General features: G+C 39.2%; 2 protein-coding genes across 3 annotated transcripts; one reads left to right on the top strand and one right to left on the bottom strand.

Moving 5' to 3' along the window:
- Positions 1-13,191: 13,191 nt before the first annotated feature.
- ABHD17B (abhydrolase domain containing 17B) lies at positions 13,192-29,616 on the bottom strand. Of its 2 annotated transcripts, none has more exons than XM_027708969.1 (4): positions 29,396-29,616; positions 23,043-23,512; positions 15,165-15,344; positions 13,192-14,714 (listed from the first exon to the last, which is right to left on the bottom strand). In XM_027708969.1, exons 2-4 carry the CDS (start codon positions 23,507-23,509, stop codon positions 14,495-14,497), a joined length of 867 nt encoding a protein of 288 aa, XP_027564770.1. In that variant the 5' UTR covers positions 23,510-23,512; positions 29,396-29,616; the 3' UTR covers positions 13,192-14,494. The 2 variants fall into 2 exon arrangements, with proteins under 2 accessions (XP_027564770.1, XP_027564769.1); XM_027708968.1 differs by having other exon boundaries at positions 23,043-23,517; positions 29,396-29,615.
- Positions 29,617-29,792: 176 nt separating this feature from the next.
- Positions 29,793-47,444, top strand: CUNH9orf85 (chromosome unknown C9orf85 homolog). The gene is made up of 4 exons (XM_027708970.1): positions 29,793-29,931; positions 44,320-44,426; positions 46,070-46,183; positions 46,988-47,444. The coding sequence occupies exons 1-4, from the start codon at positions 29,830-29,832 to the stop codon at positions 47,148-47,150; spliced, it is 486 nt and encodes a 161-aa protein (XP_027564771.1). The 5' UTR covers positions 29,793-29,829; the 3' UTR covers positions 47,151-47,444.
- Positions 47,445-72,089: the final 24,645 nt, after the last annotated feature.

Raw genomic sequence — 72,089 nt, 5'->3', positions numbered from 1 at the left:
TAGGTTTGAACTTAAGGTGGAAGTTAAGTTTACAACGCACAAGCCAATGGTCTGTTTGGCATTCAGCACCAGGCATCACACGGGTATGATGGACATCGCGAACATTACTCTGTCGCATCAAGACATAATCAATGAGGTGCCAATGCTTAGATCTAGATCATCCAGGTTGTCTTCAGACTATTTTTTTGCTGAAAGACAGTGCTAGTGATGGTGGGCTGTTGCTCCACATAGAATTCTAGCAGAAGGCATCCAGTATCGTTGCAGTTTCCAACGCCATGCTTTGCCTAAAACTCCTTTCCAGGCTTCAAAATTCTTTCCTACTCTGGCATTGAAATCACCAAGGATAATGATCTTATCATCTGTGGGAATCTGGGTAAAGCGTCACAGGCTGGTATAAAATTTATCTTTTTCAGCAAGGTCAGCTTGGAGAGTTGGGGCATATATACTAAAGAGGACAACATGTTGCTTGTTGTGTAGTGAAAGGCGTAAGGAGATAATGTGGACCTGACCATCCATACTGTATTAGAAATACTCAGGACTATGTTGCTAGATACAAATCTAAAGGGTTATTCAGTAGTAATGACCTCTTTTTTAAAAAAATGTATGGCTTTAATTGGTCTCCAGAGTTTAAGCTTTTGTTTACCATTCATCTCTCATCCTTCAAAAAAGGAATCCTATTTTATCTGATGTATTTACAATTCAGTGTCTAAATTTCTTGTGAGATACTATACAAATATATTCAAACAGTCTTAATATCTGCCTTAAGAGCCTGCAGCTCTACAATGAAGTTTCAAAATATGCATATCAACTTAAGAACAGAGATTGCTGACTGGTACAATAAAAGACATGAGATGTGAATGGCTCCCATATGTCTCATGGGTTCTAACCCTGAAACTCAGTAATCACATTTTAAAAGAAAATATTAGTAATCACTTTACTTCTGACTGGGGAAAAAAATGAGGTTAGTGTGGCTGATAACTCCTCATCACTATTGATTAGTGCCATATTCCAATCCAAACATGGATTGGAACACATACTTACCTGCTATTTGGAATTGCCTGCCAGGAGAATGAAGTTTGATCCTCTCTTTAAAAGAATTTCATTTCCTGGTACACATGACATCCTTTTCACTAGCCATATTTTCAAATGTTCCCTCAATGAGAAAGGCAGACAGCTACAAGCTTTATCTTTCTTATTTTGTGAATAAAATGCTGATTTTTTCATACACAGCTGACAACACCTGAAACTTCACAGGAGGCCTGCTCCTTTCATTCAGACTACTCTTGATCTGGAACTTAAGTTAGAGAAGCATTTAAGGTCTCAATAGAACTGTCAGGTGATTGTCATTTTTCTTTCTCTTGGATGTGAACATGGCCAAGGAATAAGAGAGCCCTGGAAAAGATGATTCCTAGACTTTGCACAGGAACTGGAAGGAACAGAAGCTTAGGACAAAGTTCTCTATGTCTTAAAGCTCTTCTAAACATTTGAATAACACTAGCAATTAATAAGTTGCATCTTACTGGGCAAATCCAAAGCATGTGACTGATACATTTGATGTCTGGCTGACATTCAGCAACATATTTAATCTTTCAGTAGCGGAACTGACATCACGTTCAGATTACAAATGGGTTAAACTCAGAGAAGGTGTGAATTAGAGGCCAAACCTGTGATCTCCCATGTCACATACACCAAGGTACCCACTGGTTATGACCTCAGGCACCTGTCCTTGAAGCCACAAGCCCCAGCATGCGGAATCTCAAAATTGGTCTTGCAAGTAAGCAGCACATAAGGCTATGTGGAAACTCAAGCACATTTGGTATTGTCAGCTCTCATGCCTCCTTCATTAGCTTGAAGTTTAATTATGTTTGCCTCTAGACTTTCTTATTCTCTCTAGAATGTTATGGTTACACCAGAATCTAAGCTTTCTTTTTAAAATGAAGTACTTTAGCTTCTGTTTTGAAGATGGAGTTTGGCAATATAACTTGTATGCCCATTTCAGGTTCAAAACACAGGAGGTAAAACAAAAGGCCCAGGCTTGGGTTAGTTTTTGTTGTGTGAGAGGGATAAACTCAAGAATTTTTGTGGTCCAACATATGTTTCAATATATTCAATTGGTATATTAAAGAATTCACTAGCTCTTCCTTGTTGAAAAGACTCATAAACATCCTCTTAGAAACAGATTTCATACAAAACTTTACAGAACGCATTCTATTTAGAACTGAATTCCAAACACACTATCTATAAACAGCTCTATAGAAAGTTTTATTTTTTAAGTTTATCTCATTGGTAATATAATTTCTAGTTCGCAATGCAGTATGGTCTTCCCATCATTCTGCCAGTATTGTCTCACAAAGAGTAGAGCCATTAAGTACTACTTAAAGGGTAGCAGAGACCTAACAGGACACAGACCCTTTTATCTTTGAGTCAACTTCAACAGGTAGTCCAGGAGATTAAAGGAACGATTGATCTGTGTTTATGAAGTGAGTTAAAAAAAAAGTACAGAGGAGTTGTCTGATGCCACCATGGGGAAGCATACTGAAGGCAAGCAATCTTCTCAGTCCAATTTTACCCAAACCAATGTCTGTTTTGTAACAATTACTGTCCTTTCTGATACTCTTAGCAGAAAGGTCAAGCTCAGGAAGATTAAACACATCTTTTTGGGATCTACTTGTTCTGGTCCTTAAGTCACTAACATGGACAGTCAATACCATTGATGGACTCCTATAAAAAACACGTAAAATGACAAGAAAGTCAGTAAAAAACCCCAAACACTAAAATCCAAATACATATTTGAAACTTAAGTAAATTCATCTAAAGGGGTTAATATAATTTGACAGTTTTTGTGCTGGCATGAATTCCTTTGTTTCTAGAACACTCAAACCCAGAGCCTTTTCATTGAACTGCAGACTGCATCAGATAATGTGATTCTTCAGGCTAGCATGTTAAATGTATTAATGTCTGGTAATTCAGCTATAAGTCAGCAGAGGGCATAAAGAAAGTCAGAAAGCTTTCAGTTGTAATCTAATCTGAAAATACCTTTCAATAATCCATTGTTTTAGCATAATTTTTTTTCACTATCAAAATTTGCCTTTTGTTACAGCTACAAACTACTGCTTCTAGGCATAAGAAAATGAATTTTATAAACATTAAATATAAATGTTATCAAACAGATATAAAGACATATTTTTTAAATACAAGTCTATGGTATATTCTTACAGCTGTTACCTTCCCAAAGCCTTTGTTATATGAATTTCCACAGAAAAGCACATGGGAAAATAACAAAACAAAGGCAGGTGTTTGCAGACTTACCCTTCTCAAGAAAGCCCAGTATGATTTATAAATGAAGTTTTGAATGTCACAGTACTGTCTTACAGTACGCACATTTGAAAACTAAGAGTCAGCATATGTAAAAAAAGTTACGTCTGAAGCAGTGAGTCTAATCTCATCTGTGCAGCTGAAAGCATGATTCAATGTTTAATTCAAAGGACTCACACAACTCAATGTACTGACCCTATTTTGACAAGAATCTTAGAAAAAGAGAAAAGACTCAATGTCTTTATCAAACAGTTTTGGCTGTAGCATGATTAGAAACTTCTAAGGTCATGGCCACTGCCTTCAGTAAGTTGTGCAAATTTTTTGAAACTGTAATTTTTGTCCTCACAACTGATAAATATAAGATAATAGAACCCAGAAAATTCAAGTGTGGTAAGGCTGAATGATCATTTGTCTGATTTTGACTGTCCGAACCAGCTGTATCAGAATCTGTTCCTGCACAGTACTGGAAACACTTATTAAGAGCTCAAGCAGCTCTGCACCTTGTGATATCACTAAGGCCATCAGAAATGTAAGCAATAGCTTTGGAGAGAGCTCATCATAAAGCTTTAAACTTTGCATTAGGGCCTCCCCAGTGGTCTCCAAAGTATGTATATGGTAAGGGGGAGTACACCCCAGGATGTGTGCAAAACAACCCACTGGGGTGCAGGAATATGGTTTTTAGCATTAACAAATAAAACAAAATGAAATGAAATAATTTTTTTTTTAAATAGTGTTTGTTTCATCTTTATCTCATACTGTTTTGATTTTTGAATATGCTTTATAATGTATATAATGCATTAATACAATAGTACCTGTATACAAATATATATGTCTATTAGGGGTGCATGCTCAAAAAGGTTTTACTAATAGAGGTGCATGATCAGAAACGTTTGGACATCACTGTTTTAGCCCTAGTACACTAATGATATCAGTAAATAAGAGCAGAGGATGTGCCATTGTTAGATGTAAATTCTTTTATCAGAATGAACTGATTTCCCCTGGACATAAAATAAAATACAGGAATTGGAAAAACAGAAGTAACATAGGATGTTTCCCCCCTTCCTCTCCTTTCCGTTTCCTTTTATTTTTCCATTTTCCTTCTTCCTGTCTTTCACTGTATTTGGCACTTCATCTATTAATTTCTCCGCTCCCATTAGGATTAATTACATTTTCCTTTCAAAAAATGTTTTATTTTATAAAGACAAAAACTCTTAACTCCTTTTATATTTTTCTTCTCACTTTTCCTTTTACTCATTTTGTTTAGTTCTGTCAAAATCTCTCACTACTCCCAGGATCTCCCCTTTTTCCATCTTATTCTGCTTGTTTTGCCCTCTTGTCCCTAACCATAAGCTCTTTTTATCTGAATTGCAGATCCATCTTTGGGCCTTCCCCAGGCCTATTTCCTATCCCCCAGCTGAACCTTAACCTTTTTTCTTTTCCCCCAGTGGAGCTGTGTATTTCCAACATCCTCTCTTTCCTGTTATTTTCTTTTCCCACAACGAGATGGAAGAGAAATACTCAGGAGTAGTGACATGCCTTTGTAGCGTTCTGTTTCCTCTGGCCTTCCAGCTACCCTTCCGCTTGGCAACAAACCTCCTCTTACGAAATCAGGAATAGCTGAACATTTGCTGCAGCAAGTCCCTTCCTGTCTGCGTTCCTCTGCACCACTGAAACGCAGAACATGGTATGCAGTCAGTGGAGCCTCCTCCACTTCTGGCAGCAGGTTGGAAGATTTCTGAGATGACGTACAGGCTTGTGAATCACTGAACTGGTACAGGGACAGCTAGACAAGAAGAGTGCAAGGGTGAAAAAAGGGAACAGGTAAGAGCCTGCAGGAAGAAATCAATGTGTCCATTCGAGAGCTGTAGCAAAGGAACAAGACAATCTAAACTCAAGGCAAGACTGGCCACATTTGCACATGGCAATTACTTTAATTCAAACACTGTAATAGCAGCAAACATTAGAATAAGTAATTTGGCAACATGCAACTTAAGAGCCTTTGAAGTCTGACATTATGTATTTAGTTGTTTCCTTGCTGCTGCACTTTTAAAAAAATTATTAACCTGTTTCAACACACACAATGGCATAAGAAATTATCAGATACAGTGAAGTGTAAACCAAAAAATAGTAAGGTAGATACTTAAGGCACTTAATTTTTTTTCCTCTTAGAAAAATTCCTGGAGTTAAAAGATCACTACAGGAACCATATGCACATTTGTGGTCAAAAATATCACATCAAAATATTACAGTACATATCAAATTACTTTACTAACATGTGAAAGATTACCATTGAATTAGTCCTCAAAATATTTGCTGATTCATAATTTCACTGCTTTAACTATACTAAAAAAATAATCTAAGTGCTTTGGAGAGAATGTCTTCCTTTTTTTGATATATTTTCTTCTATTAATGTATTTTTTTAATTATTCTATTGGAGAAACAGTGTGAGCACCTACATTCCATGAATGCAATCTCCTTTCCTACAGTAATGGTCTCAAAAGTCAATAAAAACATGTCTGTAGAAATATTGTTCCATAATATACAGCAACAGCTAAATTATATATTTATTCCCTATATATATCTATCTATATACAATATATACTGTGTCTCTATCAGATTATTTGAAATCATGTGCACATATTTTCAGTAATGCAGTTTCTTAGTGCACACTAAGTGTGCACTACTTTTCAAACATGACATAGCACAGGAAAACTAAATGATTAAGGAGAGGGAGCACTTGCTTTACAAATAAAAACTATGAAACCTGCTAGAGGGAAGTTGGGCAAGACAATGGCAGAATTGTTCACCAAATCCTGCAAACACAAAATGGAAGACAATCATTTAGCAGTGAAAATTTTGGGACATGGATTTAGAAGAGAAAAAGAAAGTACTTCTTTTAGATGAGTGATGACACTGTTGGATTTGTAGCCATGGAACAACAGTATCAAGAAGTTCAAAAAGAGAATAAATACAATCATCTGTAAAAGATATTAAATGGCATAGGTTTGGACATAGCCTTTAACATTTCTAGTTCTCTGATTTCAGCTGTTGGTGGAACATAAGAAAATCTGACAAGAGAGAGTACGCACATCTACAACCTCTTCCTAAGTCTCACCTCTGATTAGCAATGTTGCAGACAGAACACTGGGACATATGGACAATTTATTTGTCATGCTAAGGCACTTTTTAAGAGAATTTACTGCAAGAAAAGCATTTACTGTGCATTAGTTGCTAATCTGTTTGCATGTTCTAAGACGTGTAAATGTGATACGATTAAAAGAAAGAAGCATAAGGAATCATGCATTTATTGTGGGTAAGGTCACAGGGTTATTGCAGAAAAACCAGTATATAAGAAATCAATATGTTTGCTTAAGTAAAACCTTTATTGTGCACCTATATTCTGTTGCTCTACATGCAGTCCACACAGTGCAGAAAGCTGCAATGATATAAAATCTAGATGTGGAAAGAGATGTCTCTATGCTTCATGGAAGCTTAATGCAGTGGAACAGCTCCTATCATCATAACCAAAATAGTTCTTTAATTAGACTAATCATTCACTAATATTAAGAATCTAATTCTCGGCTATCATAAATGATCACAATTGACTAAAATGAAAGTATACAATTATTCAATAGCTATATATCTACAGAGTTATGATATGTTTGTATTTCAAAAACACTAATCAACTGCTTAAAAACACGCACCTTAGTGATTCCTGGTTATTTATACAATGAACAATTTTAAAACAATTTTACAATTGTTCACTGAAGTAATACCATGCTAATTACAATTCAGAACAAGTGATAAAGTTTAAATAAAAGAACAACAAAGTTACCATTAAACACACATTCTCATGGCCAAGTCCTCACATATCACACATAGAAAAAGACAGATGACTTGAATAGCTGTTGAACACTGATAAAGCAATAATCAGAAATGAGTCATAATTCTTTGTTCCCACATGAACACTATTGTTCATATGTGACTGTTTTTTGAAGTAGCTATTCCCCATCTACAGAATTCATAGAATTGTTAAGGTTGGAGAGATCTTTAAGGTCACCAAGTCCAACCACTATCCCATGTCCCTGAGCATTGTGTCTACTTGTCTTTTAAATACCTCCAGGGAAGGTGACTAAACCACTTCCCTGGGCAGCCTGTTCCAATCCTTGACAGTCCTTTTGGTGAAGAAATTTGTGTTAATACCCAATCCAAATGCTCCTGGGGCAACATGAGGCCATTTTCTCATCCTATCACTTGCTACTTGGGAGAAGAGACCGACCCATGTAAACAAACCTGTTTATGCAAACTTCAGTACAAAGCAAGCATAAATGTCACAGATCAGACACTCGTGGGAAAATACAATGTGATTTTGTAATTGATGAACAATGCCTTGCATTTCCTTACAGTTAGTAATTGAAAATCTAGCACAACAATGATGCATTGTAACAGCAATGTCTAAAATGATCATAGCTTAGATTTAATGTTTACCTTATCTGCATTATTCTGGAGTTGCCTTCAGGGCTGCATATTTGATTTGCATAATCAGATTTGCCAGTCTTTGTGGTTTTATCGTGCCTTATGATATCTCACGTCTCTGCAGAGCTCTAGTTACTGACAAGTGAATCTCAACTTTTCCTTGAAACAGAACCCTCTAGCCTTTGTGACTACAAACACATAAAATACAGCCTAGATATCATTCTAACTTTTAGAATTACTCCAATTCTTTTTGTTTAGGAATCATAAATTACATAATGTTAGGTCATCTATTAGACACCTGCTACAGCAGAACAGGAACTCATACATTTTCAAGACTGCTTTCTTTGCCTACTCTCCTGTTCTGGCTCCAAGCATATGGCTTGTGTTCCACCACCTGGGAGGCCACAAAACCTCTGACAGGTAGCAACTTTCATTCAGCCTTGTCCCTAACTATACAAAAGAGTTGGTCAAATACAAAATGAAGACGTAAACTATGTATTTACTTAGTGACATCTTGGGTAGTAGAAAGGTCTGAAAACCATAATTCCTTATCAGCACTTAGGCTTTATCACCCAGATCTTTTGTGAATGTGCTTCTAATGAATGAGAACATTGCCATCAACATAACAAAACAGCACTGTCCTGGCAAGCTGTTTTAAAGTAGCAACCACCACTGCTCTTTTAAAGCAGTGACCACACTGAATAGTGTGCAGCACCTACCACATGGACCTAGCAAACCTACTTTAAGAAATGTTTGGGGCAAAATCGCAATGCATCATATGTGCCTACATACCAATAATGCTCTGACAAAGCTGCTGGTGATTTTTAGTTCACACTCTCCTTGCTCTCCTTAGAACGGCTTACAACATTTACAGTGTACTTAGACTGTATGACCTTTAAGAGCTGATGACTTGCCCAATCAAGGATCTTAGCAATATTTAAGGCACTGGAGAAAGACTTGCACTGCTGTTATATTTCTTTGAACAACTAGATGAGTTGCTGATCAAATGACTTAAAACGCTGTTCTAGCTTAAGACTTATTTGGATCTTTGGCATAGTTCAGTTTTAGAATATAGTAAATCCACCATTTACCTGACTCCAGAAGAAAACTTGGGGCAAAAACTTTTGTGGTGTTGTGGTTTTGGAAGTCAAAAATGTCCCAGTGTGACAGCCTGATTATATTCATATGGATATGAATCCTCCTATGCTCTAGGAGACAGGGCACAGTTACCCATTTTTGATGCCTGCAGCTTCTAGCAAAACAAAAAGGTAAATTGACTATCTCATCTTCAATAACATCTCTTTCATGTCTTCTCTGCAGTGCTTGCTGAAAGTTAGAAAACTATTTGCCCTCTTGAAGCAACAAAATTTGAAAATGAAGCATTAAAATTACAACCATTTGTATGATGCCTCCTTTAACAACCACGAAACCTGTTATAGGCAACAAAACCCTTTTGAGGTTTTTTAATTATTTTGAAATACATCATTAGACTAAGACACCTTAATAATGCCTCTGTGAGAAAGTTGATGCTGGGATAATTTTTTATGGTTGGTCCTCCTTTGCTGGCAGGATAATCTGTTTTTAAGACCACTTTTTTTACACTGTCCTCTTTCTTAAAGCATTTTCCTTTGCTAGAATTTTACTTCCTTCCACAGAAAGAAAGAAGACACCTTAACTGAGGGGGAGGAAAAAACCAAAAGGAAGAAGGTACAGCATAGAATTTATTATCATCCTATCATAGAAATTCTTAATAGGGAAACGTTCCTTTGTATGGCTATTTTACAATTAATAATCTCACAACACAAATTGGTTAAGAAGTTCTATATGTCAAGAGTTCTAAGAGTTCTAATGAGTTCAAGAGTTCTAATGCTGCTATTTTAATTTGGTGCTACTTAAGCTGTATTGGTTTTCACACAAACTTTTAACAGTTGGAAAGAGTCAACTGCTATTTGAATTGTTTCAGTGACAGAGAGTAAGCCTGATGCACAGTTACTAGCTCATGACAAACTTCTCCATGAACAACTTCTCGTTTCTGTTTTACAGACACTATTCAAGTGAAGCAGAGCAAGCTTTATTATTCAGGTTTTTTGAAACAACCCAAAACAACCCTATCTCCATTCAGTCTCCTCTGCTGCTTGCCAAGCACATAGCATCATAGTAGTTGTGAATGCAACAGTCTCATCTTTGAGAATGTTTAAGGTATCTTCTTAGCACTTCTCTTTTCAGGATTGCATGCTTATACTTAGCATCTAGCTTTTCAACCTTCCATTTGTAGTACACTGTAGCAATGTGATCTCTGATGACACTATCTGTGGTATAAATTTTGGTATTAGTCTGACTCAGTAGCAGTGCATCAAACAGTGACGGCCTCATGATTAAGAGAAAAAGGGCTCTTCCCCTAGCAGTCCCCGTTGTTGCTTTCTGTTGCTTAAAAATGAAAGCATCAAAAGTAGAGAGCACCAAATGAATATAATTCTTGTAACTAAATCTCCACTTCTGAGCTGGTGCACAAATATGTGTAATACTAAATATCTAAATGGGACCCCTGGTGGCCTAGTAGTTAGCAAGCGGAACTCTCACCGCTGCGACCCAGGTTCGATTCCCAGTCCCCCGGGCAGATGGAGCTCGTCAGCCCTGTGAGGCCATCCATCTATGAGAAGGTCACTCTAAACAAACCTACGTCCTGAGGACCTCACTGCCATTGTCCAAGCTTGCTTGCCCCTGGCAGATGAACCTTAGGATTAAAGGGTGGGCTCAGTTCAGTGCATACTGTGTCTCACCTAAAAAATCCATTGCGCAGGCTGGAAAGGTAAAAGACCTTTCCCAAAATCTTTGTTCGCGAAGACTGGCCATTATTTATTATATTAAATATCTAAATGATTTGCATACTTCACAAAAAACACATAAAGGCAGAGGCTGAAAGGGATCCCTTGAGATCATCTACTCTGACTCTTGTGCTCAGAGTAGGGTCAGGTACTGCAGGTTTGTCTAGGGCTGTGCTCAGCTGAGTTCTAACTATCTGTAAAGATGAGACCTCCACAGTCAGTTCCAAAGTTTGATCTTCCTCACAGGAAAAAAAAAACAACAACTTGTTTTCTGATTCCAGATTAGATTTCCTGTATTTCAGTGCGTGTGATCACTGACTCTTGCCCTCTCAGTGACAAATATGGGGGAATGTCCAGCTCTTTCCACACCCTCCCTCACGCACAATATCCTGACAAACCTTTTCTTCTCTAGGATGAACACCCCCAGCTCTCTCAGCCTGCCTTACTCCAGTCCTTCAGCCATAGCTGTGACCCTGCACTGGACTTGCTTCAGTACATCCATATCTTCCTTACACTCAAGAGCCAATATCTACATTCAGCTCACATGTGTCTGTACTCAGAGTGCAGAGTTGAGGGGCAGGATATTTCCCGTGACCTGCCATCAAGTCTCTGCCTAACACAGCCCAAGACACTGTTGGTCACCTTTGCTGTAAGGCTGTATTGTTGGCTCATGGTCAGCTTGTGGTCCACTAGGGTCCACAACTCCTTTTCTGTAAAGTTTAGAACAGATCAGTTCCCTACTTACACACTATTTTCCTTACTTTTGACTTTAATATAATGACAATATCTACTGTATAGTGAGAAAAATTAGTATCTGTAGGACCTGGAATATTCCATAGGAGAGGTACCCTGCTGCCTAATGTCATCCAATTAAGAGCCCAAAAGTAAACATGCAATTTTTTTCCCCACTAAAAACAAACAAACAAACAAACAAAAAACCCAAAAAACCAAACCAAACCAACAAAAAAAACCACCCCCCAAAAAACTTGAAAAGGAAAGCAAGCTTTAAATCAGTCAATAAGGGTAGCTAACTGAACATACACTAGAATTCTCTGCTGCCACAAGCAGAGAGTAAAGAGAGAGAAGTTTTATGTAGCTGTGAATGTAACACAGCAAAACATGTGCAAAAGACCCCACTTTTAGACAGTAATCTCATATTTTGCATAAACAAAGTTGTTGTAAAGGTTGATTTGCCAAGGTTTCCAGAACTGAAGACAGTTTACTGTCAAATATTTCTCTTAAAGAAAGAAAACAGAAATGACACCATGAGGTTCACAAAATGCTCTTTTCTTTTTCCTTAAAATACAGACATTGTCTTGTTAATGAATGCTGAATCAATTCTTATTTATCATGAGACAATTGCATTTATAACACTAAACAACACCCATTGTCAGTTTCACCAAAATGATGGTTGAAGGACAAGACAAACAGAATGTCAAATGTTTTGTGCCTAGCTGCAACAGCTCGAAGTTGTCTTCTGTCACTAGCAAGTTTGCTGATATAATACGATTCCCAATGCAAGTTAGGCTTTGCCTTAACCCAATTTTAGTTCCTTCAAGTAAAAACTTATCTGAAAAATCTAGGTGTAAAACACAAATGAGAACAAACAGGCAATAATAAATCATGGATAAGTGGCGCAAAAGAGACCAGAACCTCTTCTCATCAGTGTAATCCAGCACAGCTGCATATACTAAGGACAAAACACTGTTAGTCAGGCCTTTTGTTCTGCTCCAACAAAACAGAAACAAAAGCAGCAAAACCACTCTGCCACCTTTTCTGCCTCTTTCAATTACAGGGTGCCATAATACTCCCTGGCATAATCAGATACTTCTTGTGATGCCACTTGGTCATTTGCCTGTAATTTGCAAGCCATCAAAATACAGCCCCCATCTGTATCATTTATCATTGCACTTATACATTCTTTATTTGTGAATTTCTGAAGAGGAGTCTCAAAACAGGCTTCATTCACCATACAGAAAGCACTTAAACACTTAATTGTAATGATTTCTGTCTAGAACAGACATAGTGGCTGGAAAGTAGTAAGAAAAGGAAATCAAACTATGTATTCAACATGATGTAATAAAGCTGAGTTACACACCTATAGCCAAATACTTTGTATTAGGATAAAAATCCTCAAATCTAATGTTATTTTGCCTGAATATATTCTGAATTTCAGAACACATTGAAGCATACTTGATCAAGAAGACAAACAAGAACCCAGTTGCTTGAGAAAAAATTTCCTTCAACTCAATTAACTCACCAAAGTGCACAAGACAAGACATCCTTTTAATTTTGAAGGAGGAAATATTAGAATTCATTACAGAAGAATGTTTACAAGCACCTTTGCAGCAGAAAACCTGTATGCTGAATGGCAAATAACAGCAAGATGAGGCCTAGGGGTGGAAAGGCAATCAGAATAGTCGCTGCTGATGAAGAAATGTGCTGACAATTCATAACAACGGGTTAGTGCTTTAGTTCTAAGATTTCCTAGAATAAATAGGGAGTTGCTTAGCATTTTGATAATGCAAGTAACCATCACTATTTCTTTGAAAAAAAACTAAGGAAGAAGAGCAAGTTTGTGGAATATTGTTTACTTTTAATCAACACATCTTAAAGTTTTCACAATACTTGAAGCTACATTTAAGTATACAACAGTCTCAATCACAAAAAACAAGCAGAACAATTAAACTACATAAGGCCTTAGAAGCACAGTGTGTATTGTTGGAATATTATTTTGTTTCCAAATAGGGTACATATAATTAAGTTTATTTTTCATAGTTTTATTAACGCAAAATGCATTCTAGGGAAAGGCAACTTTATTTCACTGTGAGTTAACAGAAAAATGTCAACATTCTCTTCTTGTCCCTCCTCCCACCCCATCCAGGCCTGAATAGTAAAATTTTCATACAATACTCAAAAACCAATAAGGTTTTGCACTAAGCATTCAAAAGTAAGCCTGATCAGACAACTGCAAACTTGCAAATTGTTTATTACAATGTTGGATAAATTTCCAGGTTCTTTTAAACTAAACATTGTATCTCTACACGATCAATGTTTAAAACTACTTGGTTTTAAAAAAAACATGGTCCATAAAGTCTTCTAGGTTCTAAAAGTCTTATTAGTTTCAAAGAAGTAATTTGTGGCCTCAGTAGCAATGATGTGAATGATACTTGCATTACAACAATGATAACTTCTGGCATTATTTTGGCAAGATTAAGACTCTTGAGGACATGAACAGGTAAATTTTTTTAACCTGAAAGGTAAGGGACAACACAAGTACAAAATAACTAAAGTAAATCTAAGCACAAAAGATATGAAAAATATGGGAAAAGATAACTATTTTGACCCTCTCCCCCTATAACAGGGCATGGATCATTTCCAGTGACTGTTCTTATTACATATATTAGTAATTTCTCAAAATCATGGCTATTACATTTTTAGAGAACAACTGCTTAGAAGTCTGGTTTTTAATAACACCTGTGCAACAGAGTAAGTCACAGTACATTTTGAGATGTTTAAAAAATATCTATAAACTTGTTTTTTATACACTAAAGCACTTGGCAACACTTTTACAGCATTTGATTTTATATAATTAAAATTTCTTACAGTACTCCTTGTGATTTTTTTTACATCTAGGAAGAAAAAACCTCACACAAAGTCATGTGAACTGCCAAATTTGACTGCAGGATCATGTAATTCCAGTTTATAATGCTGGCACTAAAACCTTCATTAATTATGTTAACAAATCATTACCTGTACATTTAATGAAGGCAACCAAGATGATTTGAAAACACAACATTCAGGTTTTATGTTATGTATTTATCAAGATGTGCAGTTCTGCAGTGAAATGAAAAAAGCATGTAAATATACAAAGAAAATTACAAGTTCACCAGTTCATGTGAGACAAACTGTTTTAATCTTTCCAGGTACTGTCCGTAGAGTTCCACATCATTATGGCCTGCTCCTTCTACCCACAGTGGTTCTACAGGTCTCTGGCAACGCTCAAACAATGCTAGGCCATGTGAAAAGTCAATTACTTCATCTTCAGTCCCATGGATTATTAACACAGGAGATGTTATTTTAGAAATTTTGTCAATGCTGTAAGAAAAAGATTATATCCATGAACACAGGGACATAGTTCTGAAATATATGACAGGAATTTTCTTCAGTGTAAGGTCTACTTAGTTTTACAGTCTTACAGAAATATATTGCAAAAGACTTTCTTCACAGTTATCCAGATTAACAATTCACTGGACTGGAACTACTTGTTAGAACTAGGGATTTACATGTTATGTACAGGAAAACTAATTACTTCTTTAACAGACATCCACTAAAAAGATTAGGAATATCAAACAACCAGGTTTACAAAGTTCTGCGAACTTCAAATCAAATGTTCCTCTTTGTTATTATTCATTGATTTTTCTCCAACTGTTTTATTAGACCCTTGAAAAATATTTTAGAGAATTTGCCAGACTACTTGTTACTCTTCTAGTCGAAAACTTCTGTACTAGAGAAAAATGCTGGAAAAAACCCCATCCCACAACTTACTTTGGGAATGCATCAAAGCAATAGGTCTTCTTTGTATCAGGAAAAGCTACTCGCATTCCTGAGGTCAGTGGAGAATGAAGGATTACAGCAGCACTTTCATACCTAGCAGCAAGATCCACAGATGGTACTGTTCCTATACTCTGGCCATATATAATCACATTTTCAGGGCGGATTCCATACCTAGAAAATTAAAAATGTTAAAAAAAAGTGGCATATAAAGTGAAACAGATAAAACAACTACAGAGCAAGGAAAAAAAACATTTCTGAAGGTGAAAATCTTCTGAAGGGTATCAGCTATGAAACACGAGCTGGTAGAAGAGCAAGCAAGACTGTTCTATGACATTTGTGACTAAAAGGCACAATTATTTACTCTCCACTTGCAGTAATTTTTTTTCCTTATGCCTGAATGATATTGAAATAAGGGTTTAATTTATTGAATATGGATTTGTGAATACAGTTGTGACTTGCATATTAGTTGAAAGTCTTTACTAGTAACTCTAGTGGACCTACAACAGAAGACTGATGAAAGCCTTACTAGCTCTTTGGTTATTATCAAATGGAGCACAATCAAGCCTGCAAAGATTTGGTCAGCTTTACTCTTCTGATACCTGTTAAAAACTGCAAGTTGGTAACATTGTTCATAAATTTAGTGAGACTTAAAGCATTCTCATACTGACAGCAGTCAGAATATTGTGCATTCCATGGAATAGCTGAGATGCTTGGTCTTATCAACCTAATCCACAAGTAAGACAGTCCAATAAGCAATACCAAATTAATGTCAAAGCCTCCCTTGTAGTAAGGTGAAAACACTCTTTTTTCTGTAATCAACAGAGGTAAAGAAAAGAAATATCTAGTTGACACTTATACAAGTCAGACTTAATATATTTTTCTGCATTAGTGTGGATACAAAGAGCAGTTGCTACCCAAGTAACACTAGAAAAGCCTGTAAGGAGAATGTTATGTGGGCAAGAACAGCGGCCACAGCAGAAGCGAGCTGCTGATACATGGACCTCTGCTAACCAAGTACTCTCAGCACAGGTCAGACTGCAACAGTGTATCCGTACTTGGGAAAGAAAGTACCTTAAATAGGAAGAGATACTGCATTGCAGTAAAAGCAAATCCAGAAAACCCCCCGAACCAACAACAAGCTCCTTCCCCCACTCCCCAAAAAAACAAACCACAAAACCAAAAAACCCAAACACTAATAATTGTTCTCATGCATTATTAGAAACTTGTTCAGCTTTCTAAGTGAGAGGGGGCTAGCCTAACGCCAATGTGGAACAGCATGAGGTGACTTCAGTGTTTGCCACTGTAATTCTAAAAGGAATGAAAATCAAGTGAAGGAAAGTGTACCTGTTTTCTCATCTACAATAAATGCATACATCTTTTCTGTCAAGGGTATATAACCCCACCCATACCCACAAAGAAGTTATCAAATTAGTATATTTCTCATGCCTTCAGTAAAGTCAGGGAAGCAGAGGTAATGAAAAATTCATAGTACCTTATAAAGATGGGTAAATAACTGTATAGTAACTGTAGAGGTCACCAAACACTAAAAGTCCAAAATCAGGAACATTGGAAAAAAGATGTTTCACGTGTACCAAGACATTCAAATTACCAACGAACAAAAAAGCCATAATCCACAAGTACTTTTCAATAAGCCGGAAGAAATGTCCCATATGTTACATCAGTATATAATAAACAGTTAATAAAAAATTTATATCTAGGAAGATTTCAAGAAAAACAATATCATATTTGAGTATTACTAAAATGCTAAGTATCAGTATCAGAATTCATTGGGCACTCCAATAAACTTTCTAAATGGGGTTTAAAATTCACTATTCTCATCTAACATTGTCTACTTAACTATTCATCTCTTTATTTAAATCATGTTCTGTTAGACTGAAATATAAGATTTAAAAGTATTAGCACAGAGCCATTCAAGGAGTCTGCTCTTATCATGACTACTTAAATGGGACCCCTGGTGGCCTAGTGGTTAGCATGCAGGACTCTCACTGCTGCGACCCTGGTTCGATTCCTTGGTCCCCCGGGCAGATGGAGCCCATTAGCCCTGTGAGGCCATCCATCTATGAGAAGGTCACTCTAAACAAACCTACGTCCTGAGGACCTCATTGCCATTGTCCAAGCTTGCTTGGCCCCGGCAGATGAACCTTAGGATTAAAGGGTGGGCTCAGTTCAGCGCAGGCTGTGTCTCACCTAAAAAAATCCATTGCGCAGGCTGGAAAGGTAAAAGACCTTTCCCAAAATCTTCGTTCGCGAAGACTGGCCATTATTATCATTATTAATTACTATTGGTGTTTCCTAGAAAGAGTTTCTAGTCATAATCAGATCATGATCAAATTAAGACTTCTACAAAACTAAGACTCAATCATCAGCCTGGAACAAGCCAGACCTCCACCTCCCAAAAGTTCTTGAAGAATAAAAAAGTTCAAACATTGCGATTAACAAGATTTTCTCAAAATTCCAACACACAAAAATACAATAAATGAAAGCTTTGAAACAAAATCAAATGTAAGGTCTTCACTATTTTTGCATCTCTTCTGGAACACATGAGAACAGACGTGCTCCTATCCTTTTACAATTAATCTCCCAATTCACATTTGTCCACTCTGAAGATACAGCACGAACTTCTCTCCCTTCCATAAAATCTGAACAAAACTTGCATTAATATCTGATACTTTGCACCACTAGTATGGCATGCAGATTGCACACAGCACATTATGACACAACACAGCTCTCCAATAATAAACCTTGCAAATTATCACATTTGCATTTCCTTGGATAGTGAGTTTTACAAGATGCACAGAAAACTAAAGCACAACTTAGAAGTATATTTTGAACATATATTCTCCTCTTTTTCATTATTCTTTCCCCTGCTTTTGGATCCTTCAGCCTAAAGATAAATGATGGCTACAAGAAAAATAATCCAAGAAAAGCATTTACTATATTTAGATTAAAGTAATCCTTTCTCCACCACAGTCAAGCAGATTGCCTCACAGTGCCCAGCAGAAACTATTTGGCTTGCAATCTGAAAACTAGAAGAGTGAGGCCAATAAACAGAAGTGGTGGTTCAAAGTAGACTTCTGAATATTCTGGCTTGAAGAGAAAAAAACAAAACCCAATCAAGCCCCCTCTCCCAAATAACAAAATCCAAGCAGCTTGGAAAACAGATCACCATCTGTTGTTTCTAGTCTTCCCTCTTCTCTTGGACAGGCTTCTGAAATCTTTGGGAAAAAGAAAGAGTCCAGCTGTGCCTCAGTTGCTATCTCTCAGAAGTATGACTTTACAATCTAAACCAGAAGAATTCTTGAAAAAGTAACTGTTGCTAAGTTCCCTGGTCGTAAAATTTGTCTACTCCTTTTGATAGTCCCATAAATGCCAGTTAAACCCCAAGAAGTTTTGTACAGAATTATCAGTTGACTATGCACCTGGTCTCCCAAATGAGGAAGTGTCAGACCAAGAGAAAAAGTGGCAGTAATATTGTTCTCTTAATCAGTGTCTTAGAAGTACAGGCCATCCTGAGGAAGAGGAATGTGACATTTACAGAGCCATCTGCTGCAAGTAGTTGTCCTGGTGACAAGAGGTCGAAGACATGCTGTAAAAATTGTTAATATCTTTGAAAGCTCATTGTGCTGATAATAAGATTAATATAAACACTATTGTCCATTCAAGTAATCTTAGATAACTTGTATCAGCATAGGTTTTTTGAGGGGTTTTGTGTTTGTTTGTTTGTTGTTGGGTTTTTTTGTTTGGTGTGATGTGGGGTTTTTTGTTTGTTTGTTTTGGGATTTTTTTCCTTTTTTTATTTTTTTTAACTTCAATTACCTTTAAGAACCAAATACCATCTGGAGTTACCATGATACACTGTCAGGCTCTTAAAGAATACCTGCTATTTTGACCTTGATATACGTAAGGGAGACTACTGTTCTTAATCTAGAAGACTCACTCAATTTACAACAACAGAATAAAGCATCAGTAAAATCAACATTAGAAGGGTGCATTTTCCATAACACCTCTGAGGCTTACACTAATGAAGAGTTGCAATAGATGCTCTAGAGAAGCTACTGTTACTGAAGATATTGCAACATACACATTTAGAAAACTGACACCAGTGCTCGGGGCACATGGAACAAAGGGGAACATCCTCAGGGAATTTTCAATGCACATTCAGAATCTTTTGTCATCATGGACATAACATGCAAATTACAACTGCAAATGGCAGAACAAGAACAGCATGAACATTATCCACATCTTTAACTATCAACGTTCCACGCCATGAATAAAATTCATGAGTGTACAGCTCCTCCTCAACTGAGATGCTCATTCCCCTTCTTGTGTATAAAATATTTAACACTGGGAGAAGAAAAAAGGATCTATGTTATATGAGAGGTAAGCCCATTGACCATACATACAGTAATCAACAAACTGCACCTTCTCTGTCTTTCTCATGACAGTCTGGCCTTTTCTAAACTTCACAATGCTACTGATACATTTGTTCTATTGACAAGATTTCTCTTCATAACTGAGTTTTTTCCTCTCAATTTAAATAAAAGCTCAATTTCTCTCCAAATATACAAAGTTACAGTACCTCAACTTCCAGCTAAAAAAACTCTACCTACTTTTGAATCAAAAAAAAATTAATTTGTGAATTCTCAAATGAACACTTTTGGTCAACATCCAGACAGATTCAATCTTATTCCTATATCTGGCTGTTCCAATTATGGACATCCTGTCCACTTTGACACATCAATCTGATGGTGAGATTTAGCCTTCAATTTTTCAATTATTAGACAGCCCATGACAAACAACAATGAAAATGGCTGTTTGGTTTCTTACAGGTAAATCCGGTCATGAGGCAATTCTGGCAAGTCTTCAGAGGTTTCTGAAGGAGCGCCACTTGCCCTGCATTTGCCTGGGGCTGGTTAAACCTTTCCACCCTTGCTAGGGTGTCATCAAAGGCCTTCAGAGACCAGAACAGCAGAAAACAGGCGTATCCCAAAATGACTCCTGGCATTTCAACACTTGGTAGCTATGACAGTCAGAAAAAGAATGTCTTCACTTGCCACTTTTATATAGTTCCATGCACATGAATATGCAATAATGTATAACTTTTCCAAACATGATGAATGCAGTGAAACACATTGCCTCCTTTCATGTGCAGCTTCTATATAGGTACCTACTGCTTCCTATTAAAACACTTAAACCAGGTAAAGTATAGGAACACAACTCAGAATCTGTGTCTGCTGTTTACCTTTTCTGTTCTGCTACCAAATTAGCTTTCTGTATTCACTTACATGAATGTTAATATTCACATACCCTTACGGCAAAATCTCACCATCACCCTCAATACTAGTTCCAGACTATTTCACCCCAGGTGTCCAGTCCCCACCAGACAGTCGTTCTGATTTACAGATGAGCATTGGATTGTCCCTCCAAGATACAAAGTTTAAGATGCTACCAAGTCTTCACCACACTCAGTTTTGTTGACTGTAGAACTAAGTCCACATCAGCATTTCAATTATCCTAGAAACATCTTTTAGTGCTGGGTTCTGTGATCCCATTTCTCAGAACAAGGAATGCAGGGAGCTGTGGGTAACTGATCAACCTCCAAAGGTCATTTCTCCATTCTTCATCACATCACAAGCTGTGAGGCACAGTTTAAAAGTCTAGGGTCCCTTATCTCATCAACAAGAATTTCAAAGGAGTTACAGCTATACTTATATTTATCCTGCAAAAAACTTGCTGAATTAATTTGTTTTTGCAGAACAAGTTATAAAATGTTGAAGATAATGCCAGTGTAAACTGATAGACCAGGAAAGTGAATCAACATGGCAGCAAATGTTCGAAGTCTTTGTTCTGGTCCAGATATTCATCAAGTAGTTAAACACAGCTGAGCACTGTCTCAGGGCTCAAAAGAATACCATGGAGTGATAACCAAACATTTAGATACAAGGACAAGACCAATTGGAAAGTTGTTCTAAGTACTACAGATAAAACTAGTAACACCAACCTCTTTCTAAGCAATGGACAAAATTTAGTTCACATTTGTGAAAACCACAAGTTGGGCAGACCAACCCAAACTTGAGACACTCTACAGAATTATTTAATTTCTATAGAAGGTTTTGACACAAAAAATAAACATAGACAACAAATAGGACTGTGGTGAGGTCATTCTTAAATGGGAGACAGAAATGCAGATAGATGTAATACGTATTTAGAGGTTCCCCCAACAACAACATCTGCTCAGAAAAGAGCATACTTAGATGGGACATTATAGTCATTGAATGGTTTGTGTTGGAAGGGACCTTTAAAGATCATATAATTCCAACTTCCTGGCCTGTGGCAGGGACATCTTTCACTAGACCAGTTTGCTCAAAGCTCCATTTAACCTGGCCTTGAACACTTCCAGGGATGGGGGAAGTTGCCCATAATTTCTCTGGGCAACCTGTTCTTCTCTGGGCAACCTGGTTCCAGAGCCTAATCATCATCACAGAAAAGAATTTCTTCCTAATATCTAATCTAGATCTAGCCTCTTTCAGTTTAAAGCCATTAGCCCTTGTCCTATCAATAATGAACAATCTTATTTGATTAGAGAAAGTACACTTCATTGTTTAAGAATGCATGTGAGAATTCAAATGGCAATTACATTTCCTTGTAGGTTTTCTACTCAGACATTTATCATGAAGAAAAAGCAACAATAATTACAAAGGAGTTCATAAAACAGAGCCTGTAAATTGATATAAAAAAGTATTGTTTCACCATCCAGTTCTCTCACGTTTTCTGGTACATTTAAATAATTCAGACTGTCTTTCATATTGTTCACAAACCATATTATGCTTTTGGTCACTATCACTGGGTATTTGACCAAGTAGCTAACTTCCAGATCACCCATCAACTACAAACAGTGCACCTGTTGCAGCACTGGGCTTATGGAACAGATCTAATCATATCTCAACTTTCCACCGTAATAAAAATAAACACCAACACCTAATCTAACAACACAGTATGCATGTCTTTGAATATATGAGGCTGAAAATCTGTCCTCTGTGGTTGAATGATGCTTATGATAGTAAACTTTTCCCCTACTTCAATACACAAATAAAATACACTTCTTTGAAAAGAAATATCATACTGTTGTTATAATGTAAAAGAAATGCAAGACAATATGTGTATTTGAAACACTGAAAAGGGATAATCTGCTCTCTAACACTACATTGACCAAGTTCTAAGCTCATTGTGACAACTACCAGGCTTCAGTCTTTTGAAGTCAAAACACGTCATTACTCTAAGTCACATCACTGATACTGTAATTATTAAACAGGATGCTCAAGTTGCAATGATCAAACCATAAAAAGATGCTCTACATTAAATTCAGGGTTTCACACCTTTTCAGTGCAAAAGGCACAACACGCTGAGACTATTTTTTTTGTGCGCAGATATTCTTATGATTACATAGGATTTTAAAAAAATAGGTTTTGTAGTTTGGGTGTTTGTAACACAAGAAGAATATTGATCTAAATGGAACAAATCATGGTGAATAATGCTCTCAAATTTAAGAAGCTGCACTTATTTGGTGCCTAGGATTCTCACCTGTATCAGTGAATGTCTCCAGTCTTTCATCTTACTATTTTATCTTGCCAAAACCAGAGGCTTGGAACACAGAAACAACATCCTTCCAATTTGCATTTTTTCCTTGTCCAGTTTTATTCTATTTGAGATAACATCACTGATTCAAAGTCTTGACTTTTTGTTCCCACCATAATGTATGGTGGGAACTACCACTACATCATACATGTAAATGAAGTAAAACCATTTGAAAAGCATACTGTAGAAGAAAAATGGCAACTAATGTCTTACCTTGTTCTAAGAGCCACCCAAGCAGCATCAATGTCAGCATACAGATTCTTCTCTGTTGGCTTTCCAGAACTTGCACCATATCCAGAATAATCATATGAGAAGATGTTGCAATTAATTCGTGAACCCAGTCCTATATAAAAGCTGCTCATCTGACCCAGGTCAACAGCATTTCCATGCGAGAAGAGCAAAGTGTACTTGGCGTTAGGTGAGCAACGCACAAACATACAGGCAATCCTGTTACCTTTACTTGTTCTAGTCATGAAGCATTCAATGGCATCTTTTTCTCTAGAAGAATATTGCCAGTCTGCTCGCTCTGAGAGATGTAAAGTCCAGCGACTACCACTCTCATCGCATATCAGTGTGTATGTGGGATCAGGAGGTAAGAATGCCAGCTTGGAGGCAATTTTCCCTGGGCATGGTGGACAACAGAACAGGCAACACAATTCACTAAAGGAAAGATTATTCATCTTCTAGTCTGAAACAGGAAGAGAGAATGATATCAGTTTCTAGTTACAATCCTATATTAAAAAAGAAAAAAAACTAATGAAAAATGTAAACAGTGTCTCTAGAAAATAATACATAACTTTAGTGGAAACATTCAACAAAATACAGATTCAAATATATATACATGTATTTCCATATAATATCTAAGTTGATATTATTAGTTACTTCACAGTGAGCATATTATTGAAGAAGAGTGATAACTCTAAAGCCCTTTGATAAATATCAAATTTAAATATGATTACCCAGGGTCAGAACAAGCATGAGTTTTGGAGCTCCTTTGGAGGAAATGAAGGGCCTCATCCTACGACATTACAAAAAGCGTTCTTCCCATTGACAAATACATATGTTTCAAAGAACAATTAAAACACCTGGCAGTGTTGCAATGTACTAAGGCTACGCAGATCTCTGCAGCCAAAAATCACTATGGCATTTCCTAAATACAGCGAATATGTACTGCACTCATGAGATATGGGCTCCTCCAGGCAGTATCAGGAGTATGAAAGGTGCATGAAGGCCAAAGCTTAGAAGACATAAGAACATGATGCTTGTGGCTTAGCTAACACCGCAGAGCTTCGGTACAATAAAATCCAGCCACAAACTCATCCTTGCCCCATGTACTGGCTGACATAAATGTTTATTTAAAAGCAGACATTAATTTACATCAGGGAAAAAATTCTTTGTTATGACGATAGTTTTTTTGAGCAGTAGGAAAAGCAATAAAATTTGCCAAGTACCATGCTGGAAACCACAACACTTAAGATAAGCATTTACATTTCTTTCCTTGTGTTAAGGCATCTGACATTTCATCTCAAACAAATTTTTAATGTCAAATCTATCTACAGGTCCCCAGCTCAGCTCCTGACAAGTCCCTGTGAAGAGAAGCACTCTCAGTTTCACATACCAGCTTTGACTGATAGCCTTAAGTTTACAAATAGGAACAAATCAAGTAGATTTCAGATGACAACAGTACTGTGCTGTTTCAGAAATATTAGGGTCATCTGACAATAAAATCTTACTGCTAACTATAATAACTCACAATATTTAGATCATATTTCAACTTTTGTCCTCTAACTTGTATACAAGTATAGTTTTCATGCCTGCACAAATTTCTCTTTAAAAAAGCTTCAAGAACACTGTTATAAAAACACTTGAACATATATCACAGAACAACTATCTGTATTTTGGATGCATGAATGGTCTCTTCCCTGTGGTAGAGTATGAATGCATACTGCACACAATTCTACATGGAGCAGACTTTCAAAGTAGCAAACGCAGGCAAGACAGTCTGACAAACAGTGTGAGTGTTCTGGGAATACTACTTCTTTTTGTAGGGCACAAAAAAAGGGGCTGCTGCAGCCAAGAGCTTTCACCCCAAGTCTCCACTTTTCTTCAAAACAGAGGGAAAACACAGATGCTTAGATATGGGAAATCAACACTAACAGTTTAGAGGAGATGGCAGGAAGGGTACACTGATCAGCTTCCATAAAAAGGTAGATGGTTTCTTAATGACCACACTCCTGCCAGCTAAAGTAACAATAACCTTGGGTATCTATGTAATCAGCCCAATTAGTCACTCATATTTGGAATAATTCATCTGTTCCACTGATGTTTCATCTGTTTCTCATCTGTCAGATAAGATTATATGAACATCAAATTTCATTTTTACCCACGAGTCAGGACAAATGGAAGGAGTCTATGGAGGATGGCTAGGGACTGGGAAAAAGCTTAGGCTGTCTTATGCATAGGAAAAACTCTTTACTTATTTTTGTTCCTTCTTTACTTCTCTTACATTTGTGAGCACTAAAGGAGCAACTTTTTCACCTCTACTTAGTAAGTTCATGTTTGCAGTCCAGAGAAACTCCTGTGATGCCTCAATAGGTTTTTCGTCCAAGAAGTACTTATGATGCAATACTCAAACATACTTCTATTTCTAAGAGAAACTATTAAATGGATCTGTTCCAAGTGAGTTTTCCCACCTTTTCAGAAAAGCTGAAGGCAAAGTTAGATATTATACTTTATTGTAAGGGGGTGATTTTTTTTTTTTGGTGAAAAATGTAAAAGAATATGTACTTACAAAAGTAAGGTATAAATAGCTTGTTTCTGTGCCCAGGAACAGCAGACTGCACTGTATACAGTATACTGCATACTACGATAGCTGCAGAATTTCTTACTTCTTCCCAATCCACTTGTCAGAAAGAATTAGAACAGTTTACATTATTTGTAACTGTAAACAGCCTAGCAACACTACAAATATGATCTAACTCAGAAAATATTTGCTATTTGTCAAAGTAATATCAGAAGACTGGAAGCTGGCTGATGGCATTCATGCCCAGGACAGCACTGCAGTAACCACAGTTAACCAGCTGAAGTGGTACTGTCCCCCAAGACAGCTTAGATGTGCTAAAAATGGGCTATCACACAATATGTAAAATGACATGCTGAAGACCATGGATGAAGCATTATTTCTCCCCTGTGCTAGACTAATGCAGACTTCATATATTGTTCTTTTAATCCAATGGCAGATCTGTCTAGTGTAACTAAAGATTCTGAGTCTAGAGTAATTCTCCATCTAAATCATGGTTAACAACAATTCTTTTCTTTAGAACACATACATGCTAATTTCTTCACTAAGAAGACTCAAGAAAAACAGCAGATCCCTAGCATCACTAACTGAACAAATCTGACACAAAACACCTGCTGAACTCCCTCAGGAGGATACCTTCAACTAAATGCAAACAATGTTTCTATTATACTGGAACTGGTTTGTCATTCATTGTATTCACATAAGTGTGTTCTTAACCTCCGGATCTGGAATGGAACCAGGATGTAAGAGAGTCTCCAGGGCGTATAGAGTAATTCTGCTATTGCTGTCTAAAAGTTCAACTGAATCAGCATTTCAGCCTAGTAGTTATCCTGTAGATGTCATAATTTAATGTCAACCAAACATGGATTATCTTTCTTCAAAAGTTATTCAGCTCAGACACTTCAGTGGGGGGTTAAACTTAACATTACTTCACCAATAGTGTTATTTTGATATTATTATTTTATAATTTGATTTGTTATTTTATATTAATGTTAGAAAACATGATTTCCTAATGATTCCTCCATCCAGAAATTATTATGGTAAAAACCATAAGAAAAGTCACAAAACCCCTTTCATTTAACACCACCCAGCCTTGGTAAAACCTTTGGAGGTCAACAAAAACAGTCACTTTGAGTCTAAAATATAATTCATGGAAAGTAAACAAGACACTACACGTGATGTTGCATTAAAAATCACTCCAATAACAAGTGGGCTTGATCTATGCTTAATCTGAACTCTTACTGAAACCAGGGCAAAACCAACTCTGACTATAAATTACCTTAAGCATACAGTTCCACTAGTATGGATGAGTAACTTTAATGGGACTCATTTGACTAAGACATGTTATGCATACCTAAGTCTAACACTTTCTGAGCATGTATGATGTAAATCTCTGTGCTCCTCAGAGTAGCATCATCAGACTCTGAGGTCAACACATCCTAACAGCATAACTATCTCACCTTCTATTTGACATTTCAGTAATAAGGATGCCAGTGCTGCTGCTGGTAAAATATATTAACAATAAAAAGAACATTATAAGAGAAACATACATCCCCTTTAAAATTATACTGCATTCTTCAAATTAATTAAGTAGGAAAATTCTGTGGAATAAACTGTAGAAAGCTGATACACTTCTTTTATTGCAGCAATAGAGGCTAAGAAATAAAACAGACCCAAGTGGCATCACCTACTCCTTCTGGGATAGCCTTTAAAAGGAAGTCCAGGTCATTTTATCAATTTTATCTCTTTCACCCTCTTATGAATGATGAAGTAACACATAAAATTACAAATATAAAACTGCCCACAGGCAGTAATTTCCATTTGTTCTTTGGCAATTAACCTTCTCATAAAGGCTGACAGAAGAAAGGGGAAAACATCTACCTAATCTTAAAGAACACTTCAAATACTTATCCGGTGATTCCTATGATAACAAAAACGTAGTTCTTTCATATAAGCAATTACTCCTGTCCTCTCTCTGCAAATCGTAACAAGAAGGTGGAACCTATTATTCACATCTTTGAGTACTTCACTACGTATTAGCCTTAAAAGCCCAACCTTTGTAAACACTTATCTAGAAATCTTATATTTACATTAAATACAAATTATTCTAATTGTATAGTTAAATTAAATTACCTTTTTCATAGGAACTATTCACAAGAACAAAGTCAAACTTGTAAATATAGCTGCTGGTTTGTAAATTTTAGTGTTGCACTAACTGTACAGGCAAGGTATTAAAATTGTTGGGGTTTTTCGCTTGGCTGTTGTTTGTATGTGTTTTTTGTTGTGGTTTTTGTTTGTTTGGGTTTTTTTTTAATTATTATTTTTCATCATATATTACCGGAACAAGAAATTCTAAAGTATTTTCCCTCACACTTTCATTAAACACAATGCAATGAAAACCTGAGGTCAAGCCACTACTGAAGTACACTTTAAATATTTACTTCAACATCTGCTTTAAATAAAAAATGGAACAGAAGGATAGTCATCCTTCTAAAGGATGGCCATCCTTTAACTACTTCAACAGTTATCCAATTAAATATTATATAAAAGGATTAAGTTTAGAGAATATTAAGAAAGAATACACAATAGCTCTGAAAAACAACACAAAGGAAGTGTACTCAATAATGAAAAAGCCATACCAAGAAATACTGTGAAGTAACTGTTTAAGATAGTTTTCAAAGAGCAAAGCAACCTACATAAAAACACAGAAGCCTCACAGAACCAAAACTTCATCTTGCTTAATTTGATTCTAAAGAAATAAACAGCTTTACTACTCTCACAAATTGTAGCTAGTTTAGCGTATATGGGGATATTATTCGCCTGCTGCTGGTTACATTGTATATCTCAAACCTAATGGCACAGTTGGAAAAAAGAAAAGGAATACAGGAAACACTAACTGAAAAATCCAGACATTCTTTATCACCTAGAAAACAAACTAACTCTCTAAAGGTCCCAGACAGACAACTCTGGGATTAAGTCAATTGCATAATGCCTTGCACGCTCCAAAGCAAGGCTCTACCCCACGGATCTGGTCTGCTTAAGTCCCCAGTCCGCCGTGTTTCGGTCCCTCCACCTCGGCGTTCGCCCTCGCCGGGCGGTCACGAATCCGCAGCTCCGCCTCTGACATCGCTCTGCGCTCAGGGGGCTCCGTTCTGACTTCCGCAGTCACCAAGTTTCCAACCTAATCCCTGACCAAGCACTTTAAACTTTCAAATTAACAATACCTGAGAGCAATTTTAACGCCAGCGTCACTGCCACCCTCAACAGCAGAAGCTGAGGGAATAAATTACACCAGGTTGGAAAGAACTAAGTGAACTCCTCAGGTGTCTGTATCTGCAAAGGACTTCAGAAGTCCACAGCAGTGACACGAGGACAATTGTTCAGATCCGAGAAGAGCCAGGCTTTAACAAGCGTGTCACAAGCCACCGAGCTGGTTTCCAACAAAGGCGTCCAGGGCAAGACCACGGAGACTGGAGCGCCGGAACAGCCCCGGACGCTGCGGCAGCGACACTCGGGGGCACCGGCCGGAGGGCGGCCGGGGCCGGCTCCTCCCCGCGCGGTTCAGACCCACCGCTGCCGCCCTGGCCAAGAAAATGCGGTGGGCGCCGCGGACCTTCCCGCCCGCCCCGGGCCTGCCTCACTCCTGCGCCGGGCGGCGCGGAAGGCCCGCGGGTCCGAGGGGGGGACGGCTCGCCCACGCACCAGGCAGCAGGTCATCGCCACACCGCCCATCCCCGCACCGCCGCCACGGGAAGCGAGTCCGTACCTTCACCTGGCGCTCCGCCCGGCGGCCCCGCGCTGTCCCGGCTGCCGGGCCGGCGGGGTGGGCAGTGCCGGCTGTGCTGAGTAACGGCGCGGCGGGGGCGGCCCTCAGCGCCCCGGTCCGCGCCCGCAGCTCCACGGCAGAGAACGCGCGGCCCTGGCAGCGCTGAGCCCGCCCCGCGCGGCCTCGGGAGCGACGCCGGCCTGGCCTCGCCCGCAGACTGCACCGGCGCGGCTGCCGGGGCGGCCGGGGGCGGCCGGGGCGGAGCTTCGGCGGCCGCAGCGCCAATGGGGCGCAGCCGCAGCGCTGCCCCGGCCGCGGAGGCTCCGCCTGAGCGCGGGGGGCGGGGGCAGCGGGGAGGCCGCGGAGCGCCGCGGGCGGGGCCTGTGCGAGCGCCGGGGCCGCGGGGCGGTTCCGGGGCAGGCGATCGACCGGGAATGAGCTCGGAGCGGGGGAACGTGTCCCGCACGCGGCCCCAGCGCCACCAGAACGCGCGCGCCTTCAGGAACGACAAGTACGACACGAGCGCCCGGCTCAAGGTAGGCGGGGGCGGCCCGGGGGATGTGGGGGGGGTCCCGGCGGGAGAAGGGACCCCTCCGGAGGCGGCGGAGCGCCTGAGGGCGGAGCGGTGGAAAGGATTTGGTGCCGAAACTATGAACAGGGCCCACTGCGGCCTGTGAAGCCACGGCCTGCCCCTGAGAGGTCTGTGCCGGGTCCTGGAAAACTTCGGGATTGCAGACGAAGTCACGGGGCAGTGGAAGCCGAGGCACCTCTTCGTTATAGTGTTGGAGATACCTTTTGCCCTGATCTGCCCAAACCAGACACAGTGGTGCTAAGGGAGTGATCGTAACAAGACACTTGAGTCAGCTGTCACCGTAAGCAGATGTGTGGTGTGAAACTTGAATCATATTTGTGACATGAAAGTACCTCGTTAAGCCAAAGAATTATTAAGAGGAAGACTGAAATAAAGCACATTTGTGCAGTGAGTGCAGTAATTAAACATTCCATGCGGTGTTATCCATGTGAGTTCCTGAAAGGTGCTTGGAATTCTCAAACTTTGTAACTATATGGTCATACTTCAAGCATCTTGAAGTTTTCAGAATTTAGCTTGAACAACTCCCCCCATCATCGATATAAATATTAAGCTTCACTTAGTATACTTTTGAGACTTTAAACTGACTCATGTTTGTTTAAATTTCTTTTAAAAAGTCTTAAACATCTTTTCTGATTAGTTACATAAGAAGCTGTTCTGTCAGTACTTTTCCCACACATTACCGTGGTTTGATATCTTCACACTGTTGTTACAGAAGACTATTTTGTTTCTGAGCAAGGAAGCAGAAATGGTTTACAATATATTCTTGGAACACACTCATGCTTGTAGTTGTGGTAACATGCTAGCACTGTGGGAGGGTATGAAGACAAGTAGTGTGACTGAGTACCACCACCAAAGGGGGGTGTTTCCTCTTGCAAGGTAAACTGTAAAGGTGAATGAGACAAAACAGAAGATGAGCATTCTGGAAGAGACTTATCTGGTGCTATTGCTGTCATGTCAGTGTTCTTTTAGCTGAACCTTACTGGGCTGTGGGGACCCCTGGTGGCCTAGTGGTTAGCATGCAGGACTCTCACTGCTGCGACCACGGGTTCGAATCCCAAGTCCCCCGGGCAGATGGTAGCTCGTTAGCCCTGTGAGGCCATCCATCTATGAGAAGGTCACTCTAAACAAACCTACGTCCTGAGGACCTCACTGCCACTGTCCAAGCTTGCTTGGCCCCGGCAGATGAACCTTAGGATTAAAGGGTGGGCTCAGTTCAGCACAGGCTGTGTCTCACCTAAAAAATCCATTGCGCAGGCTGGAAAGGTAAAAGACCTTTCCCCAAATCTTCGTTCGCGAAGACTGGCCATTATACTGGGCTGTAAAAAGGGGAAGAAAGTAGTAGGTTAAAGCCATGACACCAAAAAGGGAGGTTTGGGTTTTGTGTGTGTTTGTTTTGGTTGTTTGTTTAGATGTTGTAGGACTGGTTCTGCAGGTTGAACGGGCTGCTTTCCTGGGACTCTAAGCAGTGACAGTATTATTTATTGAGTGATTCACTGCATGAACTCTGATAGGAGAGTATTTTCCTGTCCAGCTACATACACACACACCTTCAGGCAGTCATCCTAGGAGAAGGACAACTCTAATTCCAAACCCAGGCAAATGGAGCTCACTTAGCCCTGTAAGGCCATCCATCCGAGAGAAGGACACTAATTAAACCTACCTCCTAAGGACCTCACTGTCACCATCCAAGCTCACTAGGCCCTGGCAGATGAACCTTAGGATTCAAGGGTGGATCCAGTTCTGCACATGCTGCACCTCACCTAAAAAATCCATTGCGCAGGCTCGAGGGTGATATCCACATTTGTAAAGCCCTGTAGCAACAGGCGAGGGATGAAACGGCAGGTGAAAGGTGCACTGGAAGCCGCAGACCCAACCTTGCATGCAGGCGATTCAGGACGTTGGTCACCTGAGACTGACCCCGGAGATGACAGTCTCTTTCGACAGCATCCTGAATGACCAAGCAGCCTTTCTCAAGGAGAGCACTGCTTGCTCCACTCGGAGAGGGGCCTGGAAAAGATGACCTAACCAAAGCTCATCTCCACCCCTCACCCGGTTGGTTAACCACGGCCAACGTGCATCTTCTAATGCGGTCAAACAAAGTCTAAGAAACAAAGGCATACACCTGCCTTCAAAGGTGTACCCAAATTGACACTCGCATGCTGGAACATCAGAACCATGCTTGATACTGTGGACAGTAGACATCATGAGCACTGTTCTACTCTAATTGCCCACGAACTGTCACGTCTCAGCATCGACATTGCTGCTCTCAGTGAAGTTCGTCTCCATGAGGAAGGCAGCCTTAGAGAACATGGTGCCAGTTACACACTCTTTTGGTCAGGTAAATCCAGAACTGAAAGGCATCTTTCAGGAGCTGACTTCATGATTAAAAACTCCGTTGTCTCTAAACTTAAAAATCTGCACATCTTCTGCTAGAATTCTGTGTGGAGCAACAGCTCACCATCACTAAAACTATCTGTCAGCAGCAAAACAGTCTGAAGACAACCAGAATGCATCCTAGATCTAAGCACTGGCATCTCATTGATTATGTCTTGGTGCGACAGAGTAATGTTCGCGATGTCCATCATACCTGTGTGATGCCTGGTGCTGAATGCCAAACAGATCATCGCCCTGTGCGTTGTAAACTTAACTTCCACCTTAAGTTCAGACGTAAAAGGGGAAATATCCCAAGGAGGAGATTCCAAGTTAACAATCTTCAAACAGCCACAGTGAGAAATAGATTCCAGGCAAATCTTCAAACTAGCTTGAAAATCATTCTATAGGTCCTTCTCCTGAAACACTTTGGCAACATATTAAAAATAGCATCCTGCAGTCTTCTGAAGAATCCTTAGGGTTCTCCTTCAAGAAGAACAAAGACTGGTTTGATGAAAACAATCAAGAGATCCAGGAATTGTTGAGGAAGAAGAGAACTGCTCACCAAGCACACCTTGCTCAGCCATCTTGTCATGTAAGAAAAGCAGCCTTTCGTCTTGCATGCAGCACGCTCCAACAGACACTTCCTGACATCCAGAACAAGTGGTGGATCAATCTAGCAGAAAAAACTCAATTATGCGCAGATACGGGTGATCACAGAAGATTCTATGAGGCCTTCAAAACAGCATACGGGCCTACATACCAAGTCCAAAGCCCTCTACTCAGTACAGATGGTCAAATGCTTCTGACAGATAAAACCTCCATTCTGTATCGATGGTCCGAACACTTTCAGACTCTTTTCAGTACTAGCTGTGTAGTTCAAGACTCAGCAATTCAGTGCATTACACAGCAACCGGTAAAGAATGAATTGGATGTTGCCCCTACTGTGGGAGAAACTCTTAAGGCCATACAGCAGGTGAAAACTGGCAAGGCAGCTGGGGTTGATGGAATTCCACCTGAAGTCTGGAAGCACGGGGGCCAAGCACTCCATGCTAAACCTCACGAGTTTGTGGTGCGCTGTTGGGACCTAGGCAAACTACTATCTGACCTTCGTGATCAGTCATCATCACTTTGTATAAGAAGAAAGGAGATAAATCAGACTGTTCAAATTACTGTGGTATTTCTCTGCTCTCCATTGCTGGCAAAATCCTTGCAAGAATACTTTTGAACAGACTAATACCCGCTATAGCAGAAGAACTTCTACCTGAAAGCCAGTGTGGTTTGAGAGCCAACAGGAGTACCACTGACATGGTATTTGTTCTCAGACAACTGCAAGAGAAGTGTAGGGAACAGAACAAAGGTCTCTATGTAACCTTTGTTGATCTGCCCTAGGCTTTCGATACTGTGAGCAGAAAAGGTCTATGGTAGATTTTGGAACGTTTAGGATGTCCCCCCAAGTTCCTTAAAATGATCATCTCACTCCATGAGGATCAGCGCGGCCAAGTCAGATAAGGTGATACACTTTCTGAGCTCTTTCTAATAACCAATGGTGTGAAACAAGGTTGTGTTCTTGCACCAACCCTATTCACAATCTTTTTCAGTATGATGCTGCAAAGGGCCACGGCAGACCTAGATGAAGAAGATGATATCTACATTCGATATTGTACTGATGGAAGCCTATTCAACCTAAGGCGACTGAAGGCCCACACTAAGACCTTAAATCATCTTCTGCGGGAGCTGCTTTACGCTGCCACCGCCGCCCTCGTCGCCCACACAGAATTAGCTCTGCAGTGTTTAACATCCTGCTTTGCAGACGCTGCTGAGCTTTTTGGGCTGGAAGTCAGCTTAAGGAAGACACAAGTTCTCTATTAACCTGCACCTCAGGAAGTCTTCCATCATCCCCATATCACTATTGGCCAATCAAAGCTCAAATCAGTCCAGCAGTTTAATCACCTAGGCAGCCTCATCTCCTCGGATGGTAAGATTGACGGAGAGATAGACAACAGGTTAGTAAAGGCATATAGTGCTTTAGGAAAACTCCATAAAAGAGTTTGGCGAAATAAACATCTGAAGAAAAGCACAAAGATCAGCATTTACAGAGCCATCGTTCTGTCTGCTTTCTTATATGGATCCAAATCATGAGTCATCTACCGCCACCCCCTCCGACTCCTGGAACGCTTCCATCAATGGTGCCTCCGTACAATCTAAACATCCACTGGTCAGATTATGTAACTAATATGTCTGTTCTAGAACAGGCAGCAGTTACAAGTATTGAGACCATGTTGCTGAGAACACGGCTGCGCTGGGCAGGACACGTCCCAAGAATGAAGGATTACCACCTCCCCAAGATCGTGCTTTATGGTGAACTTGCCACTGGCTGCCGCAAGAGAGGAGCCCCAAAGAGGAGAAACAAGGACTCCCTGAAACAACATCTCAGCCTTGGCCATATTGATCTTCATCACTGGTCTACTCTGGCCTCCAACTGGGAGGTCTGGAGGCACACCATCTATAACACTGCTGCTTCCTTTGAGAACGCACGCAGGATCACTCTTGAGGAGAACAGACAACGAAGAAAGAATCATGTCTTGTCGATACCACCTTAGGAGTCCTTCTGCTGTGCCTTTTGCATCCAGACTTGTCTCTCTCATATTGGCCTTTTTAGCCACCAGCACGCTTGTAGCAAATGTGAGTAGAGCCCTTCCCAAATCTTCGTTCGCGAAGCCTAGCCATGGCATACACACACTAAAATATCCTTGAGAGTTCATCTATCAGAAAAGTCTTCTAAGAGAAACTGAATTCTGACATCAGTTTTGTGACAGAAAATATCACTTTAATACTCACATGGCTGTTTTTCTTGCCTTTTAAAATATTTTATATTGTATAGAACAAAATACCATTCATATAAATGTAATTTTTTAATGTAACCAAGGTTTACTGTGGGCACCAATTTGTCTCTTTTTCCTTTCTGTTTCAAGCAAATTATTTCTTTTCTTTCTGTGCCTGCCAGTTCATTGAGAGGGCTGAGCACAGGGAAGAAGTGTCCTAAAGAAGGTGCTTCCTGTCCTGTGGTTAGATGGTGTGTGTGGTAAGGGGAAGAGATGCATTTTTCTTTTGGCATGCCATCATATAGAAATTCAAATCCTAAGGAATGTCGTGGTTTAGGAATGTTATTCCCCAGTTTAGTGTTCCCACTGAAATGCTCCAAACCATTTGCCACTCACTCACTCCCCCCTTCCCCTACCCCTCCTCCTTTGACAGGATGGAATTGGAAGCAACAAAAAGCTGAAGATCACAGGTTAACATAAGAACAGTTTACTGGAAACAGTAAATGAAATAAGAAAACAACCAGTAACCGCAACAATATTTATAACAGTGTACAAGAGATGAGTGATTCACACATGAGTGCTCACCATGGCAATACCTGGCTGTGCCATGCTACTCTACTGAAGGGACCCCTTCCCTGTGGTACAAAATAACCTCCAGGTCCTAGCCCCTACTGGCTACTGCCAAAATTAACCCTGTCCTGGCTGGAAATAGGACAGAGTTACACAAGGGTCATTATAACAATCAGTAGCTCTGTTTCGGCTGTTTGTGAAATTTGTAAAGAAGTTAGACCAGCAAAGATTAAGTCATGATTAATGTCATCATTTAGATACAGACTATGCTGAATGGTGACAGTTTTGCATCTCTGTCTCGTGTAGCCCTGAGTGATCAGATGTGCCATGGATGTTCAAGGTGTGATGAGGGAAAAGAAGAAATAGTAGGAATTCTATCACAGAGGTTGATACAGGAGTGGGACTTTCTTCTTCTTCTCTACCTCTCATTAGCTCAGTAGATCACAGGAATACTCAGAGCTGCTGAAAGATAGCAATCTCCTGTAAATCTCTCTTAAACCCTTTTTTTGTTTTGGTGTTTGACCTGTCTACTGTTACATGCTGTCCAATGCAATACTATCTTTAAAGGCTACAAAATGCTTATTAACTTAAAATTTGGATCCTGCTGCATTTGTCCTCTGAATTACCAATATTGAATATTTACTACAGTAGCTTCAGGTTGTACAGTATGTGGAGTTGAGGTGGTTATTTATAGTGTAATTGCTGCTTCTTTTGGTGAAGCAGTATCTGCAGAGGAAACTGATCTAATAGTATTTTGACTTTTCTCTGCTGACAGTCATTATCCAGTTGTTTTGTGGTTTTTTGAAAGGTTTTGTCCTCTTTGTGTGCCACTGACCTTGGCCATTTCTAATCTTAAGGGCCATAAATCTGATTACTTACAAAAGATCCATCTTTCCTCTAATGATTAGTCTTTACTACAACACTACTCTGGAATAGGCTTGTTGAGGTGAAACACGCTTGCCTCAAAGTACATGGCCTCTCTATTGTATTTACTACAACAGTGCTGTGAAAGCTTGCATTTTAGAATGAGCTGAAGAACGAATAGCCAGGGCAGGGTAAGACACTGTGTTCTTAGTGCTTGACTCTTAGAATTTGTCTATGGGTGTTTGCTTTAAATGGTACATTCCAGAACAGCTCTTTGGAGTACTGAGGTGAGGAATATACATTATGTTGTATGAATATGCATTTTATATAAAGCATATTACATAATTCATCATGAAAGCTGCAGTAGTTCCAGAAATGAAAACAGGTATAATTCAATGAGAACATTTAAAACTCCATTGTAGTAAGATGGTAAACCACAAAGTGATTAATATTTACACCTCAATGACTGATTTTTTTCTCCATTTCTTTCCTCTCATTAAGTACAACCCAGATGATAATGCACAATTGCCTAAATTTCAGCAGTTTTTAACTCTGAACCTTAGCTTTACCAAGGTGTTGATGTCCCCTACATTTTCAGCTGGATATATGGATAAATAACTTGTTTCGTTGGAGACACTGGTTGAGGCTGTGGGAAGGCAGTAGGAACAGAGCAGGTGAATATAGAGATTAAATGCTGAGTCTGATCCTGACTTGAAGCACAGAAGGGAGACAGAGATAAACCAGTGCCCAACTGGAATTGTCAGATAACAGCATTGCAGTTTTTTTAGCTTATGCTCTTGCTGCAGCATACAGTTGCTTGGTAGGCTAAAGTTTATTCTCTAGCTATCCCTGTTATTCTGTGTTCAGAAGTACCTTCAGGCTTGGGTTGTAGCCTTTCGTGTAGGGAGAATAGGAGCAAATATAACATCTGTTCTGGACTCTAACTCAACTTTGGAGGTAGTGGGGAAAGTGAAAGAGAGAATGAGTGGTTGCAGGAGGTGTGTATGATGTGTGTGTGTGTCTTCGTGTGTTTTCCATTTTTTCTGGGCTATGTGTTGAGAGTTGACTGACAGTCCTTCCAGTGCTCCCTTAAATGCTATATAGACATCCATGTGTTGATTAAAATTTGAAATACACTTGATGAGAAAGTATCTGTAGAAAAAGAAATTTCAAGTAACACTGATACAGTATATGAGCAAGTGAAGCTCTACGGGAGACTTAATTTCAGCTGGTGAAATATGTCTTAGAACCCTGAAATCTGCCATCTCAGTTTCACATTTGTTAGTCTGCATTGATCTGCTATAACTGCCTTATAGTGATGTGCTGCAGACCCTGGGGAGTTTTGTTTCTCTGAGAAGTGCAATTGTTCAGAAGTGCTGCATTCATCCTTGTTGATTGAAGCAGTGTCACCTGTGTTTCTGACAAGGAAATTTATGGGTGGTATTAACATTACATATATTTACAGCAGAATAGACCACTGATGTGTGCTCAGTAGTAGGAGTCTGCTTTCAATAGAGAAAATCAAAATACCCATAGGTTCACATATAATTAGAAATTTACAAACAGATGGTGAAGCTTCTTTGAAGCCCTGTCATTACACCTTGCTTGTGAGTGCTTTAATGCTAGTTTAAGCTAGGGATTATTTTGTTTGCCAAGTTAGTAGGTGTAGGTGCTTTAATACATTCTGAACTGCTTTTGACAGGATGTAAAGTGTTTTATTATTAGGTTTTGTGAGCAGAGGATGTTGATTCCTTAATGTACAACTGTGTGCACACGGAATATTTTGTGACTTCATAGGTTAAGACTGTTTATGTCTGTCTGTTTACATATTGCATAACTGTAATTTCTTTGGAGAATATATAGACCTACTGTAAGCACTGCATGAGTTGCACTTGTCATTGACGCAAAGTATGGCAAAGAGAGCACTATTGACTAAAACAGGGAAATGAGCATAAAGAAAATCCCAGAAAAACTGCTGTGACAGAAACATAATCTAACCTGTTGGAGTAGTTTTCACACCAAGAAATTAATTTCAGACCACAAGCACTACCTCCTATTTGGGTGTGAGAGCTGACTACCTGCGTAAAAGCTGGGTAGAAAAGTTGGAAGGGAGTAATGAAGTTGACAAGCCTTATGGAGCTCTTTGTGTGATTGTTGGTTTTTTATACCCTTAAAAGAAAGCAAGCAAATGGGCAAAAGAAGAAAATATGAGTACGTGAAAGTTTAAACAATATACAAAATATGATAGGTGACTATTAATAGGAAAAGTAAGCAGCAGAGAGGTTTCTTTGATTTTACTGGTGACTTCCCCATTCTGACTGGAAACTGAGAAACCAGAAAAGTTTATCTTCCAGTTTGTTAGGAGAACTTACTCTCACATGTTCTTTAGTGATTTTAGAAATCCGAAAAAACAGCTTATTGAAATCTTTCATTAGGGACAGCTTTCTTTAAACTTCTTTAGTCTGCGTTCCTCTTGGAAGTGGTATATTACCTTTTTTTTGGTCGAAGAAAATATTGTATTCAGTGTAAAAAAACCAAAGTAATTGTCAACTTGTTTTAGTAATAGTTGCATTTAAATATCATGCTTTTTTTTCTGATCAAAATAAATGTAAAAGACAAACACAAGTCAAGGTTAAGCTCTGTAATTGCCTGCTTTACATCAATCCATCATTCTCTATTGACTTTCTAAACCAAAAGTCTGGTAGAGGAATTGTGGATTGTGTACCTGTTAGAAGGAGGAAATTAGAACTTAAAAGCTGTTTTCTTTCTTCCAGTTTGTTACCTTCTAAGCAGATGCTATGTGATTTCTTTGAGTAAGATTTATGGTCCTACAGGTAACAAGGTTGAAAAATCCAGGTGTATTTATGCCTTGATCAGGATCCTAAATGCGATTTTTGCCACACATAAATGTGATTATAGAATCATAGAATGGTTTGGGTTTAAAGGGACCTTAAAGATCATCTAGTTCCACCCCTACTGCCATGGGCAGGGATCCCTTCCACTAGACCAGGTTGCTCAGAGCTCCATACAACCTAGCCTTAAACACTTTGAGAAATGGAGAATTCATAACTTCTCTGGGCAACCTGTTCCAATGCCTCACCACCTTCACAATAAAGAATTTTTTCCTAATATCTGATCTAAACCTATTCTTTTTCAGTTTGAAGTAATTTCTCCTTGTCCTGTCACTATATCCTTTTGTAAAAAGTCCCTTCTACCTCTCTTATAACCCCTTTACGTTCTGGAAGGTGCTCTGAAGTCTCCACGGATCCTTCTCTAGGCTAAACAGCCAAACTCTCTCAGCCTGTCGTCATAGGAGAGATGTTCCAGCCCTGTGATCAACTTAGTGGGTCATCTCTGGACTTGTTCATGTCTTTCTTATGTTGGGAACCCCAGAGCTGGATGCATGTACCAGGGTGAATTTATGCTGATACTTTTGGTCTGTGTTTGGCCCTGCCACCTGTGAAAGCTTTGCTCTTTCCCTGCCAAGTTATGGGAAAACAAGCACTGATAAACGGGAAAGTTGTCCTTGAAGAGAGCTTCTTGTGTAAACTGTTTTAATTGGTATTCTGTGATTGGCTAATTGTCTGCCAAGGGCATTTGAAGGAGATTTTGATGAGGAGGGGAGGAAGGCTCGCCCCCAGACTCAATTAAGGAAGACCCCCAAAGCATACTGCGCGTGCGTGAGGGGATTTCCGAAGTCCTCACGCATGTGCAGAAGAGCTACACTTACATAACCGGGAGGTGGGACTGAGGGCCTCTGGCTGGGCGGTGCTGGCCGCACCTGGGAGGTTGTGGTCACTCAGTTAATTGTATAAAAGTAGATAGTGCTTTCTTGGGGGGGTTAACTTCACACCAAGGACAATGTTCCCTTTCGGCGGGGACGCCTGCCAGATTGTGAACTTACTGACTCTCCAAGGATGCCGCTTCTTCTGTGGGTAATTATAGGCACGCTAGGTCGGTAAGATAACTTTATGGGTAACAGCTGGGTAACTGGGGCTTATTTCTCTCCTCCTTCCTCCCTTTTGGGTTCATTTGTTTTGTTGGCCACCCTCTTGGTAATAAATCTTGGTTTTTGTTAAGCTTTCAACGGTGTCGTGGTTTCTAGCTTCAGTATATCCTTGAACCTCCTCCCTAGTACAATGCAGTACTCCAGGTGGGGTCTCACAATAGCAGATCAGAGGGGCAGAATCACCTCCCTTGACCTGCTGGCCATGCTGCTTTTGATGCAGCCCAGGACACAGTTGACTTTCTGGGCTGTGAATGCATATTGGTGGCTCATGTCCAGCTTCTCATCCACCAGCAGCCCCACAGTCCTTTTCCTCAGAGCTGCTCTCCACCCACCCTGTATTTGTGCTTGGGATTGCTCTGACCCAGATGTAGCACCTTGCACTTGGTCTAGTTAAATTTCACGAGGTTCACACAGGCCCACCTCTCAAGCCTGTCCAGATCCCTCTGGATGACATCCCTTCCCTCCAGTGGGTTGACCATGCCACACAGCTTGGTGTCATGGGCAAACTTGCTGAGGGTGCACTTGATGCCGCCATCCAAATCCCTTCTCCTTGTCCTGAGTAATGAGGTCTTTGGCATCCTACCAGAGAGGACCCACATTTTCCCTAGTCTTTCTTTTACTGCTGATGTACCTAAAGAAGACTTTTTTTTGTTACCTTCGGTATCCTTGGCTGGATTTAGTTCTGCCAGCGCTTTAGCTTTCCTAACCATCTCCCTGGCTGTTTGGGCAATTTCTATGTATTCTTTTCAGGCTACCTTTCCCTGCTTCCACCCTCTCTGAGCTACCTGTTTGTGTTTAAGTTTGTCCAGGAGCTTGTTCATCCATGCAGGCCTCCTGGTTTTTTTCCTTGATTTCCTCTTTGTAGGGATTCATTGCTCTTGACACTGGAAGAGACAATCCTTGAATATCATCAAACTCTCTTGGGCCCCTCTTCCCTCTAGAGTTCTATCCCATGGCACTCTACCAAGGAAATCCTTGAAGACACTAAAGACTGCTCTCTGAAGTCCAGGGCAGTGAGCTTTCTCTCACCCTCCTCACTGACCCAAGGATCTTAAACTCCACCACTTCATGGTCATTGCAGCCCAGACTGCCCCGAACTTCACATTACCCACCAGCCCCTTCTTGTTGGTGAGAACAAAGTCCAGCATAGCACCTCCTCTCATTGGCTCTTCAATCACTTGGAAAGTTGTCATCAGTGCATGCTAGGAACCTCCTGGATTGCCTATGCTCTGCTGTGCTGCCCCTCCATCCTTGCCATCTTGGGCTTTCAGGATGGCCAGTGTTTCAGTCTGATTAAAAAAAGAGAAAGAAATCACTGTGTGATTGTTGTATATTCTGGAGTCAGATGGTAAGCGTATTGGGAAAGGGAATAGCTTTATAAATCTTCATTAATAATAACTTTGCATATTTCCTTGTTCCATAGCAGATACTTAACAGAATTTATCATAGTCTGCCTATTTCACAAACTTTGGTTTTGCTTCAGATGAGAGGTGAAGTAGTTTCTATTTCGTTCTTCTACGCTGTTTATGCCACATGCAGTCCTGAGCCTGGCCTCTTGCATTCCAAGTGCCTTACTCATGGCTGAGCCTGTCCCTCCATCACTTGGTACTGCAGCTCCGACCCCAGCCAGCAACTGTTTTGTCAGGATGTGTTGTGGGAAATGAGGTGGTTTTCATTCAGGAAGCTGAGTGCCTTCAGAAAGACAACTGTCTGTCTTCAGCTTAAACTAGTGCAGTCTTTTGATGTTCATTGGGTTTTGCCCTAGCAATACTAGAAAATAGCAGAAAACAGTAAAGAACACCTGGGAATACAAATTACAGTGTTTGTGTCTTTCCCCCCTCCTGCATTACCAGTCAGTGCAAGTCAGGCAAATGAGAGGGAAAACTGGAAAGTTCAGGTTAATTTGCAGGTTGTTAGAAGCTTACTGGAGCCTTACTTCAGTGCTGGTCAAGCACTGAAAATAAGGCTTATCTTTGAATGGCATGAATTTTGAAATACTGAACACAGTGCTCACAGTGGTTTGAATTGTGAACCCTCTAACAGGAGAACTTACTGATGATTGAGGACTTTCTGATGCTGAGAACTTACTAATGATTTTCTTTTCTCAGAAAGTTTGCATATTAGCCAAATGTTTGTGTTTCTTGGAAAATGTAATTCATTATGCATCAGAACCACACCTTTCTGTATTCAATATTCAAGCAGTCTGCAAAACCTTGTTTCTTTGGTTTCTTAAAGTGCAAAGTCTGTAATTGATAATTTGGAAAATAGTTTTATTTTAACTGAAATTGCCAGAGTGCACCACACCAGTGGTTAACCACTCCATGGGAAAACTCCTACCAAATGATGGAAGTTTAGGAAAAACAGAGACAATGGAAAACAAGTCCCAGATTATACTCTCACTTGAAAGTAGCATTTTCTCTGCTACAAACATAGAATAAGATACTGTATTTTTAAAACTGGGCTTGTTCTTTGTCTGATACATTGAAGTAGAACTTTGTGGAGTAGAGGGAAGCTCTTGTGAGTCATAAAAGCAGGAAAATACTTCAGAACATTGTTACATTCATAGAATATACTCATGGAATATTCATATTCATAGAACTTTTGGTTTATTTGTAAAAGAGTAACATAAACTGTAATCCAAATTAATACACAATCTGTTCCAATGAACTTTTAGGTATTCTAAGAGGTAGATGTGGTTTAGACCATCTTAATAATGTAATGTTAGTGTGGTAGCCATTTTTAAGTCTTAAAAAAGGCACAATGATTTTTTTATTATATGCAATTTCTTAATTGTGAAATTTCTTTTTTAAATTTCTTTTTTAATTTTCTGAATGAATACAACATCCGTATGATAGATAATGTTACTGCTGTCATTCTTAGATAGAGGAGAAATATAAATAGGTTGAACATACAAGTATATGTTGCCTGTTATTTAAGGTGGCAGTGTGGTTTGGTACTACTTCCTATCTCAGAATAACTTCTCTTGCACAAATAGTATTGGCAAATTGACATTTTATATTTCTAAGCAAGGTAAAACAAAATGTTTTGGAGATCTTAAGGTAAATTTTGCATTGTCTTGAAAATACCCCATTGTTTCAATGATCATTTTGAGGATTTTATCTTAGTTACATGAGAGCAAAAATGTATTAGTTTTTCATAAAAGAAGGTTAGGGTTAGAGAGGGATTGAATGGTTTGACTGCAAATAGTGTTTGGATTCTACTTTACTGTTATCTGAGAAAAAAATCCTAAGGCTATTTGAAGTATATAGTATAGTGATAACTTGAGCAATAATAACTTAAGTCTTGTGAGTTACCTTCTTTGGATAAAAATGGTATATTTCCAAGATCTTTTATTCTTAAATCTGTTTTGTAAAATTTCTAGAGATGAAAAGTAATAATAAAATATCTATAATAGTCTATTATCCACTATATAATAAGTACTGCTATTAAGAATATTAAAATTAGTATAATGATAATGTAGTCTTTAACCTCAAGGTAGTCTTATTCAGCACTCTTTTCATTGAAGAAAAATATTAGCAATAAATGTGTATGAAATTATTAATGTTAAGATCAAGTAAACATGTTTCTAAATACTGTATTAATCATATGATTGGTGGAAATGCTTTCTAAGCAAGATTATACTTATTACAGTAGGAAATCTTCAATGTATTTTTGTTTTTATTTATTTATTTAGAAAATAAATGCTAAGCTTCATGATGGTGTATGTCAGCATTGCAAAGGTATCTTGGAGTGGCGAGTAAAATTCAGCAAGTACAAACTACTATCAAAACCTAAAAAATGGTGAGTTAAGGTACTTTGTGTTCATTGCTGATCATGTAGTTTTTGAACTTTTGGAAAATATTCTTGTTTTGGAAACTTAAGGTGCCGCTACAATGTAACGTTTTTCAAATTTGGAGTCTGCAGTGACAATATATATGCAATAAAAAATTTCTAGTACTAATTAATTAAAATTAATTTTATAATTCATTATTCTTTTACCTTAAACTTTTGGATAGAAAACACAGAGGAAAAGCAACTGCTTCCCTCTTTGCTGTTAAAAATAGTTGAACTGTGGACCTGTAAGTTTCCAAGACTTGCAGTGTGTCCTCCTGAATAAAAATTCAAACTGGACCTGTTGTAACACAATTTTCTAAGTCCTTGTTTGAGGTCAGTACTAGAGGAATCTGCACATCTCTTAACTTTTGTACTTCACAAATGTTTGCGATACATGCATTTCATTACCTCTTAGCGTGTTTGCTCCTTTTCTGTAAGAAACTATAATTTCCTAAATATTAAAATGCTGGTATTGTTTGCACACAGTTCTGTATTATGTGGTTTTGTATAAATGCATAACAAAGATGATAAATATTTTAACCTATCACAAACCTATACATTATTAAAATTTTCCAGACTAGATGCTCTCTGCTTACTTCTTATTTGCTGAGGTCCTTACCTCCTGTGGTAGCAGACACAGCCAGTGTTTCAGCAGTGAAACACTGAACCCAGAGTAACCACAGCTGGGCTGTGGTGTGTGATGCAGCCAGGTTTGTCACAGTAGCTTGCTCAGTGTTTGTGTGTTGCTCTCAGTTACATTCTTATGAAATACTCAGGAACTGCTTGAAGAGGTTCTGTAAATGTGTTTGCGCAGTTCCCTGAGTAGATGATGTATTTTATTTTTACCTTCATTAGATTAAAAAGTCATTAGTATTGTTGCTTTTACAGTTTGTTTACTTTTGAGGGCATGAGAACCAAGAAAAAGTGACTTTTAAGACAGCTGCATTACATGGAGTATATTGTTCTGGGTTATGTTCTCCAAAGATACAAGGCTTTAGAAACCTCAGCTCAATGTTAAGCCATAGCATTTTGGAAATTGCTTAATCTACAGGGTTTTATCATATTTTGAAAAAGAATAGGCCAAAAACTCTACATAATTAGGTTGGATTTGTTGAGAATACTGTTCCACGCAGGCTTGTGTTCATAGAAAACAAAGTCCGGCACTGACTCAGTTTATACTGATAAATTCAAGAGCAGTGTTTGAACTGAAAGCTTTTTATTTGTAAAATCCATGTACCTTTTTATACCATGTTCTACTTTTATCATTAAACCAGAAGAAGAAGTTATGCAACTTTAAAAGTAAAAACTACCTAGTGAAATGAATGGAAACCTTTCTTTTGTAACTTCAAATATAAAAATTCTTGATTTAGTGTTTCTTTTTCAGTTCTTGTTTTAGTAATTCTTCCTGAAAAAGGTATAGGAGGGAGATAAAAGACAATTATATTGATAGTGCTACTTGTTGAAACACTAGTTGTTTTACTTGAAACTGGCATAAAACTGACATAAAACATGTTCCTCTTTTGAAGAATATGTCTATATTGTGTTTGAACACAGAATGTTTGATATGTGTCCACAATATTTTTTTAATCATGTTTTCTTTCTCTTCACAGTGTGAAGTGCCTCCAGAAGACTGTAAAAGATCCTTATCATATTATTTGTCGACCATGTGCTAGTAAACTAGAAATTTGTGCAAAATGTGGAAAAGAAGAAGAAATAGTAATTCCGTAAGTAGCTCACAGTTTACATAGTTTCAGTACTGCACTGTTTCTTCCCCTTTTAATAAACCTTGCTTGGAAATTGCCAAGAAGCTGTTGTACTTTATGCCATATTCTGAATAATTCCAACAGGAATCAGCAGGAGTAAATTTCCTCACTTTCTTCTTATGAAACTGGGGGTGAAGTGCTTATTGATGTTAGTGGGGCTGAGCCAAAAAAAGTCTTACTCGGATAAGACTTTTAACACCAAAGGGTGAATTGCACATCTTCCTTAAGAGCAAAGCACCTCAAAACAGATTTTAGTGTAGACCATCATAAAATATGCATAAGCCAACTTACTGTTTGCATTTTGTCTGTCACTTGGTGATTCAGTTACTAGTGAACAGAAAAACTAAACAAGGACTGATATTGAGCACAGTTACCACAGTATATTTATTAGACCTTGGGGCTTTTTACTATTTGACGCTCTCTTTATTGAGCATGATACATAAAACACTTTAATTTACTAGATTGACAAGTGTCCAGCTGTTGCTTAGTTGGTCAAGCTGTTAATTTATTTATTTTTTTCCTTCACAGACTCTTCCATATGAAATACTTTTTGATGTATAAAATACGTACTTTACTGTGTTCTATATCTTCCCTATTCAATGTGAAAGTAACTTCAGGTTATTGTTCCTCTCCTCCTTCTTCCCACCTCCTGCCATCATTCATCCCATATTGATATGAAATATTGGGAGAATATTCTATCCTCCATCCCGTTCTTGTTTAAATTCCAGAAGTGGGTGGTGATAACATCCACCTTGCTTTCTGCAGGATTGACAAAGGACAAGGCAGAACTGAGAGTGAGACTGCTAAAACCAGCCAAGAGAGCAGTGGATTGGAGGATGAGCTGGATTTTGATACAAACTTCAATAGTACAGATAGTGATGAAGATTCTGATGTGCTTGAAGAACGATTTAAAAGTATGAACTTCTAAAGGACGGAGATCTAAAAGGTTGAGTTTGTATGAGAAACTATATGCAATCAAAAGTGGTAAACCACTTTTAAACTGCTCTGAAAACCTGGTTTGACATCTAAGGTCTTTACGTGTAAATGTTGGCACTGTGTACTATGGCGCTTTTTGGGGGGTTTGTATAAATAAATATTTTTTTGTATTAAGAGCAGAATTTCTTGTGAAAAGATTCAGAAATTGAATCTGTAAGCACAGTTAGTTATTGCATACATGTAACAACTTACTGTTTCTCTGGAATAAAGCTTCTTTGTATAATCATGTAGTTGTTCTAAATTCAATATTACATGATTGTTGTATTGCCACTTGGAAAGCTACATGAAAGTCTAGAATAAGTACAGTCTTGTCATAAAAAAGGAAGAGCTAAACCAGCTGTAATGGCTTATTGAAGGAAGAACTTGCAGAATTCTGTCAATGAGTTTCCAAATGGGGTCATTACCCTTAAGCCTGTTGTTTCTTTTTTGTGGGGAAAAAAAAAAGAGGGTCTAAATGCCCATTTCATGAGCAGTTAGTGCTTATTTACCATATATAAGTATGCATAGCCAGCTAGGAGTCATTCTCTTCTCCCAGGTAACTAGCAAAGGACAAGAGGACACAGTCTTAAGCTGCACCAGGGGAGGTTTAGGTTGGACCTTGGGAAGAACTTCTTCACAGAAGAGGTGATTGGGCATTGGAACGCCCCAGGGAGGTGGTGGATTCACCACCTCTGGAGCTATTTAAGAAGAGACTGGATGTGGCACTTAGTGCCATGGTCTAGTTGACAAGGTGGTGTTGGGTCACAGGTAAGACTCAATGATCTCAGAAGTCTTTTCCAACCTAGTTGATTCTGTGATTACAGATTTGTGACCTTGTTACTACCAATGTTTTGTAAAGAAAAAACCTGCAGACTACTTAGAATTTGTCATAACAGGTTTCACAGTTCCTCTTCCTTTGACTCTAGATCTAGTGTTGTGAGTGATGCTTATACAGTTACTCCCTTCCCAATTTTCAATTCTCTCTAGAGGTCATTCCAACATAGATTAAGCTCTACAAAGAGCTTAACTGAATTTGCAGTAACTGTCTTTTACTGGATTCAGGATGGTTTGATTTTTTCTGTTCTGCCTTATCTCTACATACATTCAGCTGACAATATATAGACATTAACCTACGACAATATACTGTGCCATCTTTACTAACTGCATAGTAGCTACACATCTGCTTTGGTGCTTTGCCTGATTTGCAAGTGGGTATGGAAAAATTTGCTTCCCAAGCTACCTTTTTCAAGTGCACTGTGGGGGAATTCAGCTCTGGGATTATTCCCCATCCCTGCCCTGGAATGAGGGAAATACTGCAACTTAATCCTTTGGCTATGGATTGGTGCCAATCCTTTGGCACCCCATGTTTGTTCTGAGTCAGTGAAGCTGCAAAACACCAAGAGGTGCTTACTGCCAGAAAAGATTGTTGTCAGGTGTGTTCAGAAGTGACTGAATCTGGAAGTCACGTTGCACTGACAGATAAACCCTACCAGCAGAGCAGCAGTGACATCTGGCTTGGTGTTACATCTGTTGTCCTGCCAGTTTACATCAACAAAGGCAGAGTAAACAGGAAATATCACACACACACACTGCAGATGACCATGTAGGGGGGTGGGTGGAGGGAAGTTAATAAGTAATCTGGATTTAGCTTCAGAAAGGATCTCTCTGAAAGGGAAACCATGTCACCAAAAGAGAGCTTGGCTTTTGAAAGTGACATACGTATGGGAAATGTTCTTCCACTTGAAAAAATTTATAATGGCCTAGTCCTTTGTCAAAAGGTAAGAGGAAATCCTGAAATGATAGGAAAACATGTCATGGAACTGGCAGGAGCTGTATAATGAGAAAATAAGGGGAAGTACTCTCTTGTTGAAGTGGTGGCACAACCTGTCAGTACCAGCGGTAAGCAGAGACACACACAGATAAGCTACGTGTAGCAACAGAATATAAACAGCACGGGAAGTCCTCTGAAGTCAGCATCTGCATGTCACACACCTAATGCTCTGTCTGGAGCTTAGGTGGGCAGTTGATACTAGAGCTGATGAAACTTTGCTGTGTGACGGTAGCCTAAATGATGCTCTCAGACTGCAAGTTGGCAGGCAAAAGATTTTATTATAAACAAACTTGTTCTTTTTATCTACTTTTTCTCTGTCCACGCACTAATATAGTATATGTCATTGGTTAAGTGTTCTTGTTCACGCGTCTGTATCTCATCACTAATTGGTCTCTAGCTTCTGTGCACGTGCCCCATCCTGTCTCCTGACAGGTCACCGGCATCTCTTCTCATGTCCAAACACATTCCTCTATCTGCAGCTGTTTTTCTTCTCTTTCTCACACTTTCTTCCTTAATGAGGTTTTACTTGTTCCTTTGCCAGGCTGTAGCTCAAGGTCAAAGCTGCCTTACTACAGCTGTGAGTGAGCACAGCTGCAGAGGTGGCTGGCTGGTGTTAGTCCAGCCTCTCTGAAGACAGCTTTTGATTCTGGGTCTATGTCTTTGGTCATAACTGTGGTTAAAAGATATACTACTGGGAATGATTGCTGCAAGACCATGTACCATGGTGGTTGTGAGTCACCTTAAAATGTTGCACCTTTGCAAGGAAGAAGTTGAGAAAACACTTCTAACAGGAATAATAAGAACAATTTAAATTTTATTGTTTAATTTTGAGTGAAGTTAGAACATATTTGTAACTGCATTAAGATATTATTTTTCTAAGAATTTAATAGTTCTGAATTTCAATTTTTTTCCTTTTTTTTCCTTCCTATTATGTGAAGAACTTATTGAACATAGGATTATGCAGGGGTATGACCCCTTTAAATGCTGATCTTTAGTAAAAGAATATATAGATGAGAAAATTTTTAAAAAAGGAAGAAAATCAAAAGTCATCAGAGATTTCTGAAAATATCTTCAGCGTAGTCACATAAAAGGAATTATTTTTAGAGTTTTTAATTGAGATTTTGAAAGCTTTCTACCTCTTTTTTCACGAATAATAATGAATTTGTGTTTATAAACTTCAAAAGATAAGAAATAATAATGCCATATTGCCTGCAAGGTATTGAGATGCAGTTCAAACAGTATATCTAGGATGACTGATTGGGGGTTTCAAGAATTTATCTGGACTTTGTGGGTCCTCACTGAATACATTACTAAAGAAGAGAATGACGGATGTTAATAATTAGTCGTCTGAAAAATAAATGATGCATCACAAGTAATGCAGTGATGTTGCTGACAGTTGAATTCCTGTTATCTGATTGTCTTTAGGAGTGTTACCAATTCTCATTTGGCGTGACTCAATGCTGAAGTAATTAATTAGATGATGGACTGTCAGGATGTGCAAGACAGACATGCAAGATGATTCTGAATTCACAGGGGGAAATGCTTGTCACAGGCTTGAGCTATCAGAACTTGCCATTGTTGACTCATACACATTTCTGGAAACCAAATTCCCATACATAAGGATTTCCTGGGACAACCTGGATGCATTGCAGTATGAGGAGAGTCTGGTATGAACATAGTGCTGCCTCCTAGCATAATTCCTTAACAGTCTTCTCTGTCAAAGTTCTCAAGCATCTCTGAGGCATTGTGTCATCAAATGTTTTGAAGGATACAAAAAACATTGCCCAGTGATTTACTTCTAGTTTTGCATGGGCTGGGCTCTTCTATTCTTGTCTTGGCTACTGATTAATCTGTATTCCTCTAAAATACTAAGGTAATACCAGCCTCTGAAGGTTTATAGGACTACTGGTTAATTAGGAAAAGCATAGCTTGTTTTCTTCCTATAATGGGTATGTACTTGGATGTTGAGGTGCAAATCATAGCATTAGCAAGGAAAATAGAAGAAAATATAGCAGGTAATCAAATGTGAGCCACCTTGTAAACCTCTAGCCCTACAATTATATGTGTTTACTTTGTTTAGAAGTTCTCATAAGTAAACACATGCTGGTAGAAAATGCAAAACTAACTGCTTATTGGAAGCATCAGACTGACCTACAAAGTTAATGAGGAAAGCTTTGTAAGTGACATGGAGAGATATTCTTAAGTATCAGATATATAGGGAGCTGCTCATGTGCACTGCCAGCATCTCACTTAATTCTCCTGCATGCCTTTTATCTGAAAGCTAATAAAATTCAAAACTATATGAAAAAGAAAGCATATGCTTTGCATGCATGCTCTCATCACATATGGTGAGTGTGTAAAGTAGGGTTCCTAAACGTTGAAACAGTTGAAAATACACTAGTATTTGAAGTGGACTCCTTCTAGGAATTGATAACACGTTCTCAGACAGCTTACCTGTAACAAACTAGAAATCAAATATCTGGCCTGTTTCAGACAGCAGACTTTTGTGTCAGAGCGTCTAAAATAGTTAAGATGAAATCAGGCAGGAGTTACCTTTTCTTCTTCTGAAGTCAATGAGAAAACAACAATTTTTACTAATGGAAAACAACTGACTTGTACTCATAATTCAGTCATCAATAAGAAGCTTGAATTCAAGGATCTGAAAACAGGGGCCAAAGACCACATACAACACATCCAACATTTTACCTGCATCTCCACTTATATTTGCCTTTGATATGTCTTTAGAAACTCATATTTGGAGGGTCTGGTGTATTCTTATAGCTATGAGTGCTTTGAAAACAGTACCAAATATGATTTTCTTCAGAGAGAAGAGGGTGGTTTTGTATTAAAAAGAAAAAAAAAAGAAACAAGGAAAGAAGATTATACCTGTTCCAAACTGGCAGCACTCACTTTAAATCTCTCATTTTAGGGACACCTTGCATTTCCAAGTCTCAAGATTGTAATATCTGTACTTCTTGCACTAGACTTGCAGTTTTCCTAATCTTAAGTGAGCAAGTATGACATAATATGTAAAAAGTATCTGTGAAAATTATCTATAGTTTACTTATTACTATATATAGTAGCAATGAAACTTGTAATGTTTATTGAATCAGTATTTGCAAAGCTACATGTTTAACAGTTTGATTTTTTTTTTCTCATGGACTTTATGATGTCCTGATTGTTATGTTCCTTTTAGGGAACATAATAATCTATCTTTGTTCTACAGCATGGCTCTGCATTGTAGAAGTTGCTAACCTGAATGGGAGCTGATACAGCCTCAGACTGTCAGCAACAGTATATTACTGTGGGTTATTCCCAGTAGAAGCAATAGAACTAGTGCCAAAACTATAAAACAAACTTCATGGGTCCATCTTGGAGACAGATTGTGTTGACTTCATTGGACACAGGGGAAGCTTCTACCAGCTTCTTAGAAAGAACACCCTTGTAGCACCCTTGCTACCAAAACCTTGCCATGCAAACTGAGTACAAAGTGGTTTGTGAGAGGTATGTGAAGTGAAATAAAGCCATGGGTTTTGGTGAAAAAAAATAAAAGGGCTCTACAATACATTTTTTTAATAGCAGAGAAATGCAGAATAACCCCAAGCCTTCCAATTCCAAGGAAAAATAAACCCCATAAAATCAGACTACTTCTTTTTAGCAACAGCAGATTTACTATTGCCTACATGACAAAGATTTAAAAAGTCTTTCTCTGGAAATGGCTAATATCTCATGCTCAAAGAATAATAACACTTCAATAGCAGCTCAGTCTTGCTTACAATAAATTACTAATGGAAGCTCCCAGAATGGAACAAGCTCATACCTTCATTATTTAGAGAAAAGTCATAATGCAATCTTTATGTTATAAAACTCAAATCCTGTGCTCTGAAAAGACCACAAGGAATTTGGCTAAATGTCTAGAAAGATTCAAGCTGTTTTGCCAAAATCTTCCCATTTCAGGAAATCGTTACATAAAGGATTAAGCCATCTCAAAACTATGCAGTGACCAGAACTTCAGCACTATTGTTTTTACTGTGTTTCAGCAGAAAGTGTTCTACTCTTTCTGGTTCTTGTATTATCTTGAGTTGCATTTGGGTATTAGTAGTTCTGACATTATGACCTCTTCTTTCAGGAAAGAACTACATTTTGGATCACCACATCTAGCTAGTTGCTGCTTTCTTATCGTCATGACTGCACATAAGATCTATGGAGACCAAGCATAGGTGATGGCTGTCTATGTTACTTCAAAAAAATCACATTAAAAAAAAAAAGACTGTAGCAGTCACCCAGTGTACTGTCAAGATGCATCCTGTTGGGTATTCTTGTCCCTTGCCACTCCAGGCCAGTTTAGGCCTCTCTCTAGAGGCCAGAATTAAAAGTGTGCTCAGCTTCTCTGCTGAGCAGAGATATTCAGCTCACCATTAATGAGAACACTGTGTGTGGTCCAAAAGGATAGGGTAATGTGTATGCCTCTAGTCTTTAAATGGAAAGAAGGGTCTCTGCCAAATATCTGAAGGTGTCAGACAAGGTTCTCAAGCCAGGTTTGTCCAAAATGCCATTTAAAGGAGCAGGGGTCAGGGAGGAAGGGGGTAGTGGTGGTGAAACAACTTGTGAATAAGTTCAGAGGTTCACACAGCCTGCATGTACCTCTCTTCATCTTCACAGCTTCACTGTAATGTGCATGAAAGTCAATCCAAAATTAAACCTACAGCTTTACCGTAATTAGCCTGACAACAAGTTAGTGTTTGTTGCCCCCTAGCATGTCAAAGGAGGTATGCAAGCAGGTTCCAAGGAATGAAATACGTTGTTGCTGTTTGAGTGCCCTTAATTTTGGGTGTAATTAATGTAATTTAAATGAGACTTTGTAATAGACAGGAACTATTACATAATGTATGTGTTCTCCTGGGACCTAAATGGAAATTAGCTACAGATTAAGAATCCTGCTCCTGAAACTGAAGCTAGACCTTCACAGTGACAAAAGAAACAAATTACAGTTATCACCACTTTAACTCAGTAATTTGATAGGATTTTTCTTTTTAATGAGTTTTTTGGAGGATAGGATTTTGGTTTGGTTTGAGTTGGGTTTTGCTTTTTTTAATAATAAAGTTTACCGTTAGTGATACTATTGAGCATAGCTCTGTCCTGCACAAAGCTACTGCTTTAATAGCCATACCATTGAGTTGTGTTATGCTGGTAATGCTATGCTCCTTCCTAAAGGTAAGTGGTGTTACAGGGGAACTTCATTTACTGATCTTGAGTAAACTATATTGGTGGTTAAATATATTTTCCCTGACTGATTTAACATCAAAATGGTTAACGGGGTTTGATGTCAAACATGCTTTAACTGAGAATTGAGTTCAGGTTTTTTTGTTTATGTTTTTATTTAGAGGGGTGCTTTGCTACTTCATTATAGAGATGGGCCCCAAATCTGTGTGGCGGTTGCTGTTCCGGATTATACTGCATACATAAATCACCTAGGGTAGATGCATGAGGTCACAGGAGTTACCAGATCAGCAAAAGACTAGCAACAGAACCCAAAACTTTCAGATCCTAACCCGGTACCTTACTCAATTGATTTTGCTGCCCACCCTGTAACTTCTACACACAATGTTAACTGGGAGGTATGGCCTTATGCAGACTAAGAAAGTTGGCTCTTTGTTTTCACTTAATAGGTGTGGAAAAAAGAAAATAGTGCTAAAAAAAACCCTTGTGATCGAAAAATCAGAACATTTGTTTGCCAGTGACAAGATACAAGCCGTTTTGGTGCTGCTTTTACTGACGTTATCATGCTTCTCTCGAAAAAGCTAACTTGCAACACCAGGTGTCACTGTAACAAAGTGAAAAAGTTTGCTTGAAAGTTCGCTTCACATTGGTCGGTGATACTCCAGACTAGGTATCTCGAAAGAGCTTTGTTTGCATCCCCCGGATTTGGCTGACCAGCTTTTATCTCTCAGAGAAGCAGCTCTTCTTGATCTGTGCATTGAGCTGCGACCCAGATGATCTATGCTCCTAGAAAGCTGAGGAGAGGAGGTTGGCATTAAGGGCAGACACCTGAGCTGGGAATCCTGCTTTTAATGTGGAGTCTGCTCTTATGGAAACCTTAAAAGGTCATGCTTCCCAGCCTGGCCAACCCACCTGCAGCTGCAGTAGCACAAGCAGACAAATATTGAATTTCCAAAAGTCAGAGCTACCAAGCTCATACAGTATGTTGGCCTCTTGTAATGTGAATAATTACTTAGAACCCAAAAAATACCACCCCAAAACAAACAAACAAACAAACAAACCAACAGTACACAAATCATATATCAATTACAGCAATTATAAGACTACATATTGTTAGATGAAGCTCAGCTCATGAATATCCTCAGAAGTCTTGGAGAAACTGGTGTAGAGTTGTTGAGAGAGAATGAAGCCTGAAAATGAAAAATACTGCCACCAAAAATAATATTTCACCCGCAATATTTATTTTCGGCAGCAGCTTCTCAGGAGCACCCCTGAGCTGCTAGTTAAAAGGGCATCAAAGGTAGTGTGTGTCAGGATCAACACAATTTTTACTTTTCTCTTTAGCTAACCGAAAAAAAGAACAGAAGGAAAAGATTTAGTTTGGTTTCCTGTGGTGAATTCCATCTCAATAAACACCTGCTCATTTACCATGCTGGGCCAGACTTGGCTAACAGCCAAACCCCCAAACAGCTGCTTGCTCACTCCCTTCTCCCACAGCATGAGAGAAAGTAGAAGGAAGGCAAGGAGACAATCGAGATTGAGATAATTACAGCTTAATAGGGACAGCAAAAGCTGTGCACAGAAAGCAAATCAAAAAGAGGACTTCCCTTGCCACTTCTGGGAGCTGTTTAGTCACAACCAGAAGAGCAGGGCTTTGCCATGTGTAACACTTACGAGCTGCTGTGAGAAAGTCAACCCCATCCCAGACAGACCCAAGACATTCATGTACTGAATTTGCTTTCTGAATTTTTTCAGTGTTACAGCAAACTCAACTCTGAGTGACAAAAATAGAAACAACTGTAAAATTTTCAGTATAGATCTTTGTTGATGCAGACTGAATAAATTTGTGAGAAAATATATCTGCATACACATGCGGAACCATATGCACCAATCTGATGAAATGTTTGCCCCTTACTAAAAGTTAGTTGATATATTCACTGAGGGATAGAATGCATGATAAGCAGCTCTTTTCTTGAAAGAAAGATTTGAACCTGTATTTTAAAAAGAATGACTTCTTTATTAGTTAGCTACCTGAAGACTGTGAACAAATAATACCTGTAAGGTGCTGGATATTTAGGATTGGAATCAAAGAGTGACATTTGAGTTTATAAATGCTCAGTGGTTTGTCTTTTCCTCTTTTGGAGGTTCCTCAGTCACTTCATTTCAATAATGTGTGTGTGTGTGTTCTAGAGAAGTTTGAGGGTGGTCATGAGTTGGATGAGTTACAATCATAAGTGGTTAGGACTAGAGATCTGGAAACTACTTATTGGCCACTCCTCTTCAGACCTTTTCAGAGCCCCCTCTTATTTATTTCATGATTAATTTCATACTTTGACTGATGATATCTAGCAGATAGCCATGTGCATGACAGTATTCAAAACCATACCAGCATGTTGTTTAATTTAGTATTAAAGGTCTGTGTTACTATAATGCAGCTTTATAGAGCAGCACTGCAGAAGATTTTTGTTCTGGATGTACTGAAAGGTTTTCCAAGAAACATGGAATTGTTAATTTATCTCAGGTGTCCTCTTTTTGGCTGGAATAGAGTTAATTTTCTTCCTAGTATTTGGTACAGTACTGTGTTTTAGATTTATATTTTTTGAAGGAAAAAGGAATTTAAAGGTTTAACACCACCTGGCAACTAAGCCCCTCGCAGCCGCTGGCTCATTCCACATCATCTGCTTCCCCCCCACCCCTTCCGGGGGGATGGGGGGAGTGAATTGGAGTAAAACAGAAGAGTCATGGGGTAAGATGAAGACAGTTTAATAGGTAAAGCAAAAGTGCACACACAAGAAAAGCAAAACAAGTAATTAGTTCGCTGCTTCCTGCAGGCAGGCAGGTGTTCAGCCAGCTCCAGAAAAGATGCTCCATTAGGTAATGGTGACTTGGGAAGACAAACACCATCACTGCAAACCTCCCTCTACCTCCTTCTTCCACTGAGAAGGAGCAGAGCATGACACTGTAGGGTGTGGGATATCCCTTTGGTCAGTTGGGGTCAGCTGTCATGGCTGTGTCCCCTCCCAACTTCTTACACATCCACAGCCTTCTCTCTGGTGGAGTTCAGTGAGATGCAGGAAAGACCTTGGTTCTGTGTCGGCACTGCAACAAATTCAGACTGTATAAAAATCAATGGGAGTTTTGATACTAAATCTACTGGTGTCTGGAGCTGACATCTTCAAATCTGTACTCTGCTAATGGTTATTTTGACTATGAAGCCTTTTGCATGACAGCATAACAGCACTCAGAACAAAACTTGATTGTGCTGAGAAGACCTTGTGGGGCATATGGAATCTCACTATAATGTGATGATTCACAAGGGTATTTGCTCACAAATGCTTGTTTATCCAAACTGGTCACACAGAAACTGTTTTGAAAAGCTGTTATAGCAGTATATACTTCTGATGTGAGTGTTTATTCATGAGAAGGTTGAGCTGAAGGATCCATCTTCCAACCGTATAAGACTAGTGGGCAGAGAGGCGTTAAATAAGAGTGTTATCAGCCATGCTTCTGTTTTTCTAGCCCTTTCTCAGCAGCACCAAAGATTTTGAACATCCCTGCTGCTGCTAACTAGACTTCCCCACACCCCAGTGTGCTATCTGGTGGCCACAATCTATACAACTACATTGACACAACAATCATCAGGTCGCCCGTTAAAACACTCCTAATGAACAGAGGCTTGATATTTTTCTGCCTCTGAGGGTATTTTGTGCACTGAAAACATAATACATGAAACTTAACAGCATCTGTTACATCTTCCCTAAATTTCCACATGATTTTTTGTTGTGAACTTAAGTGATTTCTATGGTAACAGCAGCAGAGTGTTTCTATATTTATAACATCACACTGTGGGTGGGCATCAGTGCTCTTCTCTGCTGAAAGATATTTGCAATTTAACAATTATAGGTAAAGTCTAAGACTTGCTTAAAACAGATGATACTTTTTTTATTGTTTTACTTTGTAGGGAAGATACAGCAGTCAAAAAGTTCTTTTTTTTTTTTTCAGAATTTAGTTCATGAATCACTTGACTTGACTGCAGCAAATGTGGTGACTGGATTAGCAATGTTCAGGTGTCAAGAACTCTTCCTTTACATAATGTAAATCATAAAAGTGTCAAAACCAAATGTCTGGTCATGATCATGGCTGATGATATAACCATGGTTTTATCAAGAATACGAGCATTTTTAATTAAAGACCAAATCAAAAGCAAGAAATGGAAATGCACATGAAAGCTACAACTTTCACAATGCTGTAACGATTTAATGATTTAGTAACAGTATTAATATTGAATTAAATTAAGTAAAATTAGTATTTGTTATCACAGAATAAATCTAATAGTTCTTGGCAGATATTCTAAGTAAGCATATTCCTAGTGCTTTTTAAAATGGATAAGGTAGTGGCTAGGTTTCCATTAAATGTTGAAAGCAGCTTTTTTTCCTAAGGAGCATTTGAATTTTATCCACAGTGTTTCTTGAGTTGTGAATGGCTCTACAGTAAAAGGCACAGGCCATTACATAAGTAAACTGTATATGGAACAAAGTAAAGTGAAACAAAACGTTGTAAAGACATATAATATAACCTTTTAGGAATTGGATGTTGCATTGGAATATCATTTCTCTCTGCATGCTTCCTCGTTTACATAAAATAACACAGAAGCATAGAAGGGTTTGAGTTGGAAGGGACATTAAAGATCGTTAGTTCCAAATCCCCTGGCATGGGCAGGCACACCTTCCTCTTCCAGAACCATCAGTTACTTTCCTTCCTAATTAGGAGTGAGTGGATGAGAATTTGAAAGAGTGGACAGGAAGAGAGAAAGAGTGTCCTTTTTTTAGCCAGTAGACAGAAATTAATAAACAGAAAAACTGTTTTCAATAATATTTTCCTAATCATATTTTTCAAACACCAACTTCTTGACTAGCAATTTTTTTCTGATAGAAAAGAGAGCTACAAAGACAAACACATCCATGTGGAAGGCCTAGAAAATCTTCCATGAAACACAAAACACTTGTATTTTAAACTTATAAACTTAAATATTAGTCCTCTGGGCCTTGTGCAGACAAACAACTGGAGTCTAATTTCACCTTCTGAAAAAAATCAAATCTATTTTTGTGCCAGCTTAAAAAAAAACAAACAACAAACCAACTTTGACTCTTTGACTTGGTCCGTTCACTTTTTTTTTGTTCCTCTCTTTTACAATTGCTGTTTGCAGAGTGCGGGAACACTGATTAATGTCTGCAGTGTTTCACATCAAACACAGGCTTGTTCCTTTGAGCAGTTTTACTGAAGTGGGTCCAACCCGGAACACAATATAGTTTCAATGGGGCGGGCCAGTTTAAAGATATTAATTATACATTCCCTCCCTGTTTCTGGCTTAGAAGTAAGTAACCACGGTGACTGCAAAAGCTGGATTCCTGCACAGATTCTGAGATTATCATCTCTCACAGCTTTCTTTCCTCCTTAACTCCTCAAAAAGAATTACCTTGCCAAAATAACTCCACTACTCCATAACATGATGCCAATTGCAAAGCTTCTTATAACTCAGTCTAACTTCAAACTGTTGCCATTTTATCATGCAGCAGGTTATCTCTAATCTCATATCTACATGGCAATTCTGATGGCAAACTAGAAAAGAAAAGCTGACCAAACAAGTCCAAAGGACATTCTTGACACACAAGATAAGGCTTTCAGCAACACCCCTATGCCTGGGGAGCCCAGTATGTGCTGACTCCTTGACACATGAAGCTTACTGGTGTGACCTCTGCAGCTCATTTCAGAGCACAGCGTCAGCCAGTGCGCAGCAGGTTTGTACCCATCCTGAGAAGTGTCTCCAGGATCACCACTGCTGGGAAGTCCAGCTTGGAAAGGCTAGAAGGGAGTCAATGTCCAGAGGGAGGCAGAACAGGGACAGCTGGTAGTGGAAGGAATCCCTTGCCTTCAGCCCTGTCGAGCCATAACGCTGCCACTACCACTAACCACCCCAAGCAGTCTCTTTGCCTGGCAAGGGGCATGATCTCATTTCATTTGGGAATACACACTGGGCTTTCTTATCCAGTGAGGTATCATCCTAACAATGACAACTAATGCTCCTAGAGTTGTTTTCCCATATGTCTGGTATTTACAGTATGTATATCAACCTGAATTGTGCATGGTGATTCCATGAAAAATCATGGACTGATCTACACATCTTTTGCCCTATTATAAAAGCATAAAGAATCACATATCTCATCAACAGATGATGGTTTTTACCTTTAAATTCAGATGTCCATAAATGATTCTTACCATAAAGGGGTGTCTGCAAGTGAAATGCTCTGTTTACAGGAAGTGCACTCAGATATATCACTTCGCATGTCTCTGTCTGACAAAACTGGAGCAGCAACTGTTCTGCTTGAGTAGCTTAGGTCTGCCAATCCTTGCTTCCATGAATTTCCTTGCATCAGACAAAGCATCGCCAGCCAGTTGAGGGAGTTGATTGTCCCACTCTGGTCTACACTGGTGAGGCCTCACCTTGAATACTGTGAACAGTTTTGGGTGCCACAATATAAGAAAGATATTAAGCTATTAAAGAGTGTCTGAAGGAGGGCAACAAAGATGGTGAAGGCACTTGAGGGGAAGCTTTCCGAGGAGTGGCTGAGGTCACTTGGTGTGTTCGGCCTGGAGGAGACTGAGAAGAGACCTCATTGCAGTCTACAACTTCCTGGTGAGGGGAAGAGGAGTGGCAGGCACTGATCTCTTCTCTGTGATGACCAGTGACAAGACCTGAGGGAATGGCCTGAAGTTGTGTTGGGGGAGGTTTAGGTTGAATATTAGAAAAAGTTTCTTCACCCAGAGATAGTGTGGGCACTGGAACAGGCTCCCCAAAGAAGTGGTCACAGCACCAAGCCTGACAGAACTCAAGAAGTGTTTGGACAATACTCTCAGGCAGATAGTGTGACTCCTGGGCATGGTCCTGTTCAGGGCCAGGAGTTGGACTCAATAGCGGTCCTTTCCAACTCAGCCAATTCTGTGATTCTGTGAATTGTACACCTCTTGGAAGTGTAAAGAAAGACTTTCGCATAGAATTGTTTTTATACTCAGCACCAAACATACTCTTACTTTCTCAGTTTCAATTGGCTAATCTGTCTTATGTTGTAAAGCCTTGTCAGAAAGAAGAAACTCAATTACCAAGATAGACACAGTGCTATTTTCCAAAATCACTTTGTAAAGAAGCCTCCAAGTCTTTAAAAACTTTGCTATACAATCATTCTGAAAAAAATAAAAAAACCACCATCAAGCAAAGTTGGAACAGAGGTCCCACAGTAATTTTGTTGTGGATCTATATAACACATTTCTTCAAGCTGGTTCAGTATAGCTCTTTTTAAAAAGGACAGAAGTTCACTAGACTATACTTCATGGAACAAAGTCTCAGCCAAGGAGGAAACTTGCATTTTAAGTACCTGCTGAACTGTGACTGCAAAATGGAAAGAGAGGCTGCCTGTTTCTGTTTCTGTGATCTAGATGTAGTTTTAAAACTGAAACAGCTCATCTCTGCAGGGCTGTGACTATATTAACACCAGAGGTGGACAGACGACTGCATTTTGGTGGAGGATGAGAAACAGGAATGCTGCTGCTAGCTATAAAATCAGACATCTGGTATGGTATACATAAGGTCTGACTAATATATTGATTATGATTGGTTTTTAAGTGCTAAGAGATTGCCTAGTCTTCTGTGAGACACTGGATCCTTATATTAATTATTGGCTCAGACCAACTTAAGTGTGTGGGGGTGGGACAGGTTGAATTTCATGAAGGTGAGATGACACCCTATCCCATACCCCTGCCCCTGCGAGTGTCCTGGGGCAGCCCTGGAGCAGCTGTCAGTCAAAGGCAGCCCAGGAGCACGCCCACACCACCCTGGGACCCCTAACCCAGCCTCTGATCAGCTGGCATAGTGGGAGCACCACCCCTCACCCCACCCCAGAGCCCCAGAGTGGCCAGTGGGATGGGAGTCCTGTCTGGGAGGGGTGGCCACAGGGGCCCAAAGCACATAAAAACAGTAATATGTGCTGTTCATGTTGCTTGAACCCTCCCTCTTCTAGATTGCTGGGTCTAGGGATGAAAGCGATATTTCTCTTTTTCTCTTTCTTTACTTTTTCTTCTTCTCCTAATCTCCTTTCTTAATATTTTGGGTAGCTTGAGGCCAGATGTGTTGGATTTTGCTAAGTCATATGGGTTAGCATGTGTTAAGTCAGTGGTTGTATGTTACCCTTTAAACTTCTGCGAAGTACTCTTATTTTCTAAAAGTTTACCATTAAAAGTACTCTCTGAGAAACGTGTGTAACTTTCCTCCTATGTACTCTCTCTTATGGTGCTGAAAGAACTGAGGGCTCTTTTAATAATTCGGTGGGTGAATTTTTGGAGCCTTTTATATTTTTAAAGTAAAACTCCTTTGGTGAGCTCATAGCTCTGGAGTCTGTGGTCTTACGTCTTTGAATATAAAGTAAAAGCATAGTGGAAGTTTTAAGGTTTGCCTGCTCCCATCATGGCAACCCGTAGACATCTAGCAACAACAGCTGCAACACTGCCAAAATGCACCGTTGTTTATGTCCTCACAATGGTCTTTAACACACTAGGGACCCAAGATTAACACTACTGTGGGGAACATCTGAGGAACAAACCTTCCTCTTACAAATAATGTCTTTCACACCTTGTGTCAGCTGCCCTTATAAATTTATTTTCCAGTGTTATGCATGCTAATATTCAAGTCCTTCACAGACCTAAGAGAATGTAAACACTATCATGATAACCATGGCTACATTATTATTACAGTTTAACTTTCAGATGGCTTTCAAAAAACGCTGGTTTCAGCAGTGCTGGTAATCAGTCCATGAAGTCTAACTGTAATTTTTTCTGATGAATTAGACTGTTCCTATATCTCAGCCTTGTACAGCAAACTTTCTGATTTATTAGGACTAATTTTTCCTGACTGTGCTTCCAAAAACTGGAAAGATCAAAATTTACTTCATGACTGGCAGAAGGCTGCTGATGTGTGGTGACTCATCACGCTGGCCACTGCTGGGGACCTCACCTTGGACTCCATGACCACCATTATATCACAACCTTCAGCAAAGATCCCAGGCCTTGCTGCACCCCTGATGCAGACAGCACCATGTCCCTCTGAGATGTCTTCATTCTCTATGACTGGGAAGCAGTTGCAGAATTATGCTCAAAATCTTGTTTTTATGGCAAAGAGGAATCAAACCTTACATGCAAGTAAAGCTAGAAATGTATTGTTAGGATATTGGAAGTCTAATTCATAAATCTTTAGGCATGTACTGGATGTGAGGGTGATCTGTCTGTGACTTCTGGCACCCCACTGATTGCAAGGGTTGGTTTGACTGATTTGGGTAGCTAGGCAGGTTTCTTTCTTTCTCCTTTCTCCATTCTCCTTTCTCCTTTCTTTCTCCCTTCTCCTTTCTCCCTCAGTGTTCCCTGTGTGTCCCTCCCAAAGCTGTATGCTTGGCTGATGAGCATAGAGATGGTATCATTCATTGGTCAAGGATATACGGTAGCTGCACTCCCTTTCTAGAAATTCCAAACAAGCTCGAGGGCCATTTGTGTGGGAATGTAAGGTAGTCAAACTTCCAAGACTGAAGACACATCTGAGTGAGGACCTGCATGCAACAGTCTGCCATTGCTTTTTTAAAAAATAAATTTCTTAAGGCAACAAAGTTGGTGAAGGGTCTAGAGAGTAAGTCTTATGAGCTATGTCTGAGGAAGCTGGGGGTATTTAGTCTGGAGAAAAGGAGACTCAGAGGGACCTTATTGCTCTCCACAACTACCTGAATGGAGGTTGTAGTGAGGTGGGGATTAGTCTGTTCTTCCAGGCAGCTAGTGACAGGATAAGAAGAAATGGCCTCAAGCTGCATGAGGGGAGGTTCAGGATAGACATCAGGATGAATTCTTCATTGAAAGTTTTGTCAAACATTGGAACAGGCTGCCCAGGGAGTCACCATCAATGAAGGTGTTCAAGAAATGACTGGTCATGACACTTAGTTCCATGGTCTACTTGATATGGTGGTGTTCGGTTAAAGATCGGACTCAATGATCTTGGAGGTCTTTCCCATAGAATCTTAATGATTCTATGAATCTATGGTCTAGACCTAATAATTACAGAACATGAAATAATAGTATTTCAGCCAATAACTTCTATGGAAAAGTCTTGGTAATAATAAAATGAAAATTGAAACACACACATTCTGTAGTTTCTATCCCCCTTTTCCTGATGCTCATCTTTCCACTACTCAACTGCATCTTTAAGTTAACAGACTTGGGTTCCTAGAAAGGACAATGTCAGAAGCTGTCATCCTTACAAACCCCTCAGGAGGAAAAAAGTGTTGATGTTGCTGGTTTCTTCTTTCTGTCCCCAGGAGCCACTTGAGGCCACTTGTACACATTTGCTAACATGATTTTCTTTTCATCTTTTTTCTTCAGTGATCTGTAGCATCATGCTATATCTAAATTTACTATATATGGTGCCCCCTACATGTGTTAGTTGTCATTGATTTGTTCTCTTTGATATCTTTTAAATCAGTTTGTGGACATCTCTGGGGTCTGCCTCTCTTTAACTGATCACAGGAGAGTTTTTCATAGCTGCAGAGTCTCTCTCCAGTGCCAAGCCCATCTCTCATCACTCCATGCCTGTAGTCCTGCATCATATCCTGCATCTCTGTTTTTCAAGGGTTTTGCTGTTGCACTGGACATGGGTTTCTCTGCCCTACGTCATTGTGTAAGAGATGTAATTATCCCCTCCTGTATAGAATGACTGCTCATTACTCCTGTCTATAAAAAAAATGCATACTTACACAAGTAAGACAGATTGATCATCAGCACCTGCTCAATTAGAGAAATTGCTTTCACAGCTAAGACAAGAAATACAAAGTTGTAGGTCAAAAAAATATAAAAATTCAGACAGCCCAAGATTGACAAGCCTCAGACCCAAGACCTTGTGAATTCAACACAAAGAGTAAGTGTGGCAACTCTGAGAGTCTGTTAAGCTGCTCTGAGCCACTGTGGAAACAGGGAAAGACACCATTTCTGCCACGTTTACCATAAAAAAGCCAAATGCCAACTGCTTTAAGAACATACTTATTCTTGAAACTCTTGACAGGAGAGAGGTGTCACTTCCCAGAGATATTTGATAGAATTAGGATGAAAAAAAAACCAAACCCATGACATTTTGCTTTATCTCGAAGAAGTAGAAACACTGTGGGACTGTCTGGACATACCAGGTTTGGATCAAGGAAGGCAAATAGAATTGGCAATGGCAGAATGAAGGATGAATGGATAGTATGGACGGCTTCATGATCACAAGTATAAAACACCTATTGTGAAAGCCATATTTCACTGTCCCTTAAAAAATCCAAAACAACAACCAAAAAACCAAAACCCCAAATCCAAACTGTATATTAATTGAATACTCAGACAAAAACCTTCAGTGTGATTCCAAATTAAGTTATATAAAGCTCATGAGCTGGTTACCTCAAGTCACACTTAAAAGTTCTAGGAAAATACCACCTTTCAGATGACTTTTTCAACTCCTAGTTGAAAACTCCTAGTCTAGTAAATGTCAAGTGATGGGGCAACTCTTATTATGCACCTATAAATGAAATGGAAATGGTTATTGCATGGATTTATAGGACTTCATGAGATGGCATCAGATGGCTGATCTCAGTGACTGAGGAGGTCCTTCCTGCTGCTATATTAATATAAGTATAATTAATCTTTAAATAATAATAGAATTCAGTCTGGGATGACATTAACTGTAGATGAACTCAGAAGAAGCTTATTGTTTCTAGTTTAAAATAAATACAAAGCTGCTTTCAGATGTAACAGAAAATGGAATGTATCTGTTTTTAGGCACTTAACTGAGATTTTTCATTGACTCTGCGATATGGCAAGATTCCTAACTTTATGAGCTAATCCCTCCATCTGTTTCTTAATAATGACATGATTTGTGTTTCTTCAAACATAGTGCAAAATTGAAATGTGCCTTGGTGGGAGCAGTGATTGAAAGGGTCAAAACTTTCATATATGAAGTGCTGTTGGCTCAACAGTTACCAACACATGCCCAAACCAGCCCTGCAAACACACAGCAGAGTCAGTTCTGCTTTTCAAAGTAGTTCAGCAGGTGAACAGCTCAAAAACAGTGGTGTAGAACAGGTTGATTCATATGGGCTCTGATGCAAGAAAGGAAGCCCTTGATTTGGTGAAATATCAGTGTTCACCCCTATTTTGTGCCTTCTTTGCAGAAAGGGTCCTGGAGCTCTTCTGCCTACAAGCCCCAACAGAGCTGAACTAATGAAAGGAAAAATTTATGGAGCTGTCTTTCTTGAGCTGTGTTCTTTGATTGAAGCAAGCAATGCTATTAAAAACGGGAAGGAGAGAAGAGCGATCCATTAGTATTAACTAGCCATGGCTCCACTGAAATGCCCACTGCCTGAGCACCAGTAAGCTCTGGACTGAGATGATTTCATGCCATCACCAAATGCTTTTATTGCCTAATAGGCTCTCTCCTGGTTGCTCCAGGAGAAAGATTCTTAGCAAAACTCTTAATCCAAACAATTTACATTGTGCAAAAATAAATAAGGCATTCAACTGAAGTAAACACAAATTGAGCTATATGATATTTATTTCTGCTGTGAAATGCTTACTCTTTTGTCAGAGGTTGGGTGATTGGAAAGTGTGAGCCAATGCTAAATTCTTGCTACTCCCAAGACTAGATAGAAGATCACCCAATTTTGTTTTTATTCAACAGAAAAGTTCTTTTACTTTTGCTGCATTTTATTGTTTTGTATGCAGGCTGTGATATGTGGGCTGCTGAAATACTTATGTAATGTACAAATGCTTAGGCTTCATCCTATGCAGAATACCTCTTTTCCTGCTTTCTGCCAAGTCTCCCTGGATACAATGAACGATCATTTTGTAGGATAGTCAATATGTACCATCTTGGTAGCAGCACTAGTCACACTAATTTCCAAATAGTTAAGACAGTAAAATGCAAAGTGCTTTCCCATTATTTCTCTTATTGAACAAGAGCTGAAAATACATGATTCAAAATACACATTTTTTCCAGGAAGACGAAGACCCAAAAAGGAAAGATCTGTAACAATATTTTAGATTTTTGAGTATATGTTCATCCTTTAGTGTTCACTGAGTCTTCAGGATGATTGATTGGAAATACAAAGCCTCATTTTCAACTAGTGGGAGTCAGATCAGCTCCATTAAGGACTGATGTATGGAGCAAGGTGGCCTGTGAGTGTCAGGGTCAGTATAAATGAAACACTGAAGATCTTTGGAAGGGAAATTCAGTTTAGTCATGAAAGTTATCTCTTTTTATGAGTCGATAAGGACTTTTATGAGATAAGGACTTCCCCATTATAAAGAACTGAAATTAAAATTTAATCACACTTCCCAAATAGTTAGCTAAATATAAAAACACACGAAAAAATATGTTACTGTGAAGAAGAAGAATGGTCTGGAAACACACAAGACATTTAGTAATTCTACATTATTCCCTTATGCAGAAAGTAGTCAATAATTTTTCAAGCCCTGACTTTCAGATATAAAACCAGCCAGTTGCTCAAATATCTTTGCATCTGTAGAAGTAAGGTGGGAAATAATGAAGAAGCAGTTTTATGTAGTGTAACAAGACAGAAAGAAGGGAATTATACAAAGGCAAAATTCCATTTCCTTTCTTCAAGGACATTGGATTGATTTTTTCCATAATAAAATGATCAGCTTGTTTAATTTTGTCCTTCTTTATTATGCTATTCACAGTATTTGTCACAAATCTTACATGTGTAGTCTTAATCACCTCTTACTGTTGCAGCTGCAGGGATGTATAATTTGTGTCATAGCAGGTGAGACTCGCATTACAGCCTCCTCTTATGGAACTCCTAGTTGGAAATAAAGCATTTAGTTTGATGTATCATGGTTTAGGAATGGTATTCTCCAATTTAATGCTCCCAGTAAAACCCTGTGCCACCTGCTTCCCCCTCCCTCTCCCTCCTTCCTTGTGGCAGGCTGGAGAGGAGAACTGGAGGCACAAAAGGCAAAGATCCTGTGTTGAGATAAGAACAATTTACTGGAAACAGCAATGAGATAAGAAAACAACCAGTAACAGCAACAATATTAATAACAGAAGTGTACAAAACAGAGAGAGTGATTCACGTGCAAAATGTTCACCACTGAGCCTGACCTGACCACAGGCATGTCACCTCAACCAGAAGAGAACCCTTCTCCTCAAAAGAGATTCATTTCCCCACAATGAAATGAGGTGGTATAGAATAATCTCCAGGTCCTGGCCATGCCCCCTCCTGGATGCTGCAAAAATTAACCCTGTCCTGGCCAGAACCAGGACAGAGGGGAAATATGTTTATAGCTTTTTCTCTTCTTTCTTCTTTTCTTGTCCTCCAGTTACTGAAATCTCAGATGCTCCATCTAAAGTTCATCCAGTCATGGGCTGCTGTAATTAGGACCTTCAAACTATTTAGGGAACAGGTATATGACCTGAAGTCAGATCTCGACATGACAGAAATAGCTGTAGCCATTGTGATTGTAGAACATATTCAACTTATTAGCTGAAAGAACAATCACTTGTGTAGGCCACCTCATTATAAGAGGCTGGGTGAACTCAGTTATTCCTCCCTACATAGTCCTTGAACTCTCTTCCTGAGGTAAAACTAAACTTTTAAATTTTTAAATAGAAACCTGATAAGCCCTTTAGCAAAAAACTTTGGGGGCAGGAGTCTCAAGGCTAATATAGTAAGCTGTTTCACATCCTCCACATTGAAACCGCCTCCCTGAAACTTTTTATACCTCGGTTGACGATCTGTTAAGCAGAAAGCTATTAAAACTCTTTCGTTTTTGGTTGTGAGAGCAAGTACCCAATGATAATTGGACAGTCACAACAAAAAGAATTGCTGCTAAGTGAAACATACAATTTCAGAACCTTAAATCAGAAAATATGGGGAAAAAAGCAGGCCCAAAAGCCCTGATTAGGTTTGCATGTACCAGCTTATCTACACCCTGTGTGAAATAGATATTGTCTTAGCAGGCACACTTTCACTGCGAAAGTATGTAATATGTTATCACTTTTTAAAAAACTCAAGATTGTATTTAAGCAGGTGCATCTGAGTATGATTTAAAGGAATGAGTTATCGACAAAGTGGGTGGTTGCATGTGGGAAGTGAATGAAAGTATTCGGCAGTGAGGAGTTAACGAATACTGGTGGGTGTTGTGATCTTTCTTTAAGGCACATGGACTGAGTTGCTGCTAGTGTTCATACAATCTTCAACTAATGAGTTGCTTAGTTTTAAACGTTACAAGGTATTAGAAAAGGCATCTGCTCAGTCTCAAAATCAGTTCATTTTAGTTGCCTAGAAAATGCTACAAATTGGCTTTTTGGATTAACTCCTCCACTCTAAAAATTTGTTTCACAATGTAAACATTCCTCACCAATCTTCAGCCTGGAGAAATAAATGGTCCCTATCAGTAATAAAAGAAAGATTTAATACACACAAAATCTTGTATTTCTGCTGTATTTTACTGCCAAAAGTATAGACAAGTGTAAACCCTAGTTTCAATTTGTGAATGAAAAACACCCTCAGTTGACCACTTTTTCATTTGTAGTTTGCCTGTGTCAAATTAGCCTGGCTTTTTCAGTTCAAACTTAACTGTTCCTCTGTACAGTCAACAATGCAAATAGGGCTCCCTGTGCAGATCAGGTTTCCTTATAATTTGATACTTTTTAAAAATTAATTTTGTGGTTACAAAAGTGAAGTAAAATAAGGAAGTCTGACCACAACCATTTCAAAATCACTACTCATTTTTTCAGTTTAGCCAGTTCCAGCATGATTCAAGATTCTCAAACATACATGGGACTTAAATTTTGCTGTGACAACATAGCATACTTTTAGGGCAGTGTTTGGGGAGGATCACCACTCATAGCAAGTGACCAATAGGGGTAGCTGAGAAGCTCATGACACTTTTCACTCAAAAACTTCCTTGGATATTTTACATTTTACATGATTCCTCTGGTGTGACACACCAGACCTGGCATCGCTGAAACATGGTTAGTTATTGTCTAAAGTGCTCTAGATTTTGCTAGCACGTGGCTCTGAAATAGCCCACACATCTAACTTCATTGGTCTCCCAGTGTCCTCCAGCACTGCCCCAGCTGTGCAAATGCCTCTGAATCATACCATGTGTTTCCTAGAAACCAGGAGCTGCCACACATCTCTTGATCCCATACCATCAAGTAGTTGATCAGTAGATACTTGGAATTCTCCCTGAATATTGGCAATCCCCTTCTGTGTGATGAACGTGGCCTTCCTTCTCATTAACCATTGCTGCAATACTGGAGGATCAGTTACATTACGGTTTCAAAATCTCTCTGACTTTATAATGGAATCCATCTATCCAGAGCCTTCATCGAAGAATGATACATATATGTGACCCCTAATCTTTCAGGTTTGAGAGGTGTGTAATTGTTGCAAGAACAGATACAAGCTTCTCATGTAACTGTCACGTTTTAGGCAGGTAGGCAATGCTTTACCAAAATCTCTTGGAAAAAAAGCATTTAAAAAGCAAAACACAGAGTGATGCATTTTTTATAGCATCTATTTTGAGAACAAAATTTGAAATCGGTGCTGATACTGTGAGAGTTACAGAACTTCTCCTGGGTATGTATGGGAGTATCTGTTCTTCTCCCTCAGCCCGGCAGATGCTTCTGCCTGCATCTGCCTTGGAAGCAATAAGGTTGGAACACATCAAAACTAGTGTGGCTGTAGAGTCACAGTGTAGAAGTTCTCTTTCTCCAGTGCCACAGCCAGAGCAGAAACAATACTTTTGGCTGGTACTTGCCTGATTTTCCAGACATTAATTTTTTTGTCACTGACAGGGCAGTAGTATAAAACTACTTTTCCCTCAGACACTGAAGCTCTCACTGAGAATCTGTGGTAAGTACCTTAGCTGTTTTTCTGCAGCTCTGTGTGGAGGACTGAGAAAGAGGAGCCCATTTGATTTGCATAAATTAACTGCCTTTTACAAACGCTTAGTTTGTTGGGTTTTTTTTCTGCTGTTGTATCTAACAGAAAAAAAATACAAAATTACGGTGGTTTAGTACTTAAAGTGTGTGAATGAGTGTTACTTACCAGGGACCAACATTCTGGAAGGAGACAATCTACTTTGCCTGTTCCATCTTTCTGTCACAGTGTACTATTTAAAGCATCATACTTGCATATCAAAAGGGCCTGTGAGTCACGAAAGTACTTCTGAATCACAAAAAGTCTTGCTTGTGCCATGGATGAAAAAATAGCTTCACTGTGAATGCTAGCAGGCAGCAGATAATTGAATGCCTGCGTGTATGTGAGTAGATGTCCAAGGCAGAACTTCCACGTTCCCAAGAAGCAGCCTGCTACTTCTCTACTTGCAAGAGTCATGGGCTACAACTGTAAATATTGATAACACCTGGTCTAAATACAGATGGCAAGTCCTGAATCCTCCAATTCATTAAGGGACATGAGACACCATTTAAGAGATTGATCACGCGATCTGCTTCTGTGTACAGACTATTCAGGCTGGGAAAGCTGGAGCATCCCTAGCCAGCAACACACAAGAGAGGTAACTGCACAAGAGAGGTGGCACAGCAGGAGGACTTTCTGCCTGACCGTGCTGCATCAGTAGTGAGCTCCCTGCTATAGACGGAGGTCGACAGCTTGGAGCTTAATGCCGAGGGAAGTGAAGATGTAAGTGCATGGGTCTTAAACAATCCCCAGATCCTTGATGGGCTGTCATTCAATCTGC

The sequence above is a fragment of the Neopelma chrysocephalum genome, unplaced genomic scaffold (genome assembly GCF_003984885.1).
Source record: "Neopelma chrysocephalum unplaced genomic scaffold, ASM398488v2 Primary Assembly neopelma1_96657, whole genome shotgun sequence".
Classification (NCBI taxonomy): Eukaryota; Metazoa; Chordata; class Aves; order Passeriformes; family Pipridae; genus Neopelma; species Neopelma chrysocephalum.
The sequence above is the reverse complement of the archived record's forward strand: the minus strand, read 5'-3'. Positions and strand labels throughout refer to the sequence as shown.

Bases quoted from the DNA above. Each gene is read 5' to 3' on its own strand.
- CUNH9orf85 (XM_027708970.1), top strand. From the start codon at position 29,830: ATGAGCTCGGAGCGGGGGAACGTGTCCCGCACGCGGCCCCAGCGCCAC. The intron at 44,427-46,069 runs GTGAGTTAAGGT...TTCTCTTCACAG, and splicing joins CTATCAAAACCTAAAAAATG to TGTGAAGTGCCTCCAGAAGA. The intron at 46,184-46,987 runs GTAAGTAGCTCA...TGCTTTCTGCAG, and splicing joins GAAGAAGAAATAGTAATTCC to GATTGACAAAGGACAAGGCA.
- ABHD17B (XM_027708969.1), bottom strand. From the start codon at position 23,509: ATGAATAATCTTTCCTTTAGTGAATTGTGTTGCCTGTTCTGTTGTCCA. The intron at 15,345-23,042 runs GTAAGACATTAG...TTAATTTTCTAG, and splicing joins TGGGTGGCTCTTAGAACAAG to GTATGGAATCCGCCCTGAAA. The intron at 14,715-15,164 runs GTAAGTTGTGGG...TTTTTCTTACAG, and splicing joins TGCTTTGATGCATTCCCAAA to CATTGACAAAATTTCTAAAA.